The 60948-nt window shown below is 32.3% G+C and overlaps 1 protein-coding gene, 1 non-coding gene and 1 pseudogene across 2 annotated transcripts in view; 1 reads left to right on the top strand and 2 right to left on the bottom strand.

The window, feature by feature from the left end:
• Nucleotides 1-7029: 7029 nt before the first annotated feature.
• LOC130945400 (uncharacterized) lies at nt 7030-10787 on the bottom strand (annotated as a pseudogene).
• A 10133-nt stretch (nt 10788-20920) lies between these two features.
• LOC130947141 (small nucleolar RNA R71) lies at nt 20921-21024 on the bottom strand. Its single transcript, XR_009072550.1, has one exon. It is a non-coding gene; the product is annotated as a small nucleolar RNA R71 (small nucleolar RNA).
• Nucleotides 21025-60585: 39561 nt separating this feature from the next.
• The window catches only part of LOC130943403 (uncharacterized), a 1439-nt gene continuing 1076 nt past the window's right edge, over nt 60586-60948 (top strand). Inside the window, exon 1 of the mRNA XM_057871275.1 lies at nt 60586-60948. This exon is cut by the window's right edge and continues 1 nt beyond it. Coding sequence (XP_057727258.1) covers nt 60637-60948 — 312 coding nt within the window. The 5' untranslated portion in view covers nt 60586-60636.

Here is a 60948-nt window from a genome sequence, read left to right as displayed (position 1 = left end):
ACATAACATGGTGACATGTCATCAGGACACAACTTTATTCATTAAAGCATCTAATGATGATATACTTCTAGTTCAAGTTTATGTGGATGATATTGTGTTTGGATCGGCCAATGAGTCCTTGTGTGAAGAGTTTGGAAAACTCATGACCAGTAAGTTTGAGATGAGTTTAATGGGAGAGCTAACTTTCTTTCTTGGCTTCCAAATTAAACAAACTCCTAGTGGCACTTTTATTCACCAAGGAAAGTATGCTAAAAAATTAATCAAGAAATTTGGCCTAGAAAATTCCAAACCAATGGGAACTCCAATGCATCCAAACACTAAGCTTGAAAAAGATGATAATGGGAAAGATGTGGATAAAACAAGGTATAGAGGTATGATAGGATCACTCATGTATCTTACATCCTCTAGACCGGACATTGTTCAAAGTGTGGGTGTATGCTCAAGATTTCAATCTCACCCAAAAGAATCCCATCTTTCGGCCGTTAAGCCCATCATTAGATATATTAAGGGAACTAGTTATTATGGCTTATGGTATCCAAAATCTGATGATTTTTGTGCAGTAGGGTTTTGTGATACAGATTATGCAGGAGATAGAGTGGATAGAAGGAGCACCTCCGGCATGTGTTGCTTCCTTGGAAGCTCACTCAACATGTGGTCAAGCAAAAAATAAGCCACAGTAGCTCTATCCACAGCTGAAGCTGAATACATATCCACTTCTGCATGTTGTTCACAATTAATTTGGTTAAAAACGCAGTTGGAAGATTACAAATTAAAGATCAATAGTATACCATTATTTTGTGATAACATGAGTGCTATAAATATTTCAAAAAATCCTGTTTTACACTCAAGAACAAAGCACATTGAAATCAAATATAATTTTATTAGAGAACATGTGCAAAAGGGTACTATTGATATTCAATTTGTAAAATCTGAAGATCAACTTGCTGACATTTTTACAAAACCCCTCTGTGAAGATAGATTCTGTTCATTAAGAAAAAGCTTGGGAATGATTGATCTTGTTTCTGTTGAAAATTTATGAAATTTTGATTCTGTTCAGTTTTGTCTCATAAGAATGGACGAGATAAAAATAAAAGCATGTTGGAGAGGCTGTGATCAAGGGGGAGGCTGCACAGAACTTATTTTTCTTGGGCCCCACAAAATCTCTTTGACCCCACCATGACCGTTTTGTTAGTTTCTCATTTTTTGAAAATCAAAATCTTTTTGTGGTCCTATCAAATCTAGTTGAAAGAGGCATAGTGTCAAATCAAATATTTCCTTTCAACTAATCCCTTGATTTAAGGAAACCACTTTTTCAAATTCTTGGAAATCCCCTTGTTATTAACCGTGCTCTTAATGGTTATTAACTTCCTTCACCTTCTCTCTCCAATCCACATTTAATGCTTCCTATCTTCCCTCCTCCCTCACTCCATTCGGTTCCTACCCAACCTCCTCATATTCCACTCCTCCATTCTCACTACCATGAAAAAGAAAACTGCCCCTAGAAAAAGCGAACGAATTCTTCTCTCTCAAAAACCGTCCACACCCCAATCTCATACTCATATACACATTCATTCCACCACATCATCATCACCTTCACCTCCCTCCAAACATATAGACACCATGAGAAGAAAATTCATAGCCAAGAAAACTTCTTCAAGAAGGAAGAAGGGAAAGGAACCCGAGGAAGAAGAAGAGGAATCACAAACATCCTCCATTCCATCACCACCGCATTCGCCACCTAAGAAGGCTACTCCTGGAAAGAGTACTCAGAAGACAGACGGTTTTGCACTGCACGACACCACCGAACCTGCCAACTTGGAATCCATGGAATTCAAGAACAAGTTCAGCAAAACACATTCCCACTATGACCCTGCCAGATTCAACTCCTGCGCCTCATTTGAATTCCACAAAGATGTTCTGGAAAGGCGGCATCTCTGTCAAACCTACCTTGTCAACCTTGACAATCTCTCCAACAAAGGAATAAATGTGTCTCCTCTGTTTGAATTGCTTCAATGGACTCCATTACTTTACATTCAAAAACCGGTTTACCCTAGTTTAGTCCGACAATTCTATGCCAACATGAGACTCATTGATGGCACCATCCACTCATATGTGAAAAAAGTTCATATCACTCTTGACACTACCACCATTGGGACGGCCTTGAGATATAAAGAAGAAGGGCCGAGAGCTTACATGGCCGAAAGGTGGGACTCACAAGTCGGCGTCACCTATAAAGTTGTTCTTCAACACATATGTGAGAATCTCTCAGGCTTGGATGGCACTACCCCTACCCATAAAGCCATTGGTCCCGTCAATTCGCTACTGCACAGGATCATCACCCACATCTTGACTCCTCAAAGCGGCTCTCACAATAGAGTAACATATTCTAACTCTCTCATCTTATTTGCACTTGTGACCTCTACTCCTATTTCTTTCGGTTATCTTATGATCCGCCATATGTGGGACTCGGTAAGAAGCACCAAAAAGGCAAATATGTCTTATGATATGTTCTTAACCAGTATCTTTGAATTTTTTAAAGTTGACCTTTTGAATGAGACAGTAGAAAACAAAGTGTCAATGGTCAAAGGTGGTGGAGCTGTTAAAGGAACCAAGAGCAAAAAATCCATGGCTTCGGAGAGTGACTATGAGAGCAGACCTGAGTCATCCAAAACCACCGAGTCCATCAAAGAAATTCTTACCAAATTTTCATCTATGTCCGAATTCATGGTCCAATCTCACAAGACGGCACGCAAACTGGCATATGAAAGTGAAAGAGCTTGGATGAGATGCAAGGACAGGGTCAGTTTGATGTTAGAAAATTTGGAGAAGGATCTGGGAGATGAAAGTGAAGACGGGGCTGAGGAATCTAACCTTCATCTATCTGATGATTAATTCTCTGTTTAGTTTAGGATATTGGCTTAAGTAGGCTCAATCTGATATTATATTTTGTTGGGTTTGATACTTTTTGATACTTTGTGATACTTTGTGATACTCTGTGATACTTTGTTATATTTTGCATATTATGTTTCATGTGTCAAACTCTTTTTGCAGGTGCCCCTTTGATGACAAAAGAGGGAGAAAGTGCTGAAAATTGAAATTATAAAAATAGGGGATGAAATCCTTGTGGATGGATTTATGATCACCCCTGTTATACATTGTGATGCATTTGTTTTAGTACTGTGCCTGCTGATGTTTGATTAGAAATATGTATCTGTGGAGGCAATTGATTTACCTTGATGAATATGCTTTGGATTAGGAATATACTTTTAATGTATCTTGATAAATATGCTTGCTGAATACTTTATCTTTTGGCAGCTCTTTTAAGCATTAATATGGAAATCAAATCTTTGATAGTTGCTATAATTGAAATAATCATGCCATGATTAAAATATTTTCCTACTATAACTGTGTTGCTCTGATTTGTTAATTGGAAAATGTTTTTAAAACAACAACTTATTTTTCAAAAAAATTTTGGTTGGTTATTTTGTGTGATTGAGCAGAAAATCAATTTGTGATATCAAATGAGTTTTAATTATCAATTCAACTCTGCTCATAAATCAAGCATTTAGCATCATGTAATGAATATGCTAAATAACATTGTTACTTGAAGCTTGATTAAAATGTTACAGGTTAATGCTTCCCTTGGTAAAAATGGCATATATTAAGGGGGAGTCTTGTGACAATTTGAAAGGGGGAGAAATTTAAAAGAAAATTTAAAAGAAGTATTCTTTACTCAATCTTAAATTTTTTTCCATTTCAATTTTAATAATGTTTGTCATCAAGGGGAAGATTGATGAGTTTGAAAAAATCTAAATTAACATTTGTGATGACTAAATATTATTAATTTAATTAATTGCAAAAATATTATTTCATATGGGCTGATTAAATTAATTTCTTGCAAATACAGGTTTTGCTTAGGCCGAAAGATGTTTGCTAGCCCAAGACACATTCAGCAGTGATATAAAGTTTTATCAATCACTATGGCTGAATTAATTATCATGTTACATGGGTCAGGATGAATTTTGTTGTTGCAAGCCCAAATCAAAATCTATAGCCGTGTTGAATGTTTCCTATTTTATTGGGGTTGAATTATTATTATGGGCCAAGTTGATATATTATTGTTACAAGCCTAAGACTTTGGTAGTTGCCCCAATGTATGGTCCAAAAAATAATCCATCAGGAAAGCAAATGTTATCATTTGTCTTGTGTCTTCCAACGGATCAAATTCCTTTTCTTAGGATGAATTTCAAATTTAATTTGCTAGCATTGGAAACATGAGAAAGATTATCATTGATATGATTGATGGCATTGAAAGCTACATGCTTCTCAGGGAAGTAAAAGTAACCTTTACCAATTAAGCTTGGTTTTTGTTTCAACTGTGAATGCTTCTCCTCTCTATAAAAGGGGTGAACAGTCACGGTTTGATTCAAGGAGTTAGAAGTAAGCAGTGAGAGTGCAAGGCACAGGATTCTCATAGCTACCTAAGCTTACAGATTTTCTTCTCCTTCAATGTTCTTCATTTTGTATTTTTCTGTTTAATTTTGTCATGTCTTGAGTCTCATGGAAAAAGGCAAACAGTGAGGTTTGTATGAAAAAGCCATAGAGCGAAAAAAAGGCAGAGAGTGCAAAATTAAAAGAAAAAGCCATAGATGTCCTTAGAATTCCTTTGTTCATCTATGTTGTGCTTCATGATTCTGTGGAAATCCCCTTGTAAGTTGGGTTAGCACTTTATAGTTTGTAATCAGAATGATTATAGTGAAATTTTATCATTGTTGTGATGAAAACTGGATGTAGGCTGCACTGCACTTAGCAGCTGAACCAGGATATATTTGGGTGTAATTTTCTCTCTCTTCTACTTCATTTCTATTTCTACTGCACAAGAGGGAAAACCAAAAAGATCTCATGCCAAGTGACGAGACAAAAAGAAAAGTCTCGTGGCTAGGGACGAGACAAAAATAAAAAAAAATCTTCTCAAAGACCAGAAAGTGTAATCAAGAAAAATGTGGCTAAGATTCAATCCCCCTTCTCTTAGCCACTGAAAACCATCACAAATTTTGTTCTAAATTTTTTTGTACACATTCTAAATATTTATTTAATGTTGTCACAAAAATTTAAATTTAATGAATAAACTGTTTGTTAAATACAAAATTTTTTTATTACTTACAAAAAGTATAAAATTTATTGATTTTTTTCTTATATTTTCAAATTATTAAAAAAAATTTTATCAACAGTTCAATCTTTCATATACTAAATTGATAATTAACCCAAAGAAGTATTATCTAAATTCATTTATTGAGAGCACGGAAAATTTGAGGCAATCCCTCGCTTATTATATTACAATAATATTTTTTTAATATCTAAAAAAAAGTTTATCTAAGACACATATTAAAACTATTAATTAAGAAGTTTATTATAAAAAATTGGTGCAAAGTTTAATCTTCAATTAAATTATTGTATATTTATTAAAACAAAACATTTAAAATTTTTTATTAATAATAATCTTAACATGTATCTTAAAAATATATGTTAGTTAAATCTAATAAAAAAATAAGGATAAGTATTATTTTGGTTCTCAACGTAATTTTTTATTTAGAATCGTTATTAATGTTTTTTTTTCCTTAAAATCGTCTTTTTTAATAATTTTATTACTAAATTACCCCTATCCTAATAAAAAATTATAAAAATTAAAAAACAAAAGAAACAACGTGAGGGGAGAAAGAAAAGGAGAAAGGAGGTGGGGTGGGGAGGGGGAAGGGGAAAGGGAGGGGGGAGAAAGGGACGGCGATGACAAAATTTGGAGTCGCCATCGTCGTCGTCGTGGCCTTCGCCGTTGGGAATCGCGAGGGAGAGAGGAGACGCGAGCCATTGCCACCGCTGACCTCGCTGCTGTGCCTCGCCGCTTCATCTGCACCTTGCCTCCTCGCCGCCTCGCTGCTGCACCTTCCCATTTCTCCTTTTGCTTCTTGTTTCTGCTTCTTGCTTTCTGCTTCTGCATCTTGCTTCTGCTTCCTTGCTTTTCTGCTTCTACTTCTACTGCTTCTTGCTTTCTGCTTCTGCATCTTGCTTCTGCTTTCTTGCTTTCCTGCTTCTACTTCTGCTGCTTCTTGCTTTCTGGTTTTGCTTTTGTTTATGTTTTTGCTTTTAATTCTAATTTTGATTTGTTATTTTTTTGTTTTATTGTTGTTTTGTGTTGATTGATGTTGCTATTTCTGAATTTGATTATTAGTATTTGATGGGAGTAAGAGAGGTGGTGGTGGTGGTGGAGGGTATTTTTGTCCGTAAAAAATTAAAAGGACGATTTTAATACGAAAAAAAATGTTAAAAAGACGATTCTAAATAAAAAATTATGTTGGGGATGGTTTCGATTCTGACCCTAAATATTAGAGGTCAAAACAATACTTATCCCAAAAAAATACATTAATTCTATGAATTTAATTATCCTGTATTCTTAAAATACATGATAAGATGACTACTAATAAAAATTTTAAAATTTCTTATTTTAATAAATATATAATAAATACATCAAAAATTTTATTTTATTTTTTTTTTTACAAAAACTTTAATTTTCTCATTAATAATTTTAACTTGTAGAATACATAATAGTTAAATTCTAATTTTATTTATAATTTTTAAAAGTACTTTTATACTCTGCTCCAAATTCTTAAAAGTTAAGATCAATTATAACAGTTGCTTTTATAGAATGTTTTGTTTTATTAGAGTAATGTTAAAATGTTAGAATATATGATAAATATATTCTGATAGATTGTGTATACTGTCCTCATTTTATTAGAATAATCTGTTTATATACACCAAATACAAGAATGTAATTAGGCTATAAATAAAAAAATTAATTAGGGTATAAATAAGGAAACTAAATATACATTTAATAAACATGATATACATAAACCATCATAATATATTTATCATATATTCTAACACACTCTTGCAGTCGAAGCAGGAGGTCGCCGAATATTGAGACTGTCTCAAAAATTCTCAAATAACACCCCGGAAGATTCTTGATGAATATATCTACAATCTGATAGCGCGAGGGGACATGTAACACACAAAGCCACAAGCCACCTTTTCCTATACAAAATTTATATCCATCTCAATATGCTTAATGCGTTGATGCTAAACAGGATTACCAGCAAGATATATGGTACTAACATTGTCACAATACACTAGTGTAGCCTTCTGATTAGGACAATGAAGCTCCAACATCAAATTTTGCAACCAACATGACTCCGAAACCACATTGGCAACCCCTCGATATTCATCCTCTGCACTAGAATGGGATAAAATAGCTTGACGTTTAGCGGACCAAGAGATCAAATTATCACCCAGAAAGACACAATAACACGATGTTGAATACCGTGTATCATGGCACCCACCCCAACCAGCATCGGTATATGAAATAAGAGTGGATGTGGAAGATGGATAAAGATGAAGACCAAAGTCCATAGTACCCTGAATTTAGCGTAAAATGTGCTTAAGAGCGTGCATGTGTTCCTCCCGTGGGTCATGCATGAATAACCATACTTGTTGCACCGCATAAGTAATATCGGGCCTCATGAATGTAAGGTATTGGAGTGCCCCTGCAAGACTCCTATAAAGAGATGGACCCTCAAAAGGTTTACTCATAGTATCACCGAGCTTCGATTTTGTATCAACTGGAGTAGGAGATAGCTTACATGATGACATGCTGGCTTGATCAATGATTTCGGCAGCATATTTCTTTTGAGATAAAAATAAACCACTTGTATGACGAGTGATTGCAATGCGTAGAAAATATCTCAACAGACCCAAGTCTTTCATAACGAATTCCAAGCTAAGAGGAGATATAATAGATTGACGGAGCTCATCTAGAAATCAAAATAATATCATTGACACACAATAAAAGATAAGCCAAAGAAGTACTGCAGTGATAAATGAACAAAGAATGATCTGAAGTACTGTGAGAAAACCCAAGAGTATAAACATAGTCAGCAAATCTCTTATACCAAGTCCTCAGTGCCTGTTTCAGTCTATAAAGAGATTTCTTCAATAAACACACATGATCAGATCTATCAGGATCCCAGTATCTCAAAGGTTGATAGGTATAAATAGTCTCCTTGAGTTCGCCGTGTAAGAAAACGTTTTTTATGTCAAGTTGATGAATCGGCCAAACCTTAGAAAGAGCCAAACTGAGAACCAAGCGAATAGTCGCCGGTTTGACTACCAGACTAAACGTCTCACCACAATCTCCGCCCACCTGTTGAGTTTTACCATCACCTACAAGACGAGTTTTATGCCTCTCAAAAAAATTATCAGATTTTTTTTATGAGCAAAAATTCACATAGACCAAATGACATAAATATTTGGAGGACGGGGCACCAACTTCCACGTCTTATTCTCAATAAAAGCATTATATTTATCATCCATAGCCAGTTTCTAATTCAAGTCACGAAGAGCAGATAAGGGTTTACAGTGTAGAGGGGATTTAGACACTAATGCAAGAAGGTTGAAAGGCTTCTTAGACTTATAAATCCCATGTTGACTCCTAGTAACAAGACCTGTGGGTAGACTAGATTGAGATATTGGAGTTGAGTGAGGAAGAGCAATAGGTGGGAGAGTGGAAGTAGAAGCTGGGCTCGGTAATATGGGCTCAGGAGAGGTAGGAAGGGGTGCAACTGGTGAAATTGTTGGAGTAGTGAAATGATGGACCACGAAGAGAGATGGCCTATCGTCTAAAAATTGATAAGTGTGATTTTGAGGAGTAAGACGGATAATGATGATTTTTCTAGATGACAATTCAAAGCATTTATACCCATGATGATGTGAAGGACCCAAAAAAAATACAATGAGTTGACTGGGATTGAAGTTTATTTACGATTGTAGAGGGAATAAGAGGATAACATAAACACCCAAACACCCGAAGATGGGAATAAAACGGATCCTTTTGATAAAGAATGTGAAAAGGATATTGATAGTGTAATAGTTTATGAGGAAAAATATTGAGAAGGTAAGTTGCTATTCGCAAAATATGATGCTAAAAGAAAGCAGGAAGGGAAGCATGGGCCAATAAGGTACGAACAATGTTGTTAATCGTACGGATTTATCTTTCGTCTTTTCCATTTTGAGAGAATATATGAGGACATAAAAGACGAAACGAAAGACCATTTGCTTTAAAAAGTCCCAAAAAGGGCCATTATCAAATTTTGTGTCGTTATCACATTGTATATTCTTTATCTCCTATTCAAATTAGGTTCGAATAAAGGTCTTAAAATTAAAAAAATGTGAAAAAAGTTTGTAATTTTTGCGATAAAGGAAATGTCCACAAAAATTTTGAATAATCACCCACAAACAGAACATAATATCTATGACCCGATGAACTCAAAACAGGTGACGTCCAAAGGTGACTATGTATACTATCAAATGACATAATAGTTCGAGAATTTGAAGCATAAAATGGCAACTTAATATATTTTTCAAGAGAACAAGAATGATAAATACGAATGTCTTTAATTTAATAACATTCAATAAATTTATTCATCCTAAGAGAGTTCAAAACAGCTGCTCCCGGCTGACCTAAATGATCATGCCAAAAAGATGGTGCTAAAGCAGCAAAAGTAGATTGGGAAGGGACTAGATTTGTGATGGGATAAAGCTCTCCTCGACTTTCACACTGCATTACCGGCCTTTCTGTCTGAAGATCCTTCACAAAAAACCCAAAGAGATCAAATTCAACAGAAACTGAGTTATCAGTTGTAAATTTTTTTACGGACACCAAATTTTTAACAAAGTGAGGGGCATAAAGGACATTATGTAATTATAAAGGAGGACATAGAAAAGACAATTTATTGTGACCGTAGCCATAAATTGGAATCGATTGACCATAACCAACAATGATACGATATTTATTGCTCAGATGAAAATAAGACAGAAGGTTACCTTATGCGGATGTCATGTGAGAAGTGGCACCTGTGTCCGTGTACCAATTTGTATCCGGAGGAGTGATACCAAGAGTATACATTGCGGCTTCAATGTTAGTTGGGGTTGGAGTTGTCGTATAGGCCTGTTGGGGTTTCGTCCCAAGTATAATATGTTGTGGTCGATGCTGCAGCCCATGAGTGAGCCTGGCCCATGAATTAGAAGGATATAGACAAGGAGGTATAGGCCAAAGAGCCCAAAGTGCCATCCAGGGCCACGGCTGCCCGCTAGACCATAGAGCATTAGTTGGAGGGTGCTGACCTGCTGGCTGCTGCCCAATACCGCGGCTGTTGTCGCCGTCAATCAGATCACCTCCGGCATTACCCCCTCTGCCGATACCCCCTTTTTGCCTTCACGACCATCGTTATTGCTGTGATTTTTCCTTCCATTATTACTCCGGTATTGGTTTCTCTTTTCACCATTATTGTTGTAGTTGGAAGAGACATGATCAGAAATAACGAGCAACCATGGTTGATGAGAAGTTATGTGCCGCCTTCTTAGCAAGGTTAACCTCTTCAAGAGTGAGCATCGAACGAACTTGATAGAATTGGGGTAAAGGATCACTTTGACAAATAAGAGTGGTCACACCTTTTAGGGCTCGATGAGGCTAGAGACCAGTTAAAGAACAAGTCTATTATTATCAACGGGAGAGCCAACATTCTTGAGTTGGTACGACAGAGATTTGAGATGTTGACAATAAGTAGAGACATTTGAAAAAAATCTGCCATGTCTACATGAATAAAGTCATACTTAAGGGTGATGGTACGAGAGTGTTTGTTATCTTGAAATATGTCACGTAGTCTATTCCAAGCCTCCATTGTCGTGGTGTCAGGTTCAAGAGTTGTATGTAAAATATCATGAGATATAGTGGCGTAAATCCACTGTATGTAGAACCACATCGTCAAGAGTTGGCCAAAATTCTTTCTTCTCCTTTGTTGTAAGCAGCTTCTCCTTGCCATGTGTCGGAGGAATAATACGATCAATTACTCTATGGGATCATGCGTAAATCTTAAAGAGTTCTTTCCATGTGAAATATTATACATTCTTCATCTCAAGAGTGATAAAAATATAGTTCTTAATATTGAATAAAACAAGAGTAGGATGAAAAGAAAATTTTGAATCATACATGGTTATTGAAAAGTGAAAAAGAAGAAGAGAGGAGTTGAGCTATGTTGCGGAAGATAGAAAAAGGTAAGGATTTTTTCTTAGGATTCTGATACCATGAAAGAGATTAATCTCCTCCTCTTCCTTTCCATTAGAATAATTTGTTTATCTACACCAAATACAAGAGTATAATTAAATTATAAATAAAAAAAGTAATTAGACTATAAATAGAAAAATTAAATAAACACTTAACAAAGATTATCTGTCAAAATATATTTATTATTTATTCTAATATAAAAAATTAATATTAAAGCAATCAATTTCAGTCAATATTATAATATATTATCAATAAATTCAGTATGAAATTATTAAAGATGAATTTTTATTAAATTTGAATTTTAAATATTTTATTTAGTTAAATTTCTGAAGTTTTTATTTTTAAAAATTTAAAATTTTTTGTCCTTATATTAAAATTGTTTGCAATGTTGGTTGTGCATAGAGGTGGCAAAACGGGTCGAGCTCGTCGGGCCGATTCGCTAAACCCACTAAAAAAGACGGGTCGGGTTAGGATTTGGAGCTCGCCGAATTAAAAAAATCCGTCAAACCCGCACCGTCAAATTGGCGAGTTTTGGCTGGGCGGAGCGGGCCGGTCCGCCAGGCCGAAGACTTCTATTTTTCTTTTTTTTATTAAATAAAAGAGTGATTACTATTATAAAATTAATAATTATAGAATTTTTAAACTTTTTTTCATTTTTTGTTTTATTCTTCTTTTAGTTATTAACTTTATTTATTTTATTTTACAATTTCGTATATATGTTCAAATTATGTGACTTATTTTTTAAAATAAAGATGATTCTATTGACAAATATTATTTTGAACAATTTTATTGAAGTTAAAATTAAAAAGAAAACAGAAAAAATTATATTATAATTTGACTATTTTTTATTTGTATTTAATTTTTTAGTTATTATTTTTTAGTTAATTTTAATGAATTTTATTTTTTTAAAAAAGAAAAAGAGTCAAGCAGGCTAGCCCGCCAATTCGCCAATCCGCCATAAAGCGAGGTGGACTAACATTTTAAACTCATTTTAGTTGACAAGGCAGACCGGTCGACTCCATTTATGAGACGGGCCTAGACGGAACGGGACGGATTGGAGTAGACTGACCCGCTTTGCCACCCCTAGTTGTGCAATCTTAACTCCCAAAACTTTTTCTTTATCTTATTATAGCACCAACTTATTGAACGAGCCATAGCAAATTATCAAATTAAACCATACGATTTCAAATAGTCGGAATTGAAGTATATAGATGAAAACAAGAACAAAACTGTATAATCAATATTTTTTACTTGGGCAACAGTAATAAAGATATGCTGGTCTACAACTCTCTCATAGAATCTAGGATAGTATGATTGAGTTTGAACTTTGAAAATTGAGATTATTCTCAAATAGTTGTATTTGACCAGTAAATTTATTATTAAAATTACTAAAGTGTTGATGATAATGCATAGTGAAAAAAAAAAAAAAGAAGAAGAAGAATTGTGATTTTAATTTGTGAATATTGTGATGGACGGTAAGCTTAACGAAGAAGTCTTGAGATGCTTGATAAATTGTGGGGCCTAAAACTTGGTCATTCAGTTTGACTGACCAGTGATCATAGTGCATTACAAGACTTTTCCAGCTGTTTATATATATATATATATATATATATATATATATATATATATATATATATATATATTTATAAAAATTAAAATAACGCACACTTTAATATATTTTACTAAAAAATATTCATTAATAATGATTATAATTATATATAAATTAATGATAATTATTTAATTAGTTTGAATAATAATTATTCTAATAAATTTTATTTACTTTTAATATTTTATCAGATAGTATAAATATTTTCATTTGTTAAAAAATATTTAAATTATTTATATATTTCATAATTAATAAAATACTAAAAATAAAAGGAATTTATTAAAAATAATAAATATGTTATTATTATTATCATTATTATTTAAATCAACCAAGCAAACAATTATCAGTAATCTATACATAATATATAATATACTAAATAACAAATCATATGCGCAAATAAATCGAATATATATATATGGAAGAGGCGGAAGAGAAATTTAATTATCCAAAGTGGATGAGGATATAATCCTTATGTTCCGGAATAACTTTTCAATGTAATGTCTAATCAAATTTGGCTTGGCGTGCTAGCTAGAAAATAGAGAAGAATGAACAAAAATTATCCTATTCTAAATATTAAAAATGAAGTATTTAACTCCAAAAACTAGCTTGCATATTAAGAATTGTGACATGTTTATAAGGATTATCAATTTTATTTTTAGACAATGTGTAAAACTTTATAATTATATCTAAGTTGTGGAGAATTGGGTCAAATTTAAATGATTCTGATATTTCTTTTGTTTCATATATATTTTTTCCCTGCCTCTTTCTCCCCTCTCTTTTGGTTGGTTGAAAGACTTGAAGTGTTGAGCCAAAAGTACGTTGTCACATGACAACGTTAAAATGGAAAAAAAGTTATTTGGTGTTCACACTTACTTCAGACTTTGGTCAAATAAATTAAACGGATTCTTCGAATTAATTAATCAATATTGCTCAGTTTTCTTTGGCATCTTGTCTTAACTTTAACTGGGACAATCACAATCTATCTCATATTCTCATGTTCATATTCTTATGTTTATTATTATATTTTTAATGTATTTAATATATTTAAAACGTAAAAAATATATTAATTTTTATAAATATTTTTTTATGATATATTTGACCGATCTTTTTATAACACAAATTAACAAAACTCTAATTTAAACTTTATCTATTTAATTTCGTTCAATTTTCTAAATAAATAAGTTATTCATAATAGCTCTAGTTACTAGTTGAAAAATAATGGAAATATTAAAAGATAATAAAAAATTAATTTAAATAGTCTAAATTTACTTTATTTAGTATTTATGAATTTTAACAATAATTAATAATTGTTAAAACTTAGATAAATTTAAATTATTTTTTATTAATTTTTTTGTATCAAATTTTTTTTAAAAAAAAATAATGGTATCGAGTTTCATTGTCGGTTAATCGGTTTCAGTGTGTCTACATCATTTTGTAGTTGGCATTACAATGATGCTTATCCTATTAACTCTTTTATCACTTTGGAATATATAGCACATGATTTTTTTAATTTCATCCCTCTAAAGTTTTTTCCTATCTCTTTATATATTTAGTCAAATCCAGCGTATGGTGTGGTGAAACTTAAGAACAGCGATGTTAATTAAGGAAAATAACCCATCAAGTTCTGCATTTTGAGAAAGATGCATGATATAAACGTGTTCTTTGATTGAATCATAATAATAAGTGGATGTGGAGGTGAGAATTGAACATAGTCAAAAAGTCAAAACTCGAATCCAGTCCAAGCCAGAAAGCTATGTAAAAGACAAAACGCAGAACTTGATGGGTTATTTTCATTTCTCTAATTCTCCTTAAACTCTTAAAGCTTTCCAAAAACACATTATGTGGACTTCTAATCTCAATTACTTTTCCATTTAGTATATACTATAATTCGGTAATGCTGGAGATAAAAAACAATCGGTACGGTCCAAATAATTTGAAATTTTGAAGTTATTTTATTTAATATTTATTTATTAAAGAGTATATTAAATAAAATAAAAAATAATAAATTTTAACAATTTTTTATTAATATTAATAATATTAGAAAAAACATTAATAATTAGGGTTACTGCAATAATTATTAATTCCATTGCTGCAATGAGAATGATATGGCCTTTCCATCGATCACGCTTTGTATATAATGAGCATATGAAGTAATTAGGGTTATTTACTTTTTTTTTTTTTGAAGTGATGGAAATATCCACTATCTATGAAATATAGACACTTTACTGAATTATCGTGTCCACGTGTCGAACACATTTCAGACATGTATGATACTCACCGATATTCGTCTGACATACGTGTTTACTGTGTCCAAACCGTGTCTTAACACGACAAGATGAACGGATAATTGTGGCGGTTTATTTGTCGATTTGCGGCTGCTAAACAAGATGCTAGCGGAACAACGTCCGCAGTACATAAAGGTGCCGGGATTGCATTTTGCAGCGGTTCTCAGCAACCGCTGGCATAATCGCCGCAAATTAGTAATTTTGTGTCGGTTAGATTAGCAGCGGTTTAAAACCGCCACTATACTACGAAGAATGATTTCTCCCACATATTTGCAATGTTCTTTAATCGCTGCAATTTGCTACAGCGCTTTTTATGAAATTTAACTGCAGCGGTTTTAAACCGCCGCTATTTGTAGCTCCTATTTTTTTTAAAAATATACTTTTTTAGTTTGTTTTCTTTTATTAACCTGGGGATATTTTTTTAGAGTTTTTTTTATTTTAAAAATCTTATCGATCTTCTCTAAAATTCTAAATCGATGTCGAGAACTCATGAATATTTAAAAGCAAAACAAATTAACATATTTTTTTAATATCAATAGAGTATTTCAATAGTCACAAAAAAGTAAAGTATTTGGCTGATAAAAAATGCTGCATAGTTAACTTAAATAAAACATATACTATAAAATAAAATATCACATATATCCTAATTTCTATTTTTTGCTATGCCCATCCAAATAATTTATCCGTGCAGCAATGTCTGGTGGTAGCTCTCACCTTGTTGTTGGATCAGATAACTTAACACATTCTTTATTGTCTGCCTCTTTATTTTTTCTGCTGTTACAAAAAACTAAAATTACTTATCATATTGGATTAGATAACTTAGCACAATTTTATCTAACTAAAATAATTTAGCACTATTTTATCTAACAAAAAATAACTTTGCATTTTGGCAGCTATTTCAATACACTCTACCATCTTTGAAATTGTCTAGATGGACATTTTCAAAACACCAAGCCCTACATTGCAAACCAGAAAAAAAACATACTTGACATAAACATAGCTAATTTATACAATTGATAATAGCTATGTGCCTAAAAAAATCAAAGAAAGCAAATAGTTGATAAAATCTATGTGAACAATGAGAGTTATATATTAGAATGAAAACAAGCTTGAACAATAACCTTAGGCCATCGAGCATGATTTTAAATGAATTCATCCACAATTGATAGATACTAAAAAAAAAAAGATTTGACAAACATCTACTAAAAAAAGATTAACTAATCAACAAATAAAAATTTTAAACAAGAAAACAAAGATCTGACAAAAATATTTTACTCACAAAGATAATCTTCAAGTAGCCCTTGATTGTTGGTTCCAAGTGGAAGCATCTGTCACAATAAGAAATTTAATGTATAATAAGTTAGAAAGAGTTACTGATTTTACCTATCAGATTATCTTAATAAAGTCAAAGTCAAATTAAGATAATCAAGTTCCTTTGCAAATAACACATATCACACCAAGTAATAAAATGAATAATTAAAGAAAATAAATTAATAAAATATATTTTTCAAGGCATCCTAGTATGGGTAGAAATGCTTTAAACTAGATAGAGTATTGTGAACCATCCAAAATGCTTTAAATTAATTAGCAAAGCCAAAGATATAATAAATCAATTGAATAGAAAAGTAAAAGGTTAATAGCAAAACGTAATTGAAGTAGCTATTTGATCTGGAAGCCTTTACGAGCCGTTACACTAGATTCCTCAGGAGCTAATAAAAATTGATTCTTTAACTGATTTCTATCCAGTGAAAAAAACTAAAAAACAAGCGGTACATAAAAAAATTTATCTACCAAACAAAAAAGAGATTTTTAAAGTAATGCTTCAAAAGAAAGGGTATAGCAACAACAAAAATCAAGCAGAATATTCTTCAAAAGGTTCTATAACAAATACGATTTCCAGGGTATGTCATAAGATACATACAAATAACTTAATATTGAAGCACAAGAGAATGGAAATAATATTGTCCCTTTCTTACCATCATATGCATGTTATATTTAAAATTTCCATAGAAATTAATGAAGTTAAATTAAGCCAATGAATCATACCTATTCTGATGTAAGGCTCGAATACAAGTATATACCAACTGTTTCACCCGGTCGTTGACCAGAAGACAAGTGGATGAGTAATTTAAATTAGAAAAAAACCCCACAACATCTCCTGTTGCATATATTCTCATTAGTTTCAGCTCCAACAGTACATATTACAAAAACAGTAAGAATATAGACAAATATTTATGAAATTTCAATTTGCTTCACTTCTAACAAGCACTAGAGATATATAATTGAGAAAAATAATTGTATATTTCAATTTTCAGTACCATGTAGAAGAAAACTAATTACATTTAAATTTGTTAGTTAATTTTCTTTGTCTATTCTTTTCTAAGATAATGAAACCTTTGTGTCTCTATGTCATCTAAAAATATAATGAGACATCTAATAAATTCATCTCTGGCCGAACAATCAACATAAGGCTCAACACAGAAAAATTCAAAGAAAAAGGAATAGTTCTAACTAATTCCTTAATTGAACTATCCTCACAAAACCATCTCAAATATGTTCACATTTTTTCATATAAAACCGATTGTGAAGACATACCCATCAAAGACAAGAGATTGAGCTGGTAGGTAGATTAGTTGCACAGACTGATAAAGCTTGAAAAATTAAATGCCAAGGGAAAGAGATAATTAAGTCATGAGAGGATGTGTCAAGAAATAATAAAAGATAATACCACAAACCAATTCTATCCACTTTTGTAAATCAACTAAAAATCAACATATTTGAGACTGGGAAATCTTAGGTAACCCATACTGAAAAAAAATTACTTAGAGTGATTTGATCAAATATGACCAATAGATGGTCCAATAAGAAAATGGGATTAGTGAAAAAATATTCCTATTAACGATCAAGGATAAGGAGATATTATTAGAGAAGATTGTGTTCCAAATTTTAAACATGTTCTGAACTCTTTAGAAAATTTATTTTTGGATAGTAAAAGAGGGTGTTAATTTATCAATGTTAGTTGGCTCTACCAGTAGATAAAGTTATTTTTGTTATTGATGCCAAGGCATCTTAGGCTAGTTTCACTAGCATTTTTCTGTTAGTTTTAGTTGTTTTATGCATTTTCTTGAGCTTAAAGTAACCAAGAATGGTTAAATGAATAACAAAGCAATGAACCATCCAAACAGTATGATTTTGATGCAAATTTCATGAGTTTTTAGTTATATTACTTGAATGCTATGAATGAAAGATTTCTCATGAAATTTTGCAAGACTTTGATGCAGTTGTTTGGATGATTTCAGGGAAGAAGAGGCTAGGCAAGGAAGCAACAAAATCAATAAAGGAAGCTTGAATATCACATGTGGAGTTTAAGCTCCAGTTTAAGCTTAAACTGGAGCTTAAACGCCAAAATCATGAAAGCTGAGGAAAGGGCTGAAAGTGGCGTTTAACCTCCAGTTTAGCCTTAAACTGGAAGTTAAACGCCAGAATTGAAAGCACCAGGGAGCCATTTCCACGTTTAAGCTCCAGTTTAACCTTAAACTGAAGCTTAAACGTGTTCGACAATTCCACACTCCAGGGTTGCCTTCTTCCATTTCCACGTTTAAGCTTCAGTTTAACCTTAAACTGAAGCTTAAACGTGTTCGACTTATATCACCTCCAGGAGTGTCCAACGTTTAAGTTGCAGTTTAAGCTTAAACTGCAACTTAAACGCCACTAATTGAAAAGGTTTCTGGGCCAAAGATATTGCAGTTTAAGTTAGCATTTGAGCACAAGCATTAACTTAAACGTACTCTGGTATGAAACCCAATTGAATATCATGGTTTATGGGATTGGGCCTGAAGAATTGATGAGTCTGGAATTTCAATTTGTTGAGTCATGTGTCATTACTTGATTATCACTAAGTTAGCTCAATGAATGTTACAGAATTGGATCAGCAGCCTCATCAGGATTATGGATCATAAACCCAAAGCAAAAGGAAATCAAGGAAAAGCCTCAAAGCCCAAGAAACACAACAGAAGCTCAATTTAGAAAGTGTATAAATAGGATAGAAATTAAGTTAGTTAGGACGACTCTAGGACTTTTGGATCATTTTTCTAGTTTTCATACTTTTTGTAATTGAATTCAGAGCTATGACTCACTAAACCCCTTTCATTGGGTTAGGGAGCTCTATTGTAATTCAATGAATCAATAATAGTTTTTATCTTCTTCTTCAATCTTTTCTCTTGAATTTTGTTAGAAAGCTTCTCGATCTAATTCCATTGGTTAGTTGTCTTGGGAAAGAAACTATCCATAATTGGAATCCTTCGGAACCTTGGGAAAGGAATGGAGGATTCATGCTAGAGAAGCTTTCTCACAGTGAATTGGATTGGGGTTTGGATGGATATTGTGACATGTAATCCTACCAAATTGTGGTTCATGAAACTGTGTGGTATAATCAGTGATCGAGCATCATCTCTTCTTATGAACATTTAAACCAAGGGATTGGGAATTTGTTTGTTTTTAGAGAGAATTGGTGAGCCAAGGGATTGGGATCCAATCATATAAGATTGCCAAGCAAAATTCAATGAACGCATTGGTTGAGGAAGGGATAAAAATGTTTTGACTCGGAGATCTCAATATCTCCTGAAACCCAATGAATTCCCCATTTCTGATCTACCACTTTCTCTTTACATTCTGCAATTAAATTCATGCAATCACCCCGATCCCTTTTTAATTTCAGCAATTTAGCTTCTCGCTCTTTAATTCATGCAATTTAAGATTCCGCAATTTCAATTTCTTGCCATTTACGTTTCCAGCCAATTTTACATTCCGCAATTATCATCTAAATCTTGATTCCGCTCAACTAGAACACACTTCTAATCCGAATTGCTCACTCAACCAATCCTTGTGGGATTCGACCTCACTCTATTGTGAGTTTTTACTTGACGATAACCGGTGCACTTGCCGGAAGGAATTTTTGCCGATCGTGCAATTTCCTAAAATCGTAGCACATCAAGTTTATGGCGCCGTTGCCGGGGATTGGTTTTCGATTGACAATTCTCAAATTGGAAGTTAACTAGATTGAGCATTTTTCTTGTTTTGTTAATTCAGTTCAAGTTATTTGTTGAATTTTAATTTCTGCACTCTGTTACTTGCTTTCTTTCTTTATGCCTTTAAATTCAAGCAACTAACTCACTGACCCACTAACTATTTGAATTAATTCCTCAACTGCTCTAACCATACTCTTCCATTAACCAAGAGTATTTCACTTGTTTGTTGCCTGTGCTGTGTTCTTGTATGACAGGTAGGAGAGGAGAGACATCAACTCATCCATATACCGAACCAGAGAGGACCCTTCATAAACTTAGAAGGGAAGCAAGAGGGAAGAGAGTACTGGGAGAAGAAGAATCTGAAGGAGAATCTGAGGACAATTTTGAGGAAGCTCTAGATCTCAACATGGATAGAGAAGTTCACAACCATGAGAGAGCTGATGGAAACAATGCCATTCCCGAGAGGAGGGTTCTTGGTTCATACATAAACCCAACCTCTGGGAATTGTGGTAGCAGCATTCAGAAACCACCCATTCAGGCCAACAATTTTGAACTCAAACCACAGCTAATATCACTGGTGGAGGATCATTGTTCCTTTGGTGGGAGTGCTAATGAAGATCCAAACCAACACCTCACAAAATTCCTGAGAATTTGCGACACTGTGAAGTCCAATGGAGTCCAGGAAGATGCCTATAAACTGCTCTTGTTCCCATTTTCACTTAGGGACAAGGCAGCTAAGTGGCTGGAATCATTCCCAAGGGGGAGTCTAACAACCTGGGATGAGGTGGAAAGCAAGTTTCTGGCACGTTTCTACCCCCCACAAAAGGTCAATAGACTTCGATCTGAGGTTCAGACTTTTAGACAACAAGATGGTGAAACTCTCTACGAGGCATGGGAGAGGTTCAAGGATTTGACAAGGAAGTGCCCACCAGACATGTTCCATGACTGGGTGCAATTGCATATTTTCTATGATGGACTTTCTTATGAATCAAGGAAGGCTGTAGACCATTCATCAGGAGGTTCATTGAACAGGAAAAAGACTGTGGAAGAAGCCATTGAAGTGATTGAGACAGTGGCTGAGAATGAGTACTACTATGCTTCAGAGAGACACAACACTAAGGGAGTCATGGAGCTGAACCATGTTGATACAATTCTAGCCCAAAACAAGGTGTTTGCCAAGCAACTAGCAGAGCTCACCAGGGAATTAGGAACAAATCAAGTGGCTGCAATACACACACAAGATCAAGAGGAGGTAAGCACTGAAGGAGGTGACAGGGAAGAGGCCAACTATGTGGGAAATCAACAAAGGCGACCATATGATCCACATTCCAACACTTACAACCCAGGCTAGAAAAACCACCCAAACTTTGGGTGGGGAAACCAGCAAACCCAACCACAAAACCACAAACCTTACAACCCCAACCAACATAACAATTCCACATACCAAAACTCCAACCAAAGATCATACCAAGCCACATAAAACACTTACTCCCAACCACCATATCATGGCCAAAATAATCAACCTGCCCAACCTAATCCGAACCAACAATTTCAAGATCAATTAAACATGATAGAAGGAATGCTTGCAAACATGGGTCAGGACATAAGTGAGTTGAAAAGCTTTAGGGATGATGTGAGATCTACCTTAAGGAACCATGGTGAAAAACTCAAGAGGATGGAGTCTCGAGTAGGAGAGCTATCTCAACAGGCCCCCAAGTCAACTGAAGTGTTCCCTAGTGACACAGAAAAGAATCCTAAAGGGGAACAAAAGGGAGTGAGATGGGAAGAATGCAAGGCCATCACCATATTGAAGGAAGTCTCAGAAGAAGAAGGAATCAGACCCTCAGAACAGGAGCCAGAAATCTTGAAGGAAGGTGTGGAAGAAGCTAAGCAGGAAAGTGAAACTGAGCAAGCCAAGGAACTGCAAAATAAAGGCATGCTGGAAACATACCAACCAAAAGCACCATTTCCTCAGAGGTTAGGAGGAGGTGAAAAAGGGAAAACATATTCAAGGTTTTTAGAGACATTTAAGTCTCTCCATATCAATATTCCCTTTCTTGAGATTCTCCAGCAGATGCCTACACATATCAAGTATTTGAAGGAATTGCTGAGCAAGAAAAGAGTTTTGAAGGGAGGACAAACTGTAATAATGAACAAAGAATGCAGTGCCCTCATCAAGAAGGACATAGTCTCTAAGAAAATAGACCCAGGAAGTTTTCATATCCCCTGCATCATAGGGGAAACAAAAATTGACAGAGGATTCTGTGATCTAGGAGCTAGCATAAATGTGATGCCTCTGACTCTTATGAAGAGGCTACAACTGAATGAGGTGAGATCCATTGATGTAATCATACAACTGGCTGACAAAACTCAGAAGCAAGCTGAAGGGGTAGTTGAGAATGTGCTGGTGAAAGTGGGAAATTATTTCTTCCCCACAGACTTTGTCATTTTGGACATGGAGGAAAGCTACCTACACCCTATCATTCTGGGAAGGCCATTTCTAGCCACTGCTAGAGCGCTCATAGATGTAGAACAAGGAGAGCTAATTTTGAGAATACATGATGAACAGCTCATTTTCCATGTTTTCAAACCTGCATCTGAGCCTGAACCAGAACCTGAAAAGCCTAAGGATGATAGTAGCCATCTGTGTTTGGAGGAAAGCAACCAAGCAGCTGAAACTCTAAAACAGTCCTTGGAAGGCAAACAAGAATTACAAGAGTTAAAGCCACAAGAATCAATAGAGACAGCTCAGAAGGATCCTCCTGGCATAAGGGTCAATGAAGAAATCCTCAAGAGAGAGGGAAGAATTGTAAAGAAATTGCCAAGAGGGTGGAGAAACAAGAAAATTCCCACTGAAGGTTTCTCTCCGGGAGATAAAGTGATATCAAGTCATTATCTGCCAATCCCACCTGGCCTCAAAACCATTCCTTCCCAGCTCCCTCAAGTGTTCACAATCAGGAAAGTTCTTTCTATGGAACATTTGGAAATCATGAAGGAATCAAATGGGGACGTTTTCATAGTGAGAGGAGAGGACATCAAGCACTACAATCCACCCTAACAAGGGGCAACCGTCAAGCTAGTGACGTTAAAGAAGCACTTCATGGGAGGCAACCCATGTTTTAGTATCCTTACTCTTTATTGTTCTACTTTGCATCTAATAAAGCATGGTTTCTTATGCATGAACTTGAATCCTCAGGACAACTGTTGATAAGGTGCACTAAACGTTGCATGTAAAATACAATTGGTCTCTAAGTTTGGTGTGCCTGAAGGCACCCCAAATCTTATTCAAATTGTATTCAATCTTTCATTCAAAGTGCACAACCAAACATTAAGTTTGGTGTTCCTCTTTGAACACAGTTAATGAAAAGCAAGAAGTTCCTCTGGATTTAGAAATTCATGACAAGTATACCATTTACATGTTTTAATACTTTGATTTCAATTACTTTAGGTAGTAAAATTGTTTAGGATCAAAGAGCCAAAGTGACTATGATTTATTAGAATTATGCACACTCATTAAGGGCAACCAACATGGATTTCATGTCATCAGGAGACATTACCAAACACTAAGTTTGGTGTCCAGTAATAAGTGTGCATACATACAAGAGTCACGGCTATAAGCTCATGAAGTCAAGCATTGATTTACAATTCAAAAAGAAGGAAAAACATGTGCAAGTACTATTCATTATTCACATGGACCGAAAAAAAAAATGACAGCAAAGTTGTTTGTCTGTGCAGGTACAAAAGGAAGGATAAGAATGGATGAAAAAGACAAAGGGGGAGGTACGGTGCTTGGTCAAAAAGGGAGTTCACAAGTCTTTGAAACTAACACATGGGAAAATGAAGTTCTGCATGAAAAGATAGCTACATGTACAATTTAATGCACCTAGAATACTTCCAAGAAAGTGAAAAGCAATTCGTCTTTCTCCCTAATTCATATATTTACCATCAAGCCATCCTTCACAAATCACCCTAGCCGTCCAGATTTCACTTGCATGCACCATAAAGAACCACTTGGGGAATAAGTTCCACACCACCAAATCTCCTTCTTGCACATATTCTTTCATCATAGCATAACTACCTCTTGCCGAAAACAACCTCACCACACTTCTAACAACATTTTCGTACTTCACCTTGTCAACCTTAGCTTGTCACTTGCCAAAACTAAAGAACCAATGGCAGCCTCATCTAGCCACAAAAGAAGAAAAGACAAGCAGCCAATGGAGGAGAAAAGGGAATTTGATGCATGGAAATACAAATCAGTTTTCCATGAGATTCAGGCCGAATGGATGAGACCTAAAAAGATACTAGCTGAGATTCCCTTTGACCTTGGAAAGGAGGAGTTCCCAAGTGTTTGGGAGAAGATCAAAAAGAGGAAGTGGGAGCTTCTGACTAAGCCAATCACTAAAATCAACATCAACCTGGTGAAGGAGTTTTATGCAAATGCAGTGAGGGAGGATCCAACCGAGGAACCTACATACAAAAGCTATGTGAGAGGGGTGGAAGTTGACTTCAGCCCCAAGGCAATTATGAAAACTCTTGGCCTGAAAAACATACGTTTCAGCCAAGCAAGTTATGAGGATAGGATGATAGGAGAACCTGACTATCAGACTATTACTGAAGACCTTTGTGCCATCAGAGCTGAATGGGTGAGAAAAACAAAAGGGGCTCCAAGAATCTTGAGAAGGGGAGACCTAACACCTGAAGCTAAAGGGTGGTATGCAATAGTTAGGAGATCCATCCTACCCACTGCAAACTCTTCAGAAATAACCCCCAAAAGAGCCGTCTTGCTACATTGCATTATGGTGGGAGGAGAGATCAAAGTTCATAAACTCATTGCTGAACAGATACAAGAGTTTAGTGAGAAAAGTGAAGCTGACTCCTGGCTCCACTTCCCTAGCACCATCATCAGACTATGCATCGAGGCCTAAGTACCACTTGAAGATGCAAGACCTAATTGGCTACATCCTGGAATGGCCATGACTGCTCACAGAATGACTCTTGGCCCAATTGCTCCAAGACATACAAAAAGAAGAAATGAAGAAGGGCAACAAGAAGAAGCAGAGCAAGAAGCAGAGCAAGAAGCAGAGCAAGAAGAGCAAGAAGAGCAAGGAAATCCAGAAAGAAGGCAACAAGTTCCCAGAGACCCCATGGATATGAACAGAATGCAGAAAATCATAGAAGGAATGTCTCAACAATACATGAGGTCTCAAGAGAGGCAAGAGGACTTTCACCTAAAAATGATGGACATGCAAAGGAACTTTGAATCAAGATTCCTAGATCTGCAAAGGGAACAGAATTTACAATTACAGGAATCCCTCAGCCACATATGCCAACACCAAGATGACAATATCTTGGCAATCAAGGAAGCCACCACTTTGCAGAATGCAAGATATGCAGTTCAAGCTGATTACAACATCAGTTCTCAAATCAAGCTTAACTACATAGGGAAACATCTACACAAGATGGACCCAGCATTCCCAACTTTTGATGAGTATTTCAAGGGGAGGAAAGAAGGAGAAATGAAAAAGGCAGTGATCCTTGAAGGAAGAGTGGAAGAAACAATGAAAAAAGCTGGATTCTGGACAAAGCTCATAAGAAAAGACAAAGGAAGTACAAGTGGTCAAAGAGAGACAAGAAGCAAGAAGAAACAGGACCCCAAGAATCAAGAAGAACCAAGCAACAAATGAGAAGTGGTCTTGTTCCTTAATAATCAAATAATAGTTTGTGAATTGTCTTTATGAGCTTTCTTTCATTTTAAGTCATTTAAGTTTTATGTGAAATTTCTAGTATGTTTGTCTGTTTACTGCTTTGAATAAAGTGAATGCCTAGATGTTTGGATATAACTTCACCTTCTTAAACAAATGCTTGCCATGCTTGTTCTGTTTCCAAAATAAAAGAAAAGTTTGAACAAAAGTAACTTGGCTCAATTAGTGACAAATCAAGTAGAATTAAGTGGTGGTATGCATGCTTGATTGTTTAGTCAGATCACTGGAAATTGAGTGTAGAATTATCATTTTTGTGTAGAAGTTTGAATACTGTCTATGGATCTTGTTGAATAAATGTCTTTGGCCATGAAAAAGAAAGAAAAAGAAGAAGAAAAAGCCACTGAAAAAGGGCAACCAAAAAGCAAAAAAATTGAGAAAATAAGCTAGGCACCAATGGTTTGAACTTCTGAGACAAATGCCTGTGGTGTTTATGTATTAAGGATATGCTTGGATGAATAGGTTCTGAGGAGTGTTTCAACACTTGGTAACTTGGGTTAACTAACTCGGGATTATCAACCAAAAGTCCATTATCAAAAGCAACCTAAATACAAAACATTTAGTCACACAAAGAGGTGCTGGGCACTGGTGGACGAAATTGTGATTCTTGATTAGTGGCTCCTTGGCATGTGCCAAAAAGTTAAACCAACTCAACTAACTGATTATTTCCCTTTCACAATTCCGTTCAACTAACCAGCAAGTGTACTGGGTCGTCCAAGTAATACCTTACGTGAGTAAGGGTCGAATCCACAGAGATTATTGGTTTGAAGCAATCAATATTTATTTTATTAATCTTAGTTAGGATGTCAACAAGGATTATTTGGATTAAAAGTGAAATTACTAGATTTGATTATAAAAATAAAAGAGAGAATAAGGTTACTTGAGCAATAGAGTTATTTGTTTGTAAAGGATTGTGGAATATGTTGGAGTTTTGGAGATGCTTTGTCCTTTGAATTTCTACTTTTCCTTGAAGTCCTCTTCTCACACGCCTGGTTCCTTCCATGGCAAGCTCTATGTAGGGTGTCACCGTTGTCAATGGCTACTTCCCATCCTCGCAGTGAAAACTATGCTCACGCACTCTGTCACAGTACGGCTAATCACCGGTTGGTTCCCGCTCCTACTGGAATAGAATCCCTCTTTTGCGTCTGTCACTAACGCCCAGCAGGTTAAAGTTTGAAGCACATCACAGTCATTCAATCCCGGAATCCTACTCGAAATACCACAGACAAGGTTTAGACTTTCCGGATTCTCATGAATGCCGCCATCAATCCGGCCTATACCACGAAGATTCTGTTGGGGAATCTAAGAGATATTTATTCAGTCTGATGTAGAACGGAGGTGGTTGTCAGGCACACGTTCATGGGTTGAGGAAGGTGATGAGTGTCACGGATCATCACCTTCTTCACAATTAAGCGCGAATAAACATCTTAGATAAGAACAAGCGTGTTTGAATGGAAAACAAAGGAATTGTATTAAATCATCGAGACGCTGCAGAGCTCCTCACCCCCAACAATGGAGTTTAGAGACTCATACCGTCACAAAGTATGTAATTCAGATCTGAAAATGTCATGAGGTACAGGATATGTCTGTAAAAGTTGTTTAAATAGTAAACTAGTAACCTAGGTTTACAGAAAGTGAATAAACTAAGATAATTGGTGTAGAAATCCACTTCTGGGGCCCACTTGGTGTGTGCTGGGGCTGAGACTAATGCTTTCCACGTGTGGAGGCCTTTCTTGGCGTCAAACTCCAGGTTTTGACGTGTTTTGGGCGTTCAACTCCAGACAGCAGCATGTACTTGGCGTTCAACGCCAAGTTACGTCGTCTATCCTTGCGCAAAGTATGGACTATTATATATTGCTGGAAAGCCCTGGATGTCTACTTTCCAACGCCGTTGAGAGCGCGCCAATTGGACTCCTGTAGCTCCAGAAAATCCATTTCGAGTGCAGGGAGGTCAGGATCCAACAGCATCAGTAGTCCTTTTTCAGCCTAAGTCAGATTTTTGCTCAGCTCCCTCAATTTCAGCCAGAAAATACCTGAAATCAAAGAAAAACACACAAACTCATAGTAAAGTCCAGAAATATGATTTTTGCCTAAAAACTAATATTATTTTACTAAAAACTAACTGAAACATGCTAAAATCTACATGAAATTACCCCCAAAAAGCGTACAAAATATCCGCTCATCACAACACCAAACTTAAACTGTTGCTTGTCCTCAAGCAACTAGATAAATAAAATAGGTTTTAACAGAAATAAAGAAGTAATAATATTTTAGAGTTTTAAATGAAGCTTAGATTCTTATTAGATGAGCGGGGCTTGTAGCTTTTTGTTTCTGAACAGTTTTGGCATCTCCCTGTATCTTTTAAATTTCAGAATGATTGGCATCCTTAGGAACTCAGAATTCAGATAGTATCATTGACTCTCCTAGTGTAGTATGTTGATTCTTGAACACAGTTATTTTATGAGTCTTGGCTGTGGCCCTAAGCACTTTGTTTTCCAGTATTACCACCGAATACAAAAAATGCCACAGACACATAACTGGGTGAACCTTTTCAGATTGTGACTCAGCTTTGCTAGAGTCCCCAATTAGTGGTGTCCAGAGCTCTTAAGCACACTCTTTTGCTTTGGATCACGACTTTAACCACTCAGTCTCAAGCTTTTCACTTGGACCTTCATGACACAAGCACATGGTTAGGGACAGCTTGATTTAGCCGCTTAGGCCTGGATTTTATTTCCTTGGGCCCTCCTCTCCATTGATGCTCAAAGCCTTGGATCCTTTTTACCCTTGCCTTTTGGTTTTAAGGGCTGCTTGGCTTTTATTCCTTTTGATTGTAAATTTTTTTTTTTTTTTGGACTGCTTTTTCTTGCTTCAAGAATCAATTTCATGATTTTTCAGATCATCAATTATATTTTTCGTGTTCCTCATCCTTTCAGGAGCCAATATTCATCAAATTCAAGGTACAATTTATGCACTGTTCAAGCATTCATTCAGAGAACAAAAAGTATTGCCACCACATATAATTAATTATAGTCTTTATTACTAAGAACTCATAAATATAGATTACTTCTTTATTCTAAAAAAATTCTACTACTTTATTTATGCCTGATGATGATGAGAAAAATAACTTATAGCTTAATTGGAAATAATATCAAAATAGACATACTAATTACTACTACTACTATATATCTCCTAAGGTAAATTTCTAAAATAATACTATCACAGAGTTAAAGCTGGAATTAGAACTTAACAACCTGTATTTTGGGAAGTGGATGTTCCTCTAGTCTGTGGGGTGCCTTCAAGAATTAATTTTTGACACTTCAGCTCCCTTAAGTTCACATCCTTGCTCTTCCTGTTCTCTTAGGTGCCATGATCTTAATGAGTTTTAGCTCAGTGATCATGGCAAATCACACCAAACTTAGAGGTTTGCTTGTCCTCAAGCAAAAGAAAGGAAAGGAGAGGAGTAGAAGGAGAGGTATTTTCATAAAAAGATAAGATGAGTTGAAAAAGATATTAAAATTGTTTGAAAAAGAATTGGATTGGAAAAAGATTTGTGTTTATAAATTAAGATACATTTGATATTTTGAAAAGGGATTTTAGAAATTAGGGTTCTTAGAAAACCAAATTGATTTTGAAGGATGATATTTTGAAACATGTTTATGCAAGAAATCATGAATTGAAACTTAAAAATTTAGCAAAATTGTAAAGAAAAACGAATTTTACCTCCTCCCCACCATCCTGGCGTTAAACACCCAGGATGCTAGCAAACTGGCGTTAAACGCCCAGAAGGTGCATCTTTCTGGCGTTTAACGCCCAGAAGATGCTCCTTTCTGGCGTTTAACGCCCAGATGGCTACCCTTACTGGCGTTAAACGCCCAGTGGGAGCTTCTTTTGGGCGTTTAACGCCCAAAGTATTTCTTACTGGCTTTTTCATGCCAGTGAGCTTCCAAATTTCCCTGTAACTCTGTGACTTCAACCAATTGCTATTTCACCTTTTGAAGATACTTGGACTCAAACCTGTAAAGAAAATCAATACGAATAAATTAAATTTTGTGATTGGCTGGGTTGCCTCCCAGCAAGCGCTTCTTTAATGTCTTTTAGCTGGACTGAGTTTTAATCAAGTCTCAGTTTTGAGCATTCTTGCTCAAAATTGCCTTCAAGATAATGTTTGACTCTTTGTCCATTAACAATGAACTTTTTGTTAGAGTCATTATCCTGAAGCTCTATGTATCCATATGGTGATACGTTTGTAATGACATATGGGCCTCTCCACCGGGATTTTAATTTCCCAGGGAATAATTTGAGCCTAGAATTGAATAGCAGAACTTTCTGCCCCGGCTCAAAGACTCTGGATGACAATTTCTTATCATGCCATCTTTTCGCTTTCTCTTTGTAAATCTTTACATTTTCGAAAGCATTGAGTCTAAATTCCTCTAGCTCTGATTCGAGACTCTCAGCCATATTGACCTCTCTTACCAGAGAGTCAATTATATCAACACTCATGCAGTCATTTGGGGTGTCTGGATGTTGCATGGCTTTAACAACATTCAGCTTGAACTCTTCCTCATTGACTCTCAAGGTTACTTCCCCTTTTTGGACATCAATGAGGGTTCGGCCAGTTGCTAGGAAAGGTCTTCCTAGAATGAGAGTTGCATTCTTGTGCTCCTCCATTTCCAGCACCACAAAGTCAGTAGGAAAGGCAAATGGCCCAACCTTGACTATCATGTCCTCAATCACGCCTGATGGGTATTTAATGGAGCCATCAGCAAGTTGAAGACATATCTTGGTTGGTTTGATTTCTTCAGTTAAACCAAGCTTTCTGATAGTAGATGCAGGCATTAGGTTGATACTTGCTCCAAGATCACATAAAGCTTGCTTGGTGCAAGTGCCCTCTAATGTGCATGGTATCATAAAGCTCCCAGGATCTTTAAGCTTCTCAGGTAAGCTTTGCAGAATGACTGCACTGCATTCTTCAGTGAGGTAAACTTTTTCAGTTTCCCTCCAATCCTTCTTATGACTTAAGATCTCTTTCATGAACTTAGCATAAGAGGGTATTTGCTCAAGTGCTTCTGCAAACGGAATCTTTATTTCAAGAGTCCTGAGGTAGTCTGCAAAGCGGGCAAATTGCTTATCCTGTTCCGCTTGGCGGAGTTTTTGAGGATAAGGCATTTTGGCTTTGTATTCCTCAACCTTAGTTGCTGCAGGTTTATTACCTACAGAAGTGGGTTGGGAAGCCTTTTTAGAAGGGTTGTTATCAGCACTTGTATGTGACTGATTCCCCACTGGTATTTGAATGCCAGTGGTGGGAGCTGGAGTGGCGTTAGACGCCCCTTCCTTGTTTGTTACTGGCGTTTGAACGCCAGCTTTGTCCCTTTCTGGGCTCGGACTGTCTTCAGGAGGATTCTGAGTATCCACTTGTTCATTTCTTGGTTTCCTGCTGCTTTGAAGTGAGGTATTTAATGTTTTCCCACTTCTTAATTGAACTGCTTGACATTCTTCTGTTATTTGTCTTGACAGTTGTTTTTCTGTCTGCTTTAATTGTACTTCCATGTTCCTGTTAGCCATTCTTGTTTCCTGTAATATTTCCTTGAATTCGGCTAGCTGTTGAGTTAGAAAGTCCAATTGCTGATTGAATTCATTAGCCTGATCCACTGGACTGAGTTCTGCAGTTACTGTTTTAGCTTCTTCTTTCATGAAAGATTCATTGCTTAAGTACAGATGTTGATTTCTGGCAACTGTATCAATAAGCTCTTGAGCCTCTTCAATTGTTTTTCTCATATGTATAGATCCACCAGCTGAGTGGTCTAGAGAAATCTGAGCTTTTTCTGTAAGCCCATAGTAGAAGATGTCTAATTGCACCCATTCCGAAAACATTCAGAGGGGCATTTTCTTAGCAACTCTCTGTATCTCTCCCAGGCATCATAAAGAGATTCATTATCTCCTTGTTTGAAGCCTTGGATGCTTAGCCTTAGCTGTGTCTCCTTTTTGGAGGGAAATAGTGATTCAGGAATTTTTCTGACAGCTGTTTCCATGTTTTTATGCTGTTCTTAGGTTGGTTATTTAACCACCTCTTAGCTTGATCTTTTACAGCAAATGGAAACAGTAGTAATCTGTAGACATCCTGATCCACTTCCTTATCATGTACTGTATCAGCAATTTGCAGAAATTGTGCCAGAAACTCTGTAGGTTCTTCATGTGGAAGACCGGAATACTGGCAGTTTTGCTGCACCATGATAATGAGCTGAGGATTCAGCTCAAAGCTACTAACTCCAATGGAGGGTATACAGATACTACTCCCATATGAAGCAGTAGTGGGGTTAGCATATGACCCCAGAGTCCTCTTGGACTGTTCATTCCCACTTGCTTCCATATTGAATACAAGTTGAGAATTTATAGTTATGGAATAAATAAAAGTGGAATATATAAAAATATTTTTTGAAAATATATTGTGAAAATATATATATATTTTTTTTATTTTTTTTTATTTTTTTTTTAAGTAAAATAAAAACGAAATAAATAAAAGAAAGTGGAAATATTTTTGAAATTGAAAATTGAATTTTTATGTGAGATTTTTCGAAAAAAAATAGTTCAAAATTAGTTAGAAAAGATTTTTTTTTTTTGAATTTTGAATTTTATGATGAAAGAGAAAAACACACAAAAGACACAAGATTTAAGATTTTTAGATCTAATGCTCCTTATTTTCGAAAATTTTTGGAGGGAAAACACCAAGGAACACCAAACTTAAAAATTTTAAGATCAAGACACAAGAAAAACTCAAGAACACTTTGAAGATTCACAAGAACACCAAGAACAAAAGAAAGAACACCAAACTTAAAATTTTTAGAAAATCAAAGTAAATTTTCGAAAATTATAAAAAGATTAACAATAAAACACCAAACTTAGAGTTTGGCACAAGATTAAATCAAGAAAAATTATTTTTGAAAAAGATTCTCAAAGTATTGGTGCTCCCTTATCAAGAATATGACCCTTCTATTCTAGCCAAATGGCCAAAAAAGGTAACAAATTGTTATGAATGGGTATATTCCTCTTAGAAGACTAATACTTTGGATTAGTATAAGAAAAACAAGAAAAGCCACAAAACAAGAAAAATTAAAGATCAAACAAGAAAAATAGACAAGAACAACTTGAAGATTAAGGAAAAACAAAGAACAATAACACGAAAATTTCAAAGAAAAATATAAAATATGCAAGTGACACCAAACTTAGAACATGACACTAGACTCACGAAAATTAGCAATTAATTAAGAAAAATAATAAATTTTGAAAAGAAATTTTGAAAAGAAACTATCCTATCAAAATTTGATGACTCTATAGCAACAAAAATAAATTATTCCTAATCTAAGAAATAAAATAAGTCTTCAATTGTTCAAACTCAATAATCCCCGGCAACGGCGCCAAAAACTTGGTGGACGAAATTGTGATTCTTGATTAGTGGCTCCTTGGCATGTGCCAAAAAGTTAAACCAACTCAACTGATTATTTCCCTTTCACAATTCCGTTCAACTAACCAGCAAGTGTACTGGGTCGTCCAAGTAATACCTTACGTGAGTAAGGGTCGAATCCACAGAGATTATTGGTTTGAAGCAATCAATATTTATTTTATTAATCTTAGTTAGGATGTCAACAAGGATTATTTGGATTAAAAGTGAAATTACTAGATTTGATTATAAAAATAAAAGAGAGAATAAGGTTACTTGAGCAATAGAGTTATTTGTTTGTAAAGGATTGTGGAATATGTTGGAGTTTTGGAGATGCTTTGTCCTTTGAATTTCTACTTTTCCTTGAAGTCCTCTTCTCACACGCCTGGTTCCTTCCATGGCAAGCTCTATGTAGGGTGTCACCGTTGTCAATGGCTACTTCCCATCCTCGCAGTGAAAACTATGCTCACGCACTCTGTCACAGTACGGCTAATCACCGGTTGGTTCCCGCTCCTACTGAAATAGAATCCCTCTTTTGCGTCTGTCACTAACGCCCAGCAGGTTAAAGTTTGAAGCACATCACAGTCATTCAATCCCGGAATCCTACTCGGAATACCATAGACAAGGTTTAGACTTTCCGGATTCTCATGAATGCCGCCATCAATCCGGCCTATACCACGAAGATTCTGTTGGGGAATCTAAGAGATATTTATTCAGTCTGATGTAGAACGGAGGTGGTTGTCAGGCACACGTTCATGGGTTGAGGAAGGTGATGAGTGTCACGGATCATCACCTTCTTCACAATTAAGCGCGAATAAACATCTTAGATAAGAACAAGCGTGTTTGAATGGAAAACAAAGGAATTGTATTAAATCATCGAGACGCTGCAGAGCTCCTCACCCCCAACAATGGAGTTTAGAGACTCATGCCGTCACAAAGTATGTAATTCAGATCTGAAAATGTCATGAGGTACAGGATATGTCTGTAAAAGTTGTTTAAATAGTAAACTAGTAACCTAGGTTTACAGAAAGTGAATAAACTAAGATAATTGGTGTAGAAATCCACTTCTGGGGCCCACTTGGTGTGTGCTGGGGCTGAGACTAATGCTTTCCACGTGTGGAGGCCTTTCTTGGCGTCAAACTCCAGGTTTTGACGTGTTTTGGGCGTTCAACTCCAGACAGCAGCATGTACTTGGCGTTCAACGCCAAGTTACGTCGTCTATCCTTGCGCAAAGTATGGACTATTATATATTGCTGGAAAGCCCTGGATGTCTACTTTCCAACGCCGTTGAGAGCGCGCCAATTGGACTCCTGTAGCTCCAGAAAATCCATTTCGAGTGCAGGGAGGTCAGGATCCAACAGCATCAGCAGTCCTTTTTCAGCCTAAGTCAGATTTTTGCTCAGCTCCCTCAATTTCAGCCAGAAAATACCTGAAATCAAAGAAAAACACACAAACTCATAGTAAAGTCCAGAAATATGATTTTTGCCTAAAAACTAATATTATTTTACTAAAAACTAACTGAAACATGCTAAAATCTACATGAAATTACCCCCAAAAAGCGTACAAAATATCCGCTCATCAGGCACCAATGTCTCAAGAAGAAATGTGAACTAAAATGCCTGTAGTGGATATGTGTAGTGCACTGATAAGAAAAAGAAAATGCCAAAGGCTTGTGCAACACATGACACTGAGCAAACAAGGAGCAAAGGAGCTCTAAGAAAAAGAAAAACAAAGAAGGAAAAAGTGCCAAGGACATAAGAATAACAAGAGGCCATAGTAGTGTTTGATGGATGCAATGAAAAAGTGATAATCTTACCTGATAAGAATGAAAAAGTGATGCTGCAACTTTCTGCATAAAACCCTTCTGATGAACTTCAAGTGCTTACTAATATAGCCAATGTAATTGCTTTCTGTTTCATACTTTCTTCTCAAGTAACTCAGGACTTGCTTAGGGACAAGCAAGTATTAAGTTTGGTGTTGTGATGCCAAGGCATCTTAGGCTAGTTTCACTAGCATTTTTCTGTTAGTTTTAGTTGTTTTATGCATTTTCTTGAGCTTAAAGTAACCAAGAATGGTTAAATGAATAACAAAGTAATGAACCATCCAAATAGTATGATTTTGATGCAAATTTCATGAGTTTTTAGTTATATCACTTGAATGCTATGAATGAAAGATTTCTCATGAAATTTTGCAAGACTTTGATGCAGTTGTTTGGATGATTTCAGGGAAGAAGAGGCTAGGCAAGGAAGCAACAAAATCAATAAAGGAAGCTTGAATATCACATGTGGAGTTTAAGCTCCAGTTTAAGCTTAAACTGGAGCTTAAACGCCAAAATCATGAAAGCTGAGGAAAGGGCTGAAAGTGGCATTTAACCTCCAGTTTAGCCTTAAACTGGAAGTTAAACGCCAGAATTGAAAGCACCAGGGAGCCATTTCCACGTTTAAGCTCCAGTTTAACCTTAAACTAGAGCTTAAACGTGTTCGACCATTCTCCTCCAGGGTTGCGTTTTGCATTTCCACGTTTAAGCTCCAGTTTAAGCTTAAACTGGAGCTTAAACGTGTTCGACCTTTACCCTCCAGGATGGCTTTCCTCCATTTCCACGTTTAAGCTTCAGTTTAACCTTAAACTGAAGCTTAAACGTGTTCGACAATTCCACACTCCAGGGTTGCCTTCTTCCATTTCCACGTTTAAGCTTCAGTTTAACCTTAAACTGAAGCTTAAACGTGTTCGACTTATATCACCTCCAGGAGTGTCCAACGTTTAAGTTGCAGTTTAAGCTTAAACTGCAACTTAAACGCCACTAATTGAAAAGGTTTCTGGGCCAAAGATATTGCAGTTTAAGTTAGCATTTGAGCACAAGCATTAACTTAAACGTACTCTGGTATGAAACCCAATTGAATATCATGGTTTATGGGATTGGGCCTGAAGAATTGATGAGTCTGGAATTTCAATTTGTTGAGTCATGTGTCATTACTTGATTATCACTAAGTTAGCTCAATGAATGTTACAGAATTGGATCAGCAGCCTCATCAGGATTATGGATCATAAACCCAAAGCAAAAGGAAATCAAGGAAAAGCCTCAAAGCCCAAGAAACACAACAGAAGCTCAATTTAGAAAGTGTATAAATAGGATAGAAATTAAGTTAGTTAGGACGACTCTAGGACTTTTGGATCATTTTTCTAGTTTTCATACTTTTTGTAATTGAATTCAGAGCTATGACTCACTAAACCCCTTTCATTGGGTTAGGGAGCTCTATTGTAATTCAATGAATCAATAATAGTTTTTATCTTCTTCTTCAATCTTTTCTCTTGAATTTTGTTAGAAAGCTTCTCGATCTAATTCCATTGGTTAGTTGTCTTGGGAAAGAAACTATCCATAATTGGAATCCTTCGGAACCTTGGGAAAGGAATGGAGGATTCATGCTAGAGAAGCTTTCTCACAGTGAATTGGATTGGGGTTTGGATGGATATTGTGACATGTAATCCTACCAAATTGTGGTTCATGAAACTGTGTGGTATAATCAGTGATCGAGCATCATCTCTTCTTATGAACATTTAAACCAAGGGATTGGGAATTTGTTTGTTTTTAGAGAGAATTGGTGAGCCAAGGGATTGGGATCCAATCATATAAGATTGCCAAGCAAAATTCAATGAACGCATTGGTTGAGGAAGGGATAAAAATGTTTTGACTCGGAGATCTCAATATCTCCTGAAACCCAATGAATTCCCCATTTCTGATCTACCACTTTCTCTTTACATTCTGCAATTAAATTCATGCAATCACCCCGATCCCTTTTTAATTTCAGCAATTTAGCTTCTCGCTCTTTAATTCATGCAATTTAAGATTCCGCAATTTCAATTTCTTGCCATTTACGTTTCCAGCCAATTTTACATTCCGCAATTATCATCTAAATCTTGATTTCGCTCAACTAGAACACACTTCTAATCCGAATTGCTCACTCAACCAATCCTTGTGGGATTCGACCTCACTCTATTGTGAGTTTTTACTTGACGATAACCGGTGCACTTGCCGGAAGGAATTTTTGCCGATCGTGCAATTTTCTAAAATCGTAGCACATCAGTTATTTGGTTAATATAAATATTTTTTGAAGGGTAGATAGATTAACTGCAGAGGAAATAAAAATTTTCAAAATTTAGCTAAAAATCTTATAACCAATAGTAGTAGAAATTAAACTGCATAAACCATGCCTAACGGATTGCTGATTAATAATTACCACTCTGTTGAACAAATTGTTGAAGCAGTTGACAAATATTCATAAGAGCTAAAATATTATCACTATTTTCTGAATCACAGAGACTGGCTTCACGACGATGATGGAGACTGGGATGCCAACAGCTCCAAGCACGACTTAGCGACGTCGAGGAGAAGACATATACAAATCTTAAGAAAAATAGGATGCAAATTTTGTAAGTGATTAAGAATGAAAATAAGAAAGAAAGAGCAATGTGGAAGAACGAACTAATGACAGGAAGAGGCCGAAAACTCATATTTGCGCATGGTAGAGGAGAGGGGAACGGTTGACGACGGCGAGAGGAGAATGTCTGGGCAGCTACACAACTCAAAGACAACACAGACGCGCACGGGGGAGCAGAGAACAGGGGTGGATTACGCACACCGTGAATGAGGGATCAAGGGTTTCAAGCACTGAAGAGTAGAAAAGAACGGTCGACGGCGGTGAAAGGAGGTTGGGTCGGTAGCCACACGACTCCCCGGTGGAGCATAGAACAGGAATTCACCGCTTCTACTCTCCTTTCACGGATTTTCCATTATATATTTTGGGTAATCTAAACTTATTTCGGGTGAAATCAGTATATTGGGTTAGGGTTAGCGGCGGGGCTTCATAGAATCGACACTAATCCAAGTTGATTCTGCGTCACATTGAAGAGATCGGATACCAATCGCAGCTATCTTGACAAATTACAGCAGATGGAGAAGCCGCATGTATTTTGCCGCCGTTATCCTCCGTGTTTCTTGTAGCGTAATAAAAAATAAAAAATTCTTCTCCGGACATATTTGGACATACCTAAATACCATCACGTGTGAGCGTGTCCAATCTTATTTTTAACATATATTCTTAAAATAAATTTAGATATAGTATATATTATTATTTATTATAACAAAAAATATTTTAAATACTTGATGTAATTAAAATAAGACATTAAAAATAATTAAAAAATTAATTTATATTTTAATATCATTAAAATATCAAAATATAATTATGATTTATCTAAAAGATACTTTATATTTTATATGTATGTGTGTTCCAATGTCTTATAAAATTTTAAAATTCGCGTGTCGGTATGTCTGGTGTAGTGTCATATCCCGTATCCGTACATCATAGTCCACTACTAGTGTATTCAATCACGAGGATCCTAATATTAGATATTAAGTTTGTTTTTTTTCTCTAAACAAACAAAAGAAAGACAAAGCAAAACACTTACCTTAAATAGGAAGTAGTGATTTATCAGATATCATCACAAAACTCAGACCAAATAGCATAATTAGGATTATGCTTTGCTTTATATCTAGCCATTTAGTCTGCAATTTTGTTCGTTTTTCGAACTATCCATTCAAATTGAACCAACTAAAATCGTAACAGAAGCTCTTGAATCTTGTTAACTAAATCAATAACATCAAATAAATACCCACTAGTAGAATCATGCATAAAGTGCAAAATGTTAAGACAATCCATTTCACACTCAATATCTCTCAATTCACAATTACAAACTAAAACAAGACCCTTCCAAAATACAAAAAGCTCACATCATATAATAGATCGGGGGGAGAGCTTCCAAAATAACTCGAAATTCAACCACCATTAAAATCTCTAAAGAAAAGTATAGGAAGACAATGAGAATATTAAATAATGTGAACAATAGATATGTCGGATGTTCAATTTAATAAGTATGTAGATGATTATGTTAATTATTCTTAATTAGATGATTATTTTTTTTATTCGATTTACTCATACACAATTAATAATGGCTGAATGTTCAATTCACTAGGTGTACGGATGGTTATCCTAATATTAAGGTTTATGAGGTAATTTGGGGTGGAGGATTTTTTTACTTTATTGGATCAATTCTAGAGCTCATTGTTCACATTGTTTAGAAAAATCATTGTCTACCTAACAAAACTGAATCTCTAATTATATAACCAAACCCAGCCAAATTCAAATCAGAAAACAAACTTACCTCACATTTAACTTTAAAAGTAGTACCTACTAGTAGTTTGTATAGGCGATTCTTGAAAATTCTAAAAGAAGGTCTTCTACTTAAAAATAACTTTAAATTACTAGCTGTTATTCTAGCTAAAACAACAACTTTGTGATTTATCTATTGATTTTTAGTGTTAAAAATATCATTACACTGATGTCTTCATATTCACCAAAGACTCGCCCAAAAAATGCCTCATTATTAGGCATGACTTTACAAAACCAATTTTTTAAAATGGTATCTACCATCGAGTCCATAATAAAAGAGTAACATTTATCAAATTATTTTAGATTTCACACTGTCTCTAAAATAATATTTAATTATTTTATGAACCTCATTATATCTCGAACACATATCCAAAAAAGTTAAATGACGCCAAAAATAATTATCTTTCCTATTAAGTTACTATATTCGTGAAAAAAAATTACCTTTCATACATTATTGTATTATATATATCATAGCTGATTCCGATTAAACTCTCAAAAGATTAAGGTAAGCCTTAAGCTAGAGGATGTAATCAGTGACGGATCCAGAAAATTTGATTAGTGGGGACAAAATATGTATAACATGATAATAATTTTATAATTATATTTTATTATTATAAAATATAATTAATCTTCTAGTTATTTAACTAATAAATTAAAACACTTATATAGTAATTTAAATAATAACATATAACTTAGAATTTTATCCTTTTAAATTTGATATTTAAAAAAATTGATAATTCTTTTATTATTAATACAATTAAATATTTTATTTTTTTATATATATTAATAAATAATTATTTAAAAATTAATGTCTTATAAGATTACAAAACTGACTCTTTATAATATTCATAATTAATTTTTTTAATTAATATTGTTACTAAAAAAACTAGAACTAACTTCAAAAGAAGAAAATCAATAGATATTCGTATATTTAGATGTTATTTTTTATTTTAACTGTTATTTATTGTTAATTAATATTACTATATTTCAAAATTTAAATTATTAATGGATCTTATTATTCAATAATATTTAACCATGTAATAAAAATATATAATTATATAATTACAAAATAAAATATAAAATAATTGAATGAATTAAAAATAAAAAATGAAAATAAATCTTTAATTGAATCAAAAGAAATTAAATAATGAAATTAAGGAGTCTTATTAGGAGCCATAGAATAAAAAAAGAATAACAAAAGAAGAGAATTAGAATGTTAGAGAGCATACAAAAATTGTTTTTAGTACTTAAATTTAAATAACTGATTTAATTTTTAATTATTTTTATTATTATTATTTAATTATTTTTATAATTAATATAGTATTATTATAAAATAGTGAGATTTTTTTTCTATACATTATGAAAATAGAAATAGATTAAAAAAAATTATAGTGGGGTCAAATTTATTTATTAAATGGGGGCAAATAAATTTTTATTCCATATACTACATGTAACTTAACAAAATTTTAGTGGGGGCACTTGCCCCCACATCCCCTAAGGTAGATCCGTCCCTGGATGTAATATAGTATCAAGTAATATTATATAGACCGAACTCTTCTAAATTATTAAAAACTAGTTAGATCTATAAATTACTTTTAGCAAAGGAACAATCGTTGGATTCTATCTCTGTGCTTCATCCTCATACATTGGACTTGTTTGACTATGGAAATTGGGGTCAAGAAGAAAGTGACAGAGAGGTGGCGGGTGACAAAGGTGGTGCCGTTGCTGCTGACGGTGAAGGGGTGCCTGCTCGGACATCTGCGGATAGCTGGGTAGTGTCGGCTGGTGTTCTGGACGGTGGCGGCTGGTGTTTTTGTTGGCGGCTGGTGTTCTTGTTGGCGTTGGTGTTAGACTGAGGAGAGGAGAAAAAAATAGACGGAAATAAGGGAGGTTATCGTATACGTAACTGTACCATTTGTAAATCTTTATTTTTGTTTAAAATTCAAAATACATATTTATTAAACATTAATTAAATTGATTATCATTTTAATTTTTTTTTAATTCTATTATTTACATTGTTTACTAACCTTATTGTCTCTTCATACTTTCTCTTTAATTTATTGTTATTTTTTAAAAATGGTCAAAATCAAGCACGAGCATTTAAAAACACTCAAATTAAACATATAAAAACTAACTATTAAATAAATTATAATTTTATAGACATAACTTACATTTTATTTTTTTGCGTATAGCATAATTTTTTTTATCAATTCAACAAATTAAAAATTAATTTATTATAAGTTAAATTTTATTTAAAAAATTATTATTAAATAATAAATTATTATATATACAAAATAAAATTTAAATTTATAATATTTATTTAAATTGACTAATAAATTAATTATTTTAACCCAATTCAACTTGATTTTGGGTATAGCATGTTGGTGGTATGTGATTTGTCATTTGTCTCATATTCTTCCTTTGGTGGTATGTGTTTGGTCTTGTGACACGTTGCGTTCATCAAGCGGAACATGAGAATCTTGGAATTCCTTTGACCTTCTTTGCTAGCCGACTCGCCCCAAGATGGATAGATCAAAGAATGGCGACTACTTTAGCAAAAATGTTAAAAATATTTTTTTATAATGATCTTTATTTAAAAAATATAATTTTTTTATTTAATTACATTTTTATAATATATAAAAATTAAATTTTATAACTTATTATTTAATAATTAAAATAAAATATTTAGTATGATGATAATTATAAAATCTTCTTGAAATAACCACCTTATAAAATATATAAATAAATTACAACCACCTTAATAATTAAGGCAATATTTATTAATTTTGACTTTTGACTCAACTTAGATTATTAAAGAACTAGAACTATTTATTGTTGATCATTTTATCAATAAAATTATTCATAGCAAATTAAAATTTATTATATATAATATAAATTTATTATTATTAGATTTTGTTAGATGATAAATAAGTTTTTAACCAAGATACAGCTAAAACATATATAACACTTTCAGACATTAGTATCACATGTACATTTTAAATAGAGATATCAGTAAGAAAGACAAAAAAAAAAAGAAGCAATAATCTCGTAAGAAAATGCAGCAAAAATTGTGAATGGTAATATGTTGATCATTTTGAATTTTTGATGGAAAATTATAAAAATATGCAAAATATAATAATTCCATCTATTTGTATGTTTTCTATCAATTCTTATACAAAATTTTATATAATATAAATATAAATTATACTAATTTATCTGTGTAAAAATCAATAAAATGCTAAACATTTAATGTATTAGTCAATTGTAAGAAAAAAATGTTTTTAAGTTTCTAAATTTTTTGTTTATTGTTCATACTTCATGCTTAAAACTACAATTTCCCAGAATAAAAAAAAACTATAATTTGACGTCATAAAACAGGGCATACGTCAGCGTAAAACACTGGACTTACATTATTACCCTTTTCACAAATATTTATTTAATTAATTTATATCCAAATATTTGAAAGAAGAGTGGTCTATTTAAGTAACTAACTGCCTCTTCCCTCAGCTAAGCATAGAGTGATAGAGTCATAGACACAGAAACAGAGAAGAAAAGAAACAGAGAAGTAGAAAACAGAGGAGTGAGGTGAGGCACGTGAGGCACGTGAGGCGGCCATAATGGAAGCTGAAAAGAAAGAAAAGGGCACTGAAAATTCGATTAGTAGCCAGATAATGGCGGCGGCGCCGCATAAACCAAAGCAAGGTAGCATCTTCCCCGCAAAAAGACGTTCCGTCAAGCAAATGATCGCCAGCGTCATCATCGCCGGCGTCACCAACAACAACAACGCCGTACACCCTTCACCTGACGATGACGTCAGATCTCATTATTAATGGAGTTACTTTTTCTTTTTTGGTTCTTGGCTTTTTGTTGTATTGTATGTTCCCATGTTATAACTTATAACTATAAACGTGAAAGTAAGAATGAATAAAATGAATGTTTGTGTTGAAATGACGTGTGTTCTATCATCTTCTTACTCTATTTTCTTTGGGAATTGTATCCATTGTTGCGCAACTGGAGAATTTTTTCGATTCTTGTCATTTTCAGAGCACACCACAAAAACTATATGTTGATCCAAAAACAGAGCATAGCAACAGTAGTACTATATAATACTACTCTTAGTAGTAACCTTAATCTTGTCTAGTCTATAGACTTGTGTTTATCGATACAGCATACTAACGCAGGAATATAAAAACATGACAAATAAAATAAGGTGAAAACTTTAGAGGTAATCGATTTCACGTTAAGTTAATAGTTGAGAACTTTTAGATAAAAATTTAGTCAACTTAATTAAATTATCTAACCGTTTTCAGCTATTCACTTTACATAAAGTACTGCACTTGAGTTTTCATATAAAATAAAGACAAAAATATTATATTCAAAGACATTAAATTAATGTATTTTATATTCATTTTAATAAAAAAAGATATAAAAATATTAACAAGAGATATATTTTTTTATTATTTTTATTAATTTTTGTAATTATATCTTTTATTATTATAATTTTGTTTAAATTTTTAAATAAAAAAATTTATTTTAATTTATTACTAAACAAAATACAAAAATATTAAATAGTGTCTTTATCTTTTATATCTTATTCTTAATATTTTATTTTATTCTTTTTTAGAATCAAATACAACTTAGTATAATTCTATGGGAGACTGGAACTAGTTTGATTACCTTAAAAACAAGAAAATCATTACAAAGAGATGATATATCAAAGACCCATATACTTATTTTTAATAATATTATAATTTTTTTTATGATATCACTCTTTTCAAAAATTTAAATTGGTAAAAAAAAGTCATATAAATTATTATATTTCTATCATATTTATTTACGCAAGACTCACTTTTTTAGAGTTTACATGAATTTTTACATGTTTTTTTTAATGACTTATACCAAATCTTTTCTTTTGGATCACAAAAAATCAAACTCTAATTCCTTAGATTATAAAAATTATAAAATCATATTATAAAATTATTTTTTTTCAAACTCTTAAGCTAAATAAAAATAAATAATATGAAGGATATATCAGTAACAACATTTGTTCAATCAAATACATAGTAGATTTTTCATTCATCATTGAATGCCACTTTGCGCGTGAACAGGTTGTATCTGCACTCCTCATCACATATGACAATCATATGGGAGAAAAAGAAAATTTTTTGTTTGTATATATTTTTTAGGTATAAAAGATAATTTTTTTTTATTTTGTTCTTATTTATCATCAATCATTTTTATTACTAAAAATAAAAAATAAATAAAAGATAAGTAAACAAAAATAGTATCTATATATATAATATAAAGTTTTGAACAAATTAAATACATTGTAAAGATATAGTGGAAGTAACTATTCAAGTCTAATGAGAAAAGTAGAAAACTAATTGACTGAGTCAACTAAACACTTTAAGGATATAACCTTTGTTTATTCAAATATGATGCTTACCAATTGTGATTGGGGGGGGACAAAGGCTAACAGCTTTTGTAGCATCTTTGATGTATCAGCATCAAAACCCAAATAGAAGCCAAAGAATGTGGGGCCACTGGCAGTAATTAATAAAGAGAAACCATTTTGTTTCTTTCACAATCATATAAATAAATAGAAACATAAACTACAAAAAAGATAACCAAAGTGGTAATAATATTGCTTCATCGCTATATTCAAATTAGAAATTGGAATATTATTGGATCGCATTTGCTTATTTGAATATTTATCTTAACATGGTCGATCAACTGTTTTGTCACATTATAGATGAGTTATAGACGTATTTCTACTTTGCTTTATTTATATAGAATTATTTTTATAAAGCGAAACATAAATAAAGAAAACGTGTATATTAAACTATACAGACTAAGTAATCCATGAATTATACATAAATATATAATCATCACATGCCAATCACAATAGTACCATCATTGATCCTTTCGTCAACAAAATAATCATACACTACCAGAAATACGGGTATTACCAACGGGAAGATACCCACGAATAAAAAATAGTGGCAAATTATATGATCGTGATAATCACTTGCAACGTCTTGTATCTCCGTGGCTAAATTTTGTGGATTTTTTCGACAGTTTTATTTGTTCGTGGCTAACTTGAGATGACTTTCCTCATTTACCACAGACCTAATAATCACCGTGACGAATTCAAACGATTTTCACTTCAAAATTTTGTCTTTAATTTAGCGTTTTTCTCCATCTCTTTCAAAATATTTTTATGCAGTTTATACTTTTTCTCAATTTTTATGCAGGCTTTTCCAATTCTCCAATTGTTATTTTCTTCTCCCTTCTTCCTTTCTAGTATTGCCGCTGAAAAATTATACTCTGCCATATCTCCGAATCTTTTTTTAATTTTTCTTTCTTGATTTAAAAGTAATTTTTTTGTGTGGTTGTGTTGTTCATTACTTTATAAAAATCATATTGTAATATAATAAAAAAAACTAATTCATATACATACAATTTTACTATTTATATTTTTTAGTTGTCACTTTTTTTTATTCGTATTCTTTCTGGCCAAATACAGTTTCAGTGTTCAATTTCACATTATGCATTAATTTAGAGACTTTAGTAATAAAATAAAATGATTCAATTAAAAATGAATGTTAAAATTATAAAAAGAGTATCAAAAGAGTACAAAAAAAAGTACATATTTATCTTTAATAAAATAACTCTAGCTAATTCTAAAAAATAAAAAATATTAACTATGATTGATTGGAATAATAACTAATTTAATTACTCACTATTAATTTAGTGCAATATTAATGAACAAAGTTCTAACTCTTAAAATTCAGAATATTAGTTTTATAATTATATTTTATTATTCTATCTATTTATTAACATTTTATTAATTTAATAAAAAAATAAAATAAAATAAACTTTATGGAAGTTCATTTTTTAACTATGTACAACATTTTTATTCTTTTTTAATTCAAAGGTATCAAATTTTTAAGTTTTAAGTTTATTTATTTTAATTTTTATTGATGCCATTTTTTTTAAATCCAACGGGTCAAAATTCTAAATTCTAATTTGTATATAAAATTTTTAAAATATAATTTAAAGTTATAAAATTTACAATTTAATATTTTTATTAAAATTAAATTTTATTCTAAATTAAAAATGATAGTTACTTCACTAAACAAAATTCAAATTAACATTTATAATAAGATAAATGAAATTTTTAGCGGTAATGTTAAATGTAACTAGTAGCCCATTCACCCAGTTTTTACGATAACTTTTTCACACTATTTTTTTCTCCAAATTCCCTATTTGTTAGCTCCTGTAATTGATTCAAGTTTGATAACATGCAACCAACCCCTCTTGCTAATAACATTCTCTTCAGTTTCTCCAAATCCGTAATTTCTTAGCTCCTGCAACTAACCTTCAGAGTAAATCCGTTATGCTCAATCCGTTCCTGTTTAAATTCTGAGTACGATCGCATTAGACATTTTGTGGAAGAGAAAGGACCATGATTTGCAGCAGTACGATCGCATTAGACATTTTGTGGAAGAGAAAGGACCATGATTTGCAGCAGTTCGAGTACCGTCAGTTCGAGTCGCCGAAGAAGCAAGCAAAATCGGTGGAATCCAATTCTACGGCAAATCGCGAAGAAGACTTGAAGGAACCCTAGGTTGCTTCATTGCACCTCCTTCACTGTCATTCTCTCTGGAGGTAGTGCTCTGAATCTTGCCTCTCTAAAATACTGGTCGATTTAAATTTTCTCTTCTTATTGTTGGTGGAGATGAGTGCATTGTCTTGGATTTGCATGTTTTATTCATTTATCCTTTTGATGGTATAGAGAATGAATTTTTGGTATAAAGTATAATTTAAATGCATAAATATAATTATCTACTTAGTAGTACGTACTAATGTGATTAATTATATTCCTAATTAACTTTAGTTCTCTTTTATATGCTAAAATTCCTAAAATCAACATTATTTTGGTAATGCTCATCGCCATAGCAAGGTAGCAAACAAGAGTTATTATTTACATTTCTTATCATTTCTTGTGTTTCTTACTTTTGAGTCTAACTTTATGCATTTAGTTTTGTATATTCTAAACCACTTCATAAGAAGAAGTTCCACCATTTAGATCACTATGGTAGCATCCATTCTTCAAACATGTAATTTTTTATATACTTAACTTTTTTAAGAGCCTAATCTTTGTGAATATTTCTTTTTATATGAATGTTATTTTGTGATCATAACAATGTTAATCAGTGTAGATCAAACTATCTCAAACGAGAGAGATTTTAGTTTGATGTATGAAGAAGAAGGAATTTTCAAGAATGGTAAGAAGCATTCTATACGTTGATCAATAGAAATGAGGTGGCAGTAAAAAAACTTCTTAAAAAATTGTAAGGATACTTTATTTGATTTGCTTCTTTCAACCTTTCTTTCATTATAACACTAGATAGTAGTTGAGACTGTTTTCTTTCAATTATTAAAGCGAAGTTGTTGTGTGATTGAAATTTGAAATTATTTAATAAAGAATAAGAAAAGTGAATTCATAATTGAAGTGGAGGCTATAGGTCATGTTAGACATAAACATCTTATGTGCCTGCTTGGAGGGAGTTAACATATATTTATTTTTAGCAAAGTAAATCATTTTAAGTTATTATCTATGCTCTCACAACTCCTGAGTACATAGTATCTATTTCTTTGTATTATCAATAGCATTTTTATTTGTTTTTGTTTCAATATTTAAGCTACTAATGGATGAATATGTGAACAATGGTAACTTAGAGTAATGGATGCATGTTGCCATGGAACAAGGGACACTTACCTGGAAGATCCGCATGCTCGATATGCTCGATAGTTACCTGGTAAGTTCAACTTTCTACTCTAAAATATTGATCTTGTTAATTGCTAATACATTTCTATTTTTATTTTTAAATTCTGTCTCTAAATGATTTTGATTGTAATCTGATATCTTACTTACTTACATGAAGCAATTGAATTGAAAATTGTTTAGCAGGGTATAAGTCTAGCAATATATAATATATTGATTGATGAGGAGTTTAATGATATGTTTTATGTTGTGAAAATGAAAACTTAGCTTTATTGGGTATGCATTTTTACTTTTTTTTTTTTACATTAAACTATTGTTTTAAATAATGTCTTGGAACATTTTTTTTCATGAATTAAGAGATAACACAATCTTATTTGAATGTTTTTGTAGGTACTCCAATGAAGACGTTAGAGATCTAATAATGATGCATTCTGATACTTGATTTTGTAATAGTTTAAACTCATTTAGTTCAGGATATTTGCTTTTCAACATTATTACTTAAATTTCATATTTTTATTAATAAGAATTCTACTTATATGGATATGGCTAATTTTTTTTAATTTTATACGATATAATTTTGTACTAAGTAGCATCTTTATTATATATATATATATTCTTTTTTTTTAATTTATCTTTTATGATTAGCCACGGAAAAAACCATGGCTAAATAACCCACTAACATTAGCCACGGGCAAAATTGTGGCAAAAAAATCCAGCCCACCAATATTAGCCACGGACAAAATTGTGGCAAAATTATACTTGTTGATTATATTGTTGTCATTTAGCCACAGTTTAGAGCGTGGCTAAAATAGTAAAAACTGTGGCTATTTAAATGTCTCCACGGGTCACAAAACCGTGACTAACAGGCCAAAAACCGTGGCTAACTGAAAATGCGTCGCCCTTGTTAGCCACGAATACCCATTCGTTGTTAACGCTTCATTACCACGATTTTTCTTGATTTTAGCCACGATTTTTTTCGTGGCTAATCACCGTGTTTCTGGTAGTGATAGTGGATTTGATATCGCTAGTTTTAATTTGTTAAAGAATCAAAGCATATCTATCCGTATGATATTTAATTTAGACTTTTGAGTTGTTCTAATTCTCTCCAACTCAATTAAAAACTAAAATAGTTAACGAATTAAAAAATTGAACGAGATACATAGAGCTACTATATAGTGCAATTAATAATGAAATATTAAAGAATGATTAACTAATATTTATCCCTTCAACTAACTATATATATTAGTTACCTTACTAGTAAATGTATTGAGTGTATTAATTTAAACAACATGATAATTATTAGAGATATAATTATATGTCTTCTCTTATTAATTTAATTTTTTTAAAATAAATAATTTAATGATATGATTAAAATTTTTCTGATAAAAAGTTTAATATTCAGATTTTTTGTTGGCTTCAAAAATAAAAAAATTAATATAAAAAAATTTAATTTTAATACACTGATTATAATATATAACATTTTATACATTTATCTAATTATATATGTTTTTTTGTATAATTATTCACACAATCAATATAAAAAGTAATTAATTTTATTAACATGATGTCATATAATTAAATACACGTATAAAGTTATCTCACACTAATAATACATTAAATAAAAATAGAAAAATGTAAAAATTCATACAAAATTTAAAATAAATTCTTGTGTAAAACAATATAATAGATATATGATTATTTATATGTTATTTCTATTAAATTAAATTTTTGAAATAAATAATCTTATAATAATATTCTTTTTAATGTGTGTAGCTAACCTCACAAGGGCAAGTTATGACATGATCTATGTGAAGTGGTGTATGAAAAAAATTGACAACGCGTTCTCCTAATCTTGGGCTCCGCAAATTTTCGGGTTGAATTTTTATCTTGAAAAATGGAAAAGATTTTTTTGTTTAATTAATTATACGGATAACTATATATAGAAATACAAGATTTTTTTTGTTTTTGTTTTTATATTTCCGTTTCTAAAATAACCTAATCAAATCACAGTCTAAAAGAATAAAAAAAAAATAGATTCCCTTCCCGTCCATGTTCAAACACAAGACCGGCGAATAATTATTACAAGTCCATGCATATAATCATGGCATTCTTGTGCGTTTCATCTTTAAAATGTTATATTAATTGAATGTATGCAAAGATTAGCTATTCCCTAACCTAAACACTACCAAAAAAGGAGCAGAATATGGCAGATTCCACCCCCCACAACAAATGAGATAAAAGAACATCAAACAGTTAATTGCTACCCCACAATGACGTTTCCCACTTATCCATCAATCATCATCGTACTACTGTATTGGTACATGATGCATGGTATTACATGTTATAGTATGATTTTTTTAATAAAAATAATATATAGCATTTAATTTTTATATTTTAATAATTCTTTCGTTTGTAAATAAAATATAACTTGTTCATATGGTCGTTGTTAGTGACAACGAAATATGGCATATGCACATTCTTATCTGCTATGTAAATGAAATTAAATCATCTTCTTTTCTCTTTATTTTTATCTTCTTCTTACAAATGACTAATGTTAAATATATTTGTGTGAATGTGTATTTAAATATAGAATATTAAAAATTTTTAGAATGAAGTCTCATGTGAATATCATATAAAATCTTTAATTGAGTTAAAAAATCTTATTAGAAAGAATAAAAAAGAGTAATATAAAAAAGATTTGTGTTTATTCAACTTGTATAAAATGATACAATATAAAAAGATATTTATAAGTGCTATAAGAATCGAAATAATAAAAACGTAATGTCTTATAATAAATATTCACATATGCTAAATAATTCTAATGAATGCTAATTGATCCTAATATATTCTAACATCTCTCAAATTCAAATGACAACTTGAGTTTGAAATTTATTTAAAACAACAAAATAAAAAAAAACTGCATAAATTGATGAAACGGGTACAGAAGAACTCCCAGAAAGAGTGTATAGACAGAACTGCCAGAAAAAATGCAGACGAAAAATATTTGGTTTCTCCATGAAAATAGGTAAGTAGCAGATGACAGCGATGTTTGATTCATTAGACTTGAAAAGACATAAGACGGAGATAATAAATTAATCGGTAAAGTGAAAAGTATCAAAGGAGTGACAAAAGACAAACAAAAATGACATACAGAAAAAAGTGTAAAAAAATACGATAACTTTATCTGAAAAAAAATAATATATCTTCTTCAAAGAGAATACCATAGTTCTTATACTATATTAGAAAGAATAAGAGAGAACAATAGAAAAATAATTTGTATCTATTCAATTTATATAAAATGATACAATATAAAAAATATTTATATGTAATAAGATAATCAAAATAATAAAAATATAATATTTTATAATTATAATAAATATTTAGATATATTAAATAATTCTAACGAATACTAATTCTTTATATATTCTAACACTTATATTGATTAATACGGGGACATTTGACATGAAAAAGATATCGAATACGGGTTTTAAATAGTTGTTGGAAATCAATGCTTTCGGTATTGAGTTTTTTTACTTGAAAGCAATGAGCATGTTCAATAAACATGCAAAAATTTTAGACCAACAATTGATGAAGCAAGTTTTAAATTGAATTTAAAAATATCAGGAGAAGTGTAAATCTTTCAATTCTAGTTAGCAGACTCCATTTCATATAATGATAATTTTAGAGGTTCAACATCATAGTCACTACCATTTGTCCAGTATCCAAATTTTTAATCCAGTTAACCACATGGAGATTCTAACATTTTTTTTTTTCATGATATTTGTGATTGTTGAGTCTGACATTACTAAGTTGTGGTTATTATAAGTTCCACGACTCTCAAAAATACAGTCTCTAGATGGTTTATAAGTATAAAGCATTCTTATTCTTTGAATTAGTTTTTGGAGTTGAATTAGACTCATTTAATGTCAATTCTAATATAATATTAGAGCCTATGTGATCTAATGTTGTTACGTCATTATTCACTTGCAAATGTTCATATTCCAGACAATTGTTTCTAGGTATAAAGGAAATATATTATAAATCTTACAATTCTCACGAATAAAATTTTAAAAAAACTTATAAATGTGAGATATCTTTCATCCGTTAAACTAGTTTTTAGATTCAGACCCACTCAATTTCAATTCAATAATAGTTTATTTTTTTTAACAGATTTGAGGCATCATATCACCCAATAACAAGTCATCCTATATTTTTATGTATGCATAAAAAATATTGTTATATTAGTTTATAACGAGATAAATACAGAAAAAAAAATAAAAAAGTAACGAAGATACGTGATGGTTATTGCAATGTGTAAGATTCAAATGATGAATATCTAATTCCAACTCCCAGAAACTAGTGAAGAAGATAATTTTGAAAGGATTTTTCGGTTTTTTTTTTTTTGCTTAAAAAATATAAAAGAAACTAGCTCATCAAGAAGAGAACATAGTAATTATTATGTTAGATATATATTAAAATTAGCTATTACTCTATTAGTAAATAATATCCATTAAAATATAAAATATTTATTGAATATAAATTAAATTACATATATATTTATGTAGAATTATATGAAACTGATTTTAGTGTTAAATGACATTTTTGATAAATTTATTGCAAAATATTTGAGTTACCTACTTGTTTTATTGCTCTAGTAGTTATTAATATTATTAAAGACCAGAAATATGCTCGAAGTAGGAAAAAGAAAGTAATGGCAAGTTGCAACTTAAATACTTAAACCATCGTTGTTACAGTTGAAGCACAATTTCTACCTCTGAAATTTGTTTGGAAAAAATGTCTAGTCTCATCAAATATATGTTTATGCCTCCCTCCTCCAACTTTTCTTCTTCATCTTTTTTGTTCTCTCTCCCTTTTCCATGGCTGCGTCTACATACATCTATCTAGTGCTTTACAAGCGACAATGCATATATAGATAGGAGAAAAGTGTAACTAGTCATATTCAAATTTTCTATCCTAGCAACACTCTCAGAAATATTTAAAAAAGAAAAAAAGAAAAAGAAAAAGTTAAAGAAGAAGAGTTAAAGCAATAACCAAGGAAAGATACTTTTTGCCACGTGAGGCAACAAAAGTATAATTTTCAATTGGATATTTCTCCTTAGTAATCTTCTATGTTCAATGATAATACGTATATATTAATTAATAATCTTCTATTATGTCTGACTGGCTGTGAGGTGGTCTAATAGGCACGACTATAGATAGCGAAGTAATAAAAATATTCAAATGTTGGAAAGACAGATAAGCACAAATTCAATTGAATGTTATGGTTTTGTGACTAATATTTGTCTATTAATTAGAATGGGGTCAATAAAAAAATTTAGGCATATAAATCTTTTTTTATGGATATACATATCTGTCACGTCTATGATCAGATGAAATTTAAAGGCAATTCAATTTTGATAGAAAAAAATATTGAATTTGACATGTCGAATTGAATTTTAGTGGAAGCAATTCTGTGTTTTTTTGCATTTTCCTAAACATAATGATAGAGACATGTATATTTTTTTTTTATATTCATTAATTTACACACTTATAAACTTCAAACATCATAGATCCCTTTAAGTGAGGGAAATAATTAACACGTGAGATATATTGTTGCACATTTGTGAAGTTTCCTAAGTAACTACTACCTACTAGTATTAGTATATGTCCACAAACATAATTAATATAAAAAAAAATCTTATTGAAAGAAGGCCAGATAAGATTATTGCTTTGTTATTTGATTTTATAGATCATTATTTTCATAATGTTTGTTTTATTTTGCCTGTTGGCTTTGGAGTTTAGAGTGTGTAATGCCCAAACAATGGTTGAAAGAACATTTTTTATATTAATTACCACTGCGCGCATTATAAGTGCCAAAAAGGGAAAAGAATATAATAAAATAACAAGTAATAAGATCTTGTTGAATATATAAAGTGAAAGATACATATTAATTTCATGAAAGTGAATTATTAAAAGAGAGTTCAATGTGGTTACGCTAAGAAGAAAAAAGAAGAGATAAGAACAGAAACTAAAAGACAAGGCGATTTATGAATATATTTCTTATTTACAAAAATATTTTGGAAGGAAAGTTTCCAAAGACTGAGAGAAGAATGCAAGTTGCAAGGGAGGGGGTTCTGGAAGACGTGGTATTTTTTCCTGCATTCACATTGATTAATTTTTTCAATATTAAAAGAAAATACATAAATGACATCTTTTAATTCAAAAAAGAAAAACACTAAAAGTATATCAAAAGATTGGGAAAACTAATTTTTTAATTAATAATAAAAATTTAATTTTAATATACTGTCAATATAATATCAAATTAATAAGTCAATACAGTCACCAAAAATTAATAAGTCAATACAATTAAATATTTTTTAAATATTACTCTTTATTTAATTTAAAATAAAATAAAAAAATAAATAATTTTTTTAATTTTTTTAAACAACTGATACGTAAAAATAACTACCTGTCATTCAAAAAAAATATAATTACACAATTATATATAAAATTTTATTAGGGAACCAATGGAGTATTTGTACAATAATGTATACAATGAACTATTTATTTGGCTTAATATGAATTAAAAAATAAATATTCATATAAAATATTACTAATTTATCAAACACAATACACTCATACTATCCAGAATAACTATCCGAATACTAGGGGATAATAAACATCTGATATCCTACTAAATCGAACATCCCTAAACTCCATTGTACACATTATGCAAATACTACAGTGGCTCTATATACTTCTTCTTTATATAAAATATTTTAAACAGTTAGTAATCTTAATAATAAACTAATTGTTTGGTGTGGTACAATGTTGTTATGCATGCGTCAGATGAAGTCCCCACATTGTAAAACAAAAGTGATTTGGATTGTTCCAAGAAGGAATGAGAATAAGATCACGTAGTTGGATCATGTGTATGCAGGTACAGTTATATTATTGTATATATAATGGTTCATTAACCGCACTCATCATCATCAAAGTTTGTGGATATGGCACAAGAGCAGCAGAAGAAGGTTGTACATGGTTCAGTGGTGAAGAGGAAGATTAACAATGCAAGCGTGATTCCCGCTCCAAGGAAATCGGTGAAGACAATGATGTGGCAGAGCATGGTTCGGTGGTTCTTCACTCCTTCTCACAAACGCATATGGCCATAGCTTCTTCATCAATCTTGTAATTAATAAGCATGCTTCTTCTGCACTTAGTTACATTTATTGTTTATCGTGCCTTCTTATTTGAAAATCTTTAAATAATTTGACAGTTATTTTAATCGTGTAAGTAACCATCATTGTTTATTCATGAGTAACTAAAAGTGTGCAGAATGGCAAAATAGAGTATTAATAATATTTTTATGTATATCTAAATTATCCATTGATACAGAGATTCTTCCTTCACTTGCAAGTTTTGTCAAGAAATTAAAACTGCCCTGTTTAATTTGATGATATGAATATTATGATTACTGCAATTTAATCCCATTCTCCTCTGCCTCCTCTGCAATTTAATCAACATTAGTGCGAGGAATTAAATTAAAGCTTAAAGGATTGAAATTCAAAAGAAAATTATTCTTAGATCGGAGTTGCATTTTACTATCGGAACCTGAAATTCACAGAAACAACCGACGCTGGAAGCTGACACAATCTTCCATTTTGAGGTAAAGTCACATCAAGCAATGGCAAAATCTCTGACCACAACCGATGGATTCTTAAAAGCTTACTTCAATTATTCCACACCTACACGTTTCTTGCATTATTCTCTCAATTTTACATGCATATATATTCAATTTAGTATTCATTTTAAAACTAAACAAGGTAAATGCTTTAAAATTAATTAATGAAAATTATAATTTGATTAATGATGATAAATATAGTATCTAAATAAATATCGATAAAATCATTTATCCTTGAAAAATACTAGTGCATGTGATTAATTATTTATTGTTTAAAAATTACGAATATTAGATCCTATTCAATCTGCGTTCACCTCTAAGAAGAAGAAGTAGAATCATATGTAAGTAACTCGAAGACACAATATAATACTAAAAGAATGAAAAAGATAAAAAGAAAAACAAGTAAAGTGATGATACAAAAACATAAATAGCATCATAGCAATGCAAGTTGCTGAAGAAAATAAGTGTGTCACATCTCTCACATCGTTAGTTCTCTTCTTTGCCCTAAAATTCGCGTCCTTAATAATCTTAATTAGTTTATTCCAGATTCAATGAAGCCAGTGGTGTGGTCCTGCTCCTAATGCATGTCTAGCACCTTGACTGTTGCCTTTTATTACCCTTAATTATTAAAGAGTGTAATTAAATTGGAAAAGTATAGGTAACTAATAACATTATTGAACAATGTGTGAACAATGTGAATTAATATGGTTAAAAGAATAAATTTAATGAGTAGCATTAAATTAGGGTGTAATATACTTATATTTAATTAGTGGTTGTTCATATTGTTCAAGATAATCATTGTTCCCCTAGCACTCTCCAAATTGTGTATCTTAGCCAATAAAAGAGTAACGGTTTATTAATCAAAATATGATAATCTCTTGACTCTTGATTGCGTATCTTTTTTAGATAGTGGATGATATCTTGGGTATCTTTGCCTGCAGTTTATCTTATTTGAATGGGGTAAGAAAAAGCTACATAGAGTTGAATAAAATTGAAGTAGAAAGAATGTTATCAGTTCCAAAATGTGTCTGGTGGGACAGTATAAGATACATTGGAGATTTCTTTAATTTTGACTGCTATTGCTAAGTCGATCGTCACAATGTTGTTTTATTTATAGGTATATAATATTAAAATAGAGACATGAAGACATAAAATGTGATAAATAAAATATGAATAGAGATATGTGGCACTTTATTATACAGATTGAAGTAGTATAGAGAAAGAAAATAAATTCTTTTTATAGTAATTTTCTATTATTTTATTGCTATTCAAAGTGTAGGTCTTACATTTTTCAATTTCTCTTTCATCTTATAAAAAGAAAAATCTGTAAACTTATATCTTTACCATATAATTCACCATAAGGATATTATATCTAGAAATATTGAATTAATGTATTTTATATTTATTCTGACAAAAAATAATATAAAGACATTAACAAAAAACACAATTTATTTTTTATTTTTTATTAATTTTTTATAATTATATTTTTTAATATTATATTTTTTTCTTAAACTTGTTGAACAAAAAAATTAAAAATAAATTAAATTTTTATAATTTGTTTTAGTTTATTATTAAATAAAATATACAAAAATTAATTTTTATATTTTTATTTTTTATATCTTATTTTTAATGTTTTATCTTATTCTATTTTTAAAATTAAATGCAGCCTAATTTTCTATGGATGTCAATGTATTAGAGTTTTTTTTTCTTTTGATCAGAAATGTATTAGAGTTGGAACTGTAGTCTACACATCAAAATTTAAAAGACACCAAGTAAATCTAATAAGAAAAATTAAGAATTGAAAACATAATTTTGAAATGTGATATATATATATATAAGATATTGTGTGGTCCATTTGTGCCCAAAGGAGAGATGATATAGAATTATAGATACACTTTAACATATTCTTTGTTTTCAGAATAGGAAATTAATTATACAATAGTGATAGGGACATATATTTTGTAATTTGTAATCATTAATATGTTATTTATTAATATTTTTAATGGTATAAAATTATATCTAATGCTATTTAATTACACATTTTTTTGAGACTTTTTCTTAATTATATATTAACGTGTGGGCACTACACACTATAAACCCCACATTGTACATGTTAGTCTTGTCTTTTTAGGACAAAACCAATCCATTGAATATATTTGGTAATAGACAAGTAGTGTAAACGAAATCAAGAATGAATTCAATTGAATGCGACTTCGCTCAATTAATTAGTTCATAGTGCTGTGCAGCTATATAGCTTTAACTTTAATTTCTTCTTCTTCTTCTTCTTCTTCTTAGCAAGTTTAGGTCTTGGTTATTGCCTATTTAATTTTCTTTGTCTTGTTCTTTAATCTCTTCTCACTCTTTTCTCTACCGTGCAAGACAGTTTTCCTATCATCATTATATTAATAATTTAATATTGTCATCATATATAGGAACCAATTTAATAAATTAGTAAAAAGGGATGGAATCAAGAGCATACATAATGTATTAAAAATAAAGATTAACATAACTAAGATTATGTGTTTCTTAATGTACTTTTTTTCCCCAATAATGAACTGAATTTCTTTTTTTTTTCAAAATTTTGTTTTTTAATTTCTTTCTATATATAACATTCAAACCATATTTAACTAATTAAATTAATATGAACATGAGTTCATATATATATAATATTTAAAAAAAAAATTGTTGGGTGCTAATTAAGTCTGTCCCTGCTAGCAGGATTGAGGATTCCGTCATAGATATTCAGCAGGGTTGACTGTTGAACGCGAAAGTGAAAGAGTCAACGTAGATATAGCACATGAATTGACTTATTATTTCCCCGTTACATTTTAACAAGTGTCACCGAAATTAAACACTTAAATACTCATAATGTCAATGGATTGTGCGTATGGGATTGGAATATGGCTAGTGTTTTTTCCTTCATTTTTAAGCCATGGATTCTGAATTTGGGCTTTGGAGTGATACTTATTGGATCTTGACACACGATCGAAGAGATAATAAGTTAGAAAAATTTTCAAATATATTCGAAACATTAGTATTCAAGTAATAAAATCAACCGTTAAAATTATTAAAATGTATTCGATACACTTGAAATTCTTCTAATAAATTAATAACATAAAGACTATATAGCTACACGGCTACACCTCCTAAGCTATTTGAAAAATTAATGTTGAAAGGATAGGATATATTGACTTGGAGCTCTATGCATCACTAACCATATCCTATTATGGAAATAGAAGGATAATAAATAATAATGTGGAAAGATATATATTAAACACATATATATAGGTCGTGTGGTGGCCTAAATTAATCTAATTATATACTTCCCTTCATATGGTGATTCTGAATTATACTTTTTAAGCATATATTTATAAATTAATTTACTTATTTACTAGAGTGTCTAGCTATTGTCTAAAGATAAGATCTCTATATATATAGATAGATATAGCTTTTAGAAAATTAAAACTGCGACATTCATCAATTAATTTTTGCCTTTTATTAATATTAAATTTAGTCCGAAAGCAGTAAGTATGAGAGACGAGAGGGTGAGATGAGAGGCATGCATGCATGAAGCTAAGGTTGTAAGTTGAAACACGTTTTGTGATTTAAGGAGCCAACAGATAGAGACAGAAATAGAGAGACAATGAGATTGAGAGTGATGATGAGACGACAAAGAAAAAAGAGGCACCTATTTTTGTTAACTCGTTATTGTGGAAGCCCATGGCCCACCTGAAGTAGACCATTACCAATGCTAGCACCAAAAATGGATACCCAATTAGCATCATTCTGAACCCAGGTTGCCTGAGGAAGCTATCTCTTATAGTTGCCGTGTGATGTTATCACTTTTATTAAAGGTTTAAATTGATAGAAAAAGATACCTAAAAAGTTATATCTCTTATTTTGGACTTAATTTTCGAATTCCACAGTTTTAAGATTAGATCATTCTCACGGCTCAAAACAGATTAATAACTTCTAACATTTTAATCCAACATTCGAATTCAAATTCTTTCTTTATCCTAGCTAAATACAGATAAGATAAAATAACTATTACTAGCTATGTAAAGAGGAGTCAAAAGTCTCCCTCAGATATGTTACTCATTCTACTCACATATACCTGTTAGACCCATTCTAACTTAGGTGTTGAATATCTTTTCAAGTACATCTCCCGCCGCTCCAATAAAATTTTTTTAGTACATCTCTAATATATCTTTTATGTAAAAAAAATGCTTTTGAGTTTGCATAATTTTTTTTTATAATTTTTTTTCATTTTTCTTTTTTGAATAATAAAAATTGAACTCATACTTCCTTTTTGGGAAACATAAAAGTGACGTAAGTTGGGTAGCATGTCATGCCTAAGTCGTCATAATATATACGATAGCGCGGTAAGTGTAACTAAAAATTAATACATAGTCTCTTCGATTCTGCACTTTCCGGCGCACCACCACCATACTTTAGTCCTAACCACATTCACACATATTGCGCCCTTTAATTTTTTTTATTATATTTTACTAATTATAAGATAGCTTATTTAACACGCCACTAGCTAGCCAGGTGCTAATATTAACCATAATTGTATTTCTTGATCACAATCACACACATTCTTGTTATTATATATTGTGATTGTGAGAGATATCGATCAAATAATAATAATAATCATGATGCGAAGGTTGAGGCTCTGTTGTGAAGGTGTTGATGACCTAAACCTGGAAAACGAGCCTTATTATAAGAAGAAGGAGCAGAGGAACAAAACTGTGGTGGAACCACAGAGAGAACTTTACACTAAACCATGGGAGGGTAGTGTGTTCCCCAAGAAGAGAAAGAATTTGAAGAATTTGGTGTGCAAATTTGTCGTTCACTGCATTTGTGGAAAGTGTTACAAGGAGAGTAGTGATAATAAGGCCAACAAGTTTCTTCCACCAACTTCGTCTTCCAATTTCAAAAGTATCAGAAATTCTAATGCCGGTGCC

This window comes from Arachis stenosperma, chromosome 8 (genome assembly GCF_014773155.1).
Source record: "Arachis stenosperma cultivar V10309 chromosome 8, arast.V10309.gnm1.PFL2, whole genome shotgun sequence".
NCBI classification, from domain to species: Eukaryota; Viridiplantae; Streptophyta; class Magnoliopsida; order Fabales; family Fabaceae; genus Arachis; species Arachis stenosperma.
Note: the sequence above shows the minus strand (reverse complement) of the source record. Positions and strands in the feature narration are given on the sequence as shown.